Below are 71394 nucleotides of genomic sequence, written 5' to 3'. Positions count from 1 at the left end.
TGTTACTTTTAACCTCACTTGGTAGTAAAGTATTGCGATCGAAGATGGCGTCTAAAGCTCTTGAATCCTTATGCAACTATAAACGTGATTTTTTTTTTTGGGTGGGGGGGCTAAAGGAAAAGAATGAGCTTGAGGCGGTAGGGGGGGAGACAGTAACTAAATATTGAAAAGAGACATGAAAAATATATATCAATAGCATCGCAGACGGGCGGTCTGTCTAATATCGAGTATTCAGGGATAAATCGATAATACAAACCATTATTTATATTAGAGCCTTTGCGATCTGTCTAGTTCCCGCCATGTGTCTTCAGCAGCTTTATCAGCTGCTATCAATAAACTGATCAACAACAGAATACCGCCCGGGCGGCAAGAGGGGCGGCAAGAGAGGCGGCAAGAGAGGCTGCAAGAGGGGCTGCAAGAGAGGCTGCCTTAATGATCATTGATAATCAAATAAGGAAAATTGGAAATTCCTCTTTAGCAATATATCATTAGTTTTTCTTTCTTGCAGCTTACTTTTCTTCTCAAAGCTGTGCTGCATTTCCTGATTATTTTTAGCGTGTTTTTTTTTCTTGGGCTATGCGACTTTTCTTTCAAGAGTTTTGCAGGAAGATCTATTAGGCTCTCAGTGCCAGACGTGTCCCTGCAGCACCCGCTGTTTCCTTAATATCAAAACAATACTAATTGGGTTTGAAAGCGTTCAACGGAAGGTATGTCCTCCTGTAGCACCTGGTAATTCACCCAGATGTTGGAATCTTCCTTGAATAATGGCATAGGAGTCCTGTTTGTAGGAGATGTATTCGTTGTTTTCCCACGAGATCCGCCAGTTCTAGACCCAGAGGGCTTCTTCAGTAATCAAAGCTCCGTGAAGATACTGAATTTACCATTATTTTGGTTGAGACATGTCTTAGACATAATAATTAAGGCCAGATCTTCGTCTGTGTAGACTAAGAAGGCTGGTCCAGAAGGGCAGACATCTTCTTCCCTACTTCAACTCTCTATAAAAAAAAAAAAAAAAAAAATGGACACGGCCGTGTGTTGTACGTGAATACGTTTACGTAACGGGTCATATTATTTATATAAAATATTATTATTTATGTATTTAGGATGAAATCAAGGAAACAAATAATTACTGTGTTACAATATAACTTTATTAATTATAGGTCTATGATACGAAAAGTACGACACAAATGGCATACAAGACAGATAGATCTGTATCACCGTCGTTGATCCGCTCGGCCGCATTCATTCTTTTACGTTCCCGGCACAGCTTGACTCGGTCAAATGGTGTTTTATTATTACCATTCGATTGTTCTTGAGAAGCCCTTTCCAACCGTATACGATCTATGTATTTGGTTTTGGCTTTTCGACGCGTATAGGCCGACATTATATATTTATGATATTTTTTTAAATTCTAACACCTTATTATATTCACTGTCACTATTTTACACTAATGTTTTATATACAATCGATAGATTGTGACGACAGCTGACGATTAAAACTATCATAGCGTAGTTATCGTAGCTCCGTCCGAGTCAAAAGTTATACTAATTGCAAATCTCGATACGCAGCAAAATGATCTCAAAATGGCGCGGCGCTTCCCCCTCCACCGCGCGCGATGCGTCACAGTCCTCGCTTATCGTAATGAATTCTTTGATCCTTTAGCTATCCAGTGGTCTAATTTAATTTTGGATGTAGACGATAGATTCGAAACTATAATGCCAAACTGTATCCCCCGATTTTGTTATCATTAGGTTTTTTTGGATTGCCTCCGTATGATAGCAAATTTAAAGACGTATTCACGTCAAAAAAAACGAAAATTATTGGAAGAGAGAGTCGTGTGAGTGTTTAGCTAGTTTTAAGGCATCGTCAGAAGCAGCATGGTAGATAATTGAATCAACAACTTGGACTGTCGGCAGTACCGACAGAGCACTATGGCTGCGAAGCGTCTTCGGCACTGATAAGTAGAAGGGCAAGGCTCCAAAAATTGGCCCAGCTTCTCCACCATATTTTAATCTAAAATCCCCGATATGACCAAGTGCCGAAGATCAGAAGGACATCTTCAACAGTAGCCACAGCAGCTCTTCCAGTCTCCAAAATAAAAAAACAGTCTTTAAGGTGAACCTAACGAATTCATTTACCTTCACGCAGTCTAACAATCCAAACAGATGCAAATTCCCATTTTCCAGGAAAGTTTTCTCAGTCATAATTACCGGAAGTGAGTGCACAAAATGGAAGGAAAAGGATATGCAACTTTCTCATACTCCACCTTGCCCTAAATAAAACAACAATGCCTTTATGCATCTACATTTTGGAATTCATCGGAACCGGAAATGTGTGTGTGTGCGTGTATGAGTAATATACAAAACAGACTTACATACCCACCTTCATATCTGTATAAAATCCTCTTCTATTTTCTAAAACATTAATGGTTACAAAGTCTTTCCACCCTCCACTCGGGGAATTCTATAGAATTTCCACCATCGGGGGGGGGGGGGCTTGCACAAAGTAAAACCCTAGTTAATATTAGACAAAATATATGCATACATACGCACAAACTAACACTCGGAAGTCTGTACTGTGCTAATAACTTCTCTCTCTCTCTCTCTCTCTCTCTCTCTCTCATTCCCTTACTGGAAATTATATTAACAATATTAAGGCATACATGGATGATTCTGTATTGTTATATTTTAGAAAAGGAAGGAGGTAGCATACTTTGCATGATGACGTCATAGTGTGCCAGAATCCACCTACTCCATCTACTCTTACTCTTACTGTGATACGCTTAATAAGCATTCACCGTTTCAAAACATGCTTTTGTTGTTGTTGTATAGATATATACAAACTTTACGTATATCAATGTTTATATATTTGTTGAAAGGCGTTTCTTTCACCGCCAAAAGTCATTTTATGGGAGCTTTTTAAGTTTTTACCGCCAAAACCTAGAAATATGACTTTACTCACTGTGAATTATTTTTTGCCATGTCTATATAAACATTTTCATTCAATATCTCCAAGAGGATCTCCTCCAAAACCTAGTCAGTATCCAGGTGCTAAAAAAATTTGTTTTATTCTGTGGGCTAGAAAATACCCACTGCTCTTGTTTATTATTATATTAATACGAAATCGATGCAGCCTGCCGCCAATTTTAGATAAAAAATTCTTGTAACATTAAACGTAATGGATTATACGATAAATGACAACAGTAAGGGGGTTGGATTAAACGCGAGAGGGGTGGGTTACAATACCATTTCCGGTAATGTCCGGAAGTCACTTGCCCCTGGGAAAGTGGCATGAAAGGAGAGAGGGGGAAGCGAATATACCCGGACGACTTAAATGGTGAAGCCAGAGTGGGGGTGATAGATCCATTTAGAGAGAGCTGAATTCAATGTTACCATTTCAGTTAGCAACTCTCTGATGTGGACTGGTAGACCAGATCTGCTAGCAGGGGTCTTTTCAACTTTCATCCCCGCAGCGTTTCGTCAACCTGCCCATTATAGGTTATAATGCTACCATTCCAATAATAAAAACCAGTAAAAACTGCCCGTTTGTGATGTACTTCCTTTGGCACCCCCCCCCCCCACTCGAACGAGGTGGGGAAACATTAGTTGGTACATCGTTTCACTTTCTGATTTCCCCCCCCCCCAAAAGAAAATGTTCCGACTAAAAGTTAAAAGACTTACAATGTATTCAAGGAAAACTGTTATTTAAAAAAAAAAAACAAGTCTCCGAGAAATCTGCTTCCTTCTAATTAATTAATTAGAATAATTAACTCTAATTAATTAGGGCAAAGTAATTAATGTTAATTAAGAATAATTTAATGCGTTTTCACTCATTGAGTCCAGTTTCTGGCCACACCAAAGTAGCGAGCGAACAACTGGATGAGGAAATGAATAACACTTCAAATATTAATATTAACAATAAGGTGCCACTATAGCCGAGCGGTTAAGATACTAGACCCGCAATGCTAAGATGTATTTGTTGGTTTAGTAGGTTCGATTCCCGATGTCCTAGGTCTTGTATTTTATTTTAATGGTTAATATGAGAAATTTATAGTAAAGTATGTTTGCTAGTCGCCTCCGTCCACGACACCTAATTGGTAGTTGGACGTAAAGCCTGCCTACAAAAATAGGCATTACTTTACTTTAGTGATTTCAAACGCATAAAGCTACAACTTCTTTGAATATTTGCGTACGTACAATATTAAAGTTTTTCTGTAACTGTTTCGAAAGAATTAAAATTTTCTGTAACCGAGTTACAACAATTAATTTGCATCTTTTTCTTTTAAAATGATAAATAATAAAATTGAAATTTTTTTGCTGACGTAAAAAAAGTATTTAAGTCAGATTTTTTTTTAAAAGAGAAAATCGTGTTTTACGAGGAAGGAAAAGCTGTCGCGAGTTCAGTAGACCAGAAGTACAAAGCCTATCACTTTGATTTCAGTGGAGTTCCTTGACCATGTGTAATAAATCACTAAAGGTAACTATTTCTTTTTTTTTTTGTAAATATAGTATAAACTCCAAGTCACAAGAAAATCTAATTACTACCGGAAGGAGAGAAAGCGTGAAAAGCGGATTTTTCTTCTCGTTTTTTTTTTTAACCTATTTAAATTCTTTTGAAATTTTTCCCTTAATTGTTTTTCCACTTCTTAATGTGTTTGTGTGAGTGTGTTTGAGTGAAAATACTAAGATTTGTAGGGAAATTGTTGGATTTAGAGAGGGGGAGGTGCGCTGAGGTATGGAAAATGAAGTAACTATAGAAACACACGTAGACAGTGGCCGAGGAAATTCTATTTTGCAAAGGAAAATGTGTCTGTGTGAATGTGGGTGTTGCGAGATCATAGCTTTGGGAAAGACCGGCTGGAAAATTCAGGTTCAATAACTTGCCGGCAGTGCGCACACGTAGCTAGGCTAGCTTACACACAGAATACTATACATGATTTGTAACACAATTACTAGAATTGAAATTCCTCGCGTAATTTCTAGATATAAGGCACAGAAGGGTTAGCTGGTTGGGGGCGGCAAGCATAAAGGGTTAACTTTTCCGCTCTCTACCTGGCGTGTAGGTAGGTACCTGTGTGTCTCCTCATTCAACCAACCCTAAAACCCCTGGACCTCACCCACAGGTCCAAATGGAATTTGAGTTGGGACATTACCATGCGGTAGTGCCCTAACACTAACCCCCCCCCCAGAACAGGACAGGACAGGAGTCTCTCCCTCTACTCAGCCGAGAAACTAACTCTCCTGTGTGCGTTGCTTTAAGTAGGCGCAAGGCCGTATGGCCTCCACCGTTATACTACAGCAGCCGCTGGATTCACTATTAGATTTCATTTACATATTTATTCCAGTGCCAGGCTGTGTATCGCTGGAGTTTCTCTCTTCTAAAACACATACCCGAGGACCTCAGTTATCTCCTCGGCTCCCCTGGGAAACCGTAACGAAAATTAAATATGTGATAACATTTGTTGTAGAGCTATCCCGGTTTTTAGACTCGGTGGAAATAAAAGCCGTTGAAAATGGGCTCAAAACGTATGGAAATGGCGGCACCCTAATAATGCTTAAACAAATCTATTATAAAATTGTATTCATGAAACTGTGACTTCCTCGCTAAAAAAAAAATAAACCAATTAAAATGCAAGTAATTGTAAAGGCAGTCTTTACGTCCAACCACCAATTAGGTGGCGTGGACGGAGGCGACTAGCAAACATACTTTACTGTAAATTTCTCATATTAACCATTAAATAAAATCCAAGGCCTAGACCGGGGGAATCGAACCCACTAAACCAACAATACATCTTAGCTTTGCGGGTCTAGCCTATAATCGCCTAACATACTTTACTATAAATTTCTCATATTAACCATTAAATAAAATCCAAGGCCTAGACCGGGGGAATCGAACCCACTAAACCAACAATACATCTTAGCTTTGCGGGTCTAGCCTATAACCGCTCAACATTCTTTACTATAAATTTCTCATATTAACCATTAAATAAAATCCAAGGCCTAGACCGGGGGAATCGAACCCACTAAACCAACAATACATCTTAGCTTTGCGGGTCTAGCCTATAACCGCTCAACATTCTTTACTATAAATTTCTCATATTAACCATTAAATAAAATCCAAGGCCTAGACCGGGGGAATCGAACCCACTAAACCAACAATAGAACTTAGCTTTGCGGGTCTAGCCTATAACCGCCTAACATACTTCACAATAAATTTCTCCTTTTAACCATTAAATAAAATCCAAGACCTAGACTGAGGAATCGAATCCACTAACCAACAATACATCTTAGCTTTGCGGGTCTAGCCTATAACCGCCTAACATACTTTATTATAAATTTCTCATATTAAATAAAATCCAAGGCCTAGCCATTGGAAATCGAACCCATTAAACTAACAATACATCTTAGCTTTACGGGTCTAGTACCTTAACTGCTCGGCTACCGTGGCGCCTAACAAATTAAAATATATCATTATTATTACAGTATAGAATGAGAAAATCCTAATAACTCCTTACATCTCTCTGTCCAGTGATGTGCAGAGTTGTTTGTATGCAACGAGAGAACACTTTCCGAAGGCCGGAAGTGCACTAAAAAAAAAAACTCCGGTCGCCAATAACCTCAGATAATGACACACCACTAGTTTCAACCTAGCGTTTAATCGCACCTTAGAAAGCTTTTTATTGGGTTACGATATTGGGCCACTGAGCGTGGTTATATAAGGACGGGACTAGCTCTGGTGTGGTAAGCGTATAGGATTTTCACGCGGAGATCCTGGGTTCAAAACCAGCTATCACCGTCTCTTAGATTGTCTGCTCCTAGGAGCTGCTTAAAGCTTACTGGCGGTGGTCAGTATTGTCTCTAAAAAAGGAGAACATAGGCCCGAAGGGTCCGGAAGTGCTTTAAAGGAAAGAAAAAAAAAAACTTACTTTAGATGTGGGTGAGAGGAAGTCCACCATTCACCGTGGATATATTCAGACGGACAGACAAACATTTACCATTTTTCTTTTTGAAAAACACTTTTATCGCATCCTAATAGGACACTTCCGGTGAAAATGGAAAATCTGCCATATTAGCATCCTTTCTCTTATTGGTGGAGAAAGAAAAAGACAAATATTGCTGAACAAAATAGGCATGATTTTATAAAACGAGGATAAAATACAATCGAATGAAAACTCTAGGCGTAGAAGCCATACTATGACCAACAAGAAACTATACTATGGAAACGTGCAGAACCGCGGCATAAGTTACCAACTGTTGGAGCCTCTATCGCTCTCTTACCGGTGGTGGTGGGGGGGGGGGGGGTAACCCGTACTTCAATAAGTAACCGCCCTACGGGTTCAACAATCCCTTAATAACTTTGAGCTCCAATACGTGAGGGATTCAATGAAAATTCAATTTTCCATTTGGAAATAGGGGGTGGGGGTGGAATGGGGATAGTTGAGGAAGTTGAGGAAAAGCCGGGAGAAAGGCATAGAAACCTTGGAGAGAGAGTGGAGGAAAAACGGAAATGGATGACAGCGCGTGAAGACCCAGTGGGTTTTGTTGGGATTTAGAGAAAAGGGATTCTATCTCACTCTCACAGAAAACAGCTTGGATTTCCTTTGCTAGGGTGTGAGGGCTGCCCTGGAAGTGAGAGGGTCCAGGATCTTCTCTGGACAAGACCTGTACGCCCACCAGGGGATAAAAGGGTTGGGTATTTTTTTAGCCTTGTGTGAATGTGTATTTGTAAAAAAAAAAAATATCGTTGGTTAGCACAATAAGTTTGTGTAAAGCACACATATTCTATATATATGTGTGCACAAATAGTGTTCACAACCAGTACACATATCGGCAAGGCCCTATTATGAAATAAATGATCAAGAATTGGCCAGATACTGTATATAGAGCTATGGCGTCACATATTACGTTTGCCCTACGTATATTGTATGTCTGTGTACGTGCGAATGTCGGCGACTATGTGCGAGGTAGCTCTAGCCCTATCCCCACTCCTCTCTATCTATACTCTTCTATTTTACGACATCTACTCCGCCATGTTTTCCAACCAACCTGTCGTGTCTAACCATACGTCTTCTAGATCTCTGATTTCCGGAAGTGGAAAAAGTAATTTATATCACCTTAGATTCCTTCTTTTTTTTTTTTTACACAACCACCTCTAATACAACATACACAAAGGGGGAAAAAATTAATGTGACACCTGACAAGACTTCCGCTCAACCCCTTTGTGCGAAGGAACATTAGTACTAAGCACTTAGTTCTTTCCAATAGGTGGGGGAAAAAGTATACAGCTGACTAGATACATCATATCAAACAATATATACAGAGTGTCCCAAGCTATATGGATAACGATTTTTTCTCGGAAACTAAGATAGCTAGACAAAAAACTAAAAAATACGTGTTCCCTTAGTTTTTTTGCTAGAAATTCAAATTTAATTTGTAAATTTTTTTCGGTGCTTCCAGAAGCGAGATACAGGCACCAACTTCATTTTTTCAAATAGGGAAGTGTGGTTTCTATTTAAGAAATAGATTCCTCTATTTTATTAAAGAAAAATTTACTTAAACGGTTTTTTTCTGGAAGCGATATTTTAGAAATTATAAATGAAAACATGATTCTTATAAGAAATTACAAAATGATATTATAACGGTTTTTTGATAGAATAAGATGAAAAGTACTATTTTATTATAAATTTTACTCCACATTAATATTACAGATCATGCTCAAAATGGCCTCCACCATTAGAGATGCGTAGATATGCACTTTCCTGCCTATGGGGGAAAAATTAGTAAAAAAAATTTAAATAGTATTTTTCCTAGAAATAATTACCAAAAACGATTGGCTAATCTCATTGGCGAACGGGATGTGTGAAGTGGGCGGACTTTAGGTGATGACGTAGTGACACCGTAAGCCACTCCCTCACCAATGAAAGTACAGTTATCCAGTACTTTCACTTTCATTCAATGATCTAGATTTTACTTTCTTTTACTTCAAGAAAATATTTCGTTAATTTTTTTGATTCTGCATTACATTAGAAGTATGAAACCGGAAAAATAATGTTCAAAACATGTTTATTTTGGACATTTTTACGATATTAATTTTTATTGCATTATTCGATAATTTATCAAATACCTATGGGGGAAAAATTAGTAAAAAAAATTTAAATAGTATTTTTCCTAGAAATAATTACCAAAAACGATTGGCTAATCTCATTGGCGAACGGGATGTGTGAAGTGGGCGGACTTTAGGTGATGACGTAGTGACACCGTAAGCCACTCCCTCACCAATGAAAGTACAGTTATCCAGTACTTTCACTTTCATTCAATGATCTAGATTTTACTTTCTTTTACTTCAAGAAAATATTTCGTTAATTTTTTTGATTCTGCATTACATTAGAAGTATGAAACCGGAAAAATAATGTTCAAAACATGTTTATTTTGGACATTTTTACGATATTAATTTTTATTGCATTATTCGATAATTTATCAAATACCTATGGGGGAAAAATTAGTAAAAAAAATTTAAATAGTATTTTTCCTAGAAATAATTACCAAAAACGATTGGCTAATCTCATTGGCGAACGGGATGTGTGAAGTGGGCGGACTTTAGGTGATGACGTAGTGACACCGTAAGCCACTCCCTCACCAATGAAAGTACAGTTATCCAGTACTTTCACTTTCATTCAATGATCTAGATTTTACTTTCTTTTACTTCAAGAAAATATTTCGTTAATTTTTTTGATTCTGCATTACATTAGAAGTATGAAACCGGAAAAATAATGTTCAAAACATGTTTATTTTGGACATTTTTACGATATTAATTTTTATTGCATTATTCGATAATTTATCAAATACCTATGGGGGAAAAATTAGTAAAAAAAATTTAAATAGTATTTTTCCTAGAAATAATTACCAAAAACGATTGGCTAATCTCATTGGCGAACGGGATGTGTGAAGTGGGCGGACTTTAGGTGATGACGTAGTGACACCGTAAGCCACTCCCTCACCAATGAAAGTACAGTTATCCAGTACTTTCACTTTCATTCAATGATCTAGATTTTACTTTCTTTTACTTCAAGAAAATATTTCGTTAATTTTTTTGATTCTGCATTACATTAGAAGTATGAAACCGGAAAAATAATGTTCAAAACATGTTTATTTTGGACATTTTTACGATATTAATTTTTATTGCATTATTCGATAATTTATCAAATACCTATGGGGGAAAAATTAGTAAAAAAAATTTAAATAGTATTTTTCCTAGAAATAATTACCAAAAACGATTGGCTAATCTCATTGGCGAACGGGATGTGTGAAGTGGGCGGACTTTAGGTGATGACGTAGTGACACCGTAAGCCACTCCCTCACCAATGAAAGTACAGTTATCCAGTACTTTCACTTTCATTCAATGATCTAGATTTTACTTTCTTTTACTTCAAGAAAATATTTCGTTAATTTTTTTGATTCTGCATTACATTAGAAGTATGAAACCGGAAAAATAATGTTCAAAACATGTTTATTTTGGACATTTTTACGATATTAATTTTTATTGCATTATTCGATAATTTATCAAATACCTATGGGGGAAAAATTAGTAAAAAAAATTTAAATAGTATTTTTCCTAGAAATAATTACCAAAAACGATTGGCTAATCTCATTGGCGAACGGGATGTGTGAAGTGGGCGGACTTTAGGTGACGTAGTGACACCGTAAGCCACTCCCTCACCAATGAAAGTACAGTTATCCAGTACTTTCACTTTCATTCAATGATCTAGATTTTACTTTCTTTTACTTCAAGAAAATATTTCGTTAATTTTTTTGATTCTGCATTACATTAGAAGTATGAAACCGGAAAAATAATGTTCAAAACATGTTTATTTTGGACATTTTTACGATATTAATTTTTATTGCATTATTCGATAATTTATCAAATACCTATGGGGGAAAAATTAGTAAAAAAAATTTAAATAGTATTTTTCCTAGAAATAATTACCAAAAACGATTGGCTAATCTCATTGGCGAACGGGATGTGTGAAGTGGGCGGACTTTAGGTGATGTAGTGACACCGTAAGCCACTCCCTCACCAATGAAAGTACAGTTATCCAGTACTTTCACTTTCATTCAATGATCTAGATTTTACTTTCTTTTACTTCAGGAAAATATTTCGTTAATTTTTTTGATTCTGCATTACATTAGAAGTATGAAACCGGAAAAATAATGTTCAAAACATGTTTATTTTGGACATTTTTACGATATCAATTTTTATTGCATTATTCGATAATTTATCAAATACCTATGGGGGAAAGATTAGTAAAAAAAATTTAAATAGTATTTTTCCTAGAAATAATTACCAAAAACGATTGGCTAATCTCATTGGCGAACGGGATGTGAGAAGTAGGCGGGCTGTAGCTAATGACGTAGTGACACCGTAAGCCACTCCCTCACCAATGAAAGTACAGTTATCCAGTACATAAAATGGTGCTCTTTCACTTTCATTCAATGATCTAGATTTTACTTTCTTTTACTTCAGGAAAATATTTCGTCAACTTTTTTGATTCTGCATTACATTAGAAGTATGAAACCGGAAAAATAATGTTGAAAACATGTTTATTTTCGATATTTTTAAGATATCAATTTTTATTGCATTATTCGATAATTTATCAAATACCTATGGGGGAAAGATTAGTAAAAAAAATTTAAATAGTATTTTTCCTAGAAATAATTACCAAAAACGATTGGCTAATCTCATTGGCGAACGGGATGTGTGAAGAGGCGGACTGTAGCTGATGACGTAGTGACACCGTAAGCCACTCCCTCACCAATAAAATCACAGTTATCCAGTACATAAAATGGTGCTCTTTCACTTTCATTCAATGATCTAGATTTTACTTTCTTTTACTTCAGGAAAATATTTCGTTAACTTTTTTGATTCTGTATTCAGGGCCGGATTTAGATGAAAAGAGGCCCTAGGCTATTCCACTTATGGGGCCCTTTCACCTCCCATTTTTAAGTTTGTAAATTCCATGGGAGATAATAAAGTACATCAATAAAACAGTGTATTAGTGTTCACTGTTTTTAGAATAGTCTAATTTTAATTTCGCTAACAATTTGAATGTAGGCCCCTCTTGATTTTGAGGCCATAGGCTGAAGCCTAGTTTTATTTATAACATTAAAATATAATTAAGAGCACTATTTAGAGAATGAGGAGATGGTAGATGCCTTTTAAAGGGCTATTTCTCTGAATTGACCAAATTTGGTTATAACCAAATTTTTTTGGATGAAAACTTTAAATTGACGATAATAATTTGTATACATTTACCATTAAACCAAATCCAGAAAGACTCACCAATTTACCGATTTAGTGACTCTTAATTAACGTCACCATAAATACCACACATTTGTGATTCAGTTAATAATTTACGTCAGAACCATGCATAAACAACAATCTGTTGATAATGGACGACGTATTGTAATATGTTGGCGGTTGTTTGCAACAATTCATATTTCTGGAAAATGATGTACACGTGGTAACAATATGACTTAAATTGGACATGATTACTCGTGTTTATTTTAAATTTTAGTTGTTGGGAGTTGTTGTTGTTGTTGTGTTAATAAATTAGAAGCCAGTAATAATTAACCTCCTGAGTCAGGTTATGTTGTTTATAGACCAATGTAGGTTGGGTGCTAATTGATTTGAAAATAACATTCACAATGGACGGAATTAATACTGTTTAGCTTTCATTCATGTTTTTCACATAAAATAATTGGTTTTGGCTTTTTTTTATTTTAAATGTAATAAAATTATTTGATGACTAGTTTATTTCTGTTACCACATACCATGAAATTAGTTTTTTTCAAAAAAAAGGAATTTTAATAACCTATCTAAGCGAACGGAATAGCCGAGTGGTTAGCGAATACTGGATTCCAATGCGGAGGTCACAGGTTCGAATCCAGTCGCTTGCATGCTTAGTTATTTTTTTTTTTCCTTCCTAGGAGCTTCTTACAGCTCACTGTCCGGTGATTGGTGAGTGTTATCTGTTATGAGAGTATAATGTCCGGAGGCTATTTATGGCCCGATCAAATTAGGTAAAAAAAAAAAAGGCGTAATTCTCAGAAGCGAAGATAATAAGCTATAAACTTACATAAATAAATATGCACGATCTTACATACCAAAAACTGAATCAACTTCTTACTATTTTAATTTCCTACCCTTACAGTATATAAATAATTTCAACTTCATACAAACCTCTGGGGGACAGACAGGAAGTTCAACTAAGCTAACCTTTCAATCCTTTTATTTATTGTGTTAGCCTTGGCAAGAGGAACAAACCTTCATTTCCGGTTTGGCCATCGTCCATCAAGAGAAAATCTAAACCTCATTTCCCTCCCCCCTTAACAAACAAAAACAATCTGGCGTGTAGACTCACATGACTTTTCCTTACTGCAATTTTCGAGTTGTTCATTTAAAGAAATATTTTAACAGCCTTTAAATTTTTTTTTAAATATATGATTTACAACTTTACCATTGTATAAGATAGACACAAACTGCTTAGCTTTAGTTTTGAACTTTGCATGAGCTTATTGTAAAGCATTTATTGTAAGGGTTGAGGGGGGCACCTTTGAACAGTTTTAATTTCTCGCCAAATGTTTAAAACATTTATGATTGGTAATTTTCTCCATATGTTGTGGTAGACCTGTTGTACAATTGACAGAGTTTCCCTTCCGTTTTCATTGTTCGGTAGAAGTCAGAATTGAGGAATGTTTTAATTTTGTAAGGTGGAAGTAAAATAATTTTTGATGCAGCTTTGGGAAGTGTATTGTGAAGATTGTAGGTGGACAAGGTGTAAGTATTGTTAGTCCCCATATTAACATTTGGAATTCGTATTTCTTAAACCCTAGTATTTACAAAAATTCTATTTGCTTGCAAAAAAGTGTTGGATATTAAGTTTTCTTTTATGGAAGGAGAGGGGGGCACACATTTCAACATCACCAGTTAAAATGTGCCGCCCTACCGACCGCTGCAAGTTTGTGACTACATTAAGAAGCGCAACAAACCGAATATTTTTTTTCCCCAAACTTCCCTAAACCCATCACTTCGGGTGCAACATCCCGAAACTGAGTCATTCTTGATTTTATGGCACTAGATTTCAGTGGTTTAAAAGAGAAAGTAATGTAGTAGTGAGAGAAATAACTGATAGAAGGTAGATTCAGAGTAAAGTAATATCATTTCTTTCTATTTCTTTTGTGTTCAAAGGGTACACCAACCAGTGGGGCAGATATTAACATTTGACACATTTTTAAATTTAAAAAAAAATATAGATATGTGCGTAAAATACCACAACTGTTTATTGATAAAGATCTAGTTAAGAAGACTTGAAAGTTGTAGAAAACAAAATAAAAAGGTTCAATAATACGATTCTGTGCGCACTCTGTAACAGAAAATGTAAATTCTGTTCAAATGTGGCCCCCCTCAAGTTTTAACATTTTTTTTTTTAAATTTATTTATTTAATGTTCACTATATCTTTTGTGAACGTTACAAGTATTGGGCTAGAATTTACGCGGCCCCCTCTGTTATAGAGTCATGTCAATGTTGCCAACTGTCAAAGGATGTTTTTTTGTATGTTTTTGTAACGAGTTTTGAGTACATGTTGTTTAAATTTGTGATGTCTGTTTTAAAGTTTTAACTGAATTCAGTCTTTGATATGTAAATCATTTACATGTTGTCTAGTTATTTAGTTGTCTTCTTTTGTTGAGTTATTGATTTGAGTTATTTTATTGTTGGGAAGGTCAAATGCTGGTAAGTTTTCTTGACTGTAATTTGTCTTTATTTAATTTTTGTTTTTGTTTTGGGGGGGGGAATGAATAATAACGTTCATTGTTACGAATATAGTCATGCAAGTGTACTTGAACCTTAACCCTCTCTACGTCCTAACCCCTCCATTTATTTAAGCCCCACCATTCACTCACAGACAATATAATTTTAGGCTGTTTACTGTCGAAAGTGTTGGTCTATATACTTAATTTATGCAACAACCGAAAAAATTACTTATTATATTCATCACTGAAATATTCTGCGTAATTTCCTTAACTACTGATTCCTCGCTTTCCCTGGAGAAGTCCTCAGGCGCTGGAATGGAATGGATATGCTTATTAGAATCCCTTTAGATTTCTCATATTTCAGGAGTGCCTACCTGAATGTACGTGAGGCGCTGAACTTACCCTGACAGCCGGTTCACTCACCTCTTTGAAATTCCCCAGGGAATTAGTTATGAGTGTTGTAAGGGGTTCGTTAATCTCCCAAGAAACTAACTCCTGACACTTAACTTTGGGAAACCACCACCAGCTTTGCAAGATCTGTGAAGGGCGTTTAAAAGTGAGATTACATTAGCACCAGAGGTTATCACTTTAGGGAAGTAGTTACTAGGTGTTGTGGAAATGGTTATGCATACGGTGACCATATTTTCTTTAGGAAAAACAGAGGACATATGAAAGTCAATAAAAAAAATACCTCATAAAATTCATAAGTTTATAAACATTGATTACAAAAATAGTACAACGATGCATACAATAAAATTTTAAACAATCTTAATTGTAACACTTAAACACACATTGCAAAAATTTAAATAACATTAATTTTGTTTACTTTTCTGTAGAATTATTATTTTTTTTTAATAGCGCCGGTTCACGCTTTAAAAAGTCATAAAATTGCGTACAGTTCGTATGAACGATGAATTTGACAGAAATACATGCTTCTAATGTGCTTACCTTCAACTGGGTTTTCTTTCATTCGTCCACATATTATTCACCAATGAAAATATATTCGATTTGTTTTTTAAGCTTTGCATCGACGTGACAAAATAAAGGACTTTTACACTTAAAAAAAGTACGTACATATGGTCACCATAGTTATCCACACTGTCGGCTCCCAATTCATCTATCAGTAGTTTAAGATCAATAGAAGTCAAAGTAACCACAGAAAGCTTCAATTATAGCCATTAGTAACCTTAGAATTACTCATCAGAGGATGACAAATTAAGATGACAACAAACCATGTCAAAGTTAACATAGATACGGTTACAAATCTGGCAGGTTAGTTTGGCGAATGTCAACAAAGAGAGTGAAACCTTGTCTCTCCTCATTGTGATAGTTACACAGATAAATGATAACCTTCCTTTGTTATAAACAACAATTAATTTATTTGATGTTCCTATTAGATGATGTATTGTTGATAAGTCTTTAATTTAAATTTGATTGATTATTATAGAGTAAGTATTAATTGTCATTTTCATGAACAAAAGCCGTACTTGTTCTCTGTACATTTAATTCTACCCTTACATTTACGGTCAAAAAATCTTGTTGGTTGCAGCCTCCAGAACAGAAATAAGCATGAAGAATCATCAATTTGTTTCAATAGTTCGCCTATTAACCTATATGTAGAAAACACTCTAATTTCCAAGTTTCTGATAAAAATGTAAGAGCATTATTCTTAAAGAAGGGATAAATGAAATAAAAATTACGTCAATTACTACGATAGTTAAATTAATTGTGAAATAGAAGTGTTGAAAACCATTTTAGTTTGGAGTTTGTATAGAAAGCGCTAGTGTTGGACAGTGTGCCCTAAATTAGCAGCAGCCTGTTCAGTCCCCTTAAAAGCCTTTATGTGTTCTCAAACTCATGCCCATAAATTGAATTTACCCTGTGTGAGAGAAGAGGGAGGGAGGGGGCGCCTTAGGAGGTCACCAACATGGACACACGTAAATCTAATGGCGATTTTTTGTTTTTTACTTTCCTCGGTAGGATGGCAAGCCTGTCAATTTTACATCAGTAGTATCTGTTTTGGAGGTACCTGGGACCAAATAATTGATATCTGGTTTAAGTCGCTGCTATCGGACTCAATAATCAAGCCAACCGGAAATGCCCCCTTCCCCAATAAACTTTTATGTTCCCTCCCACCAGAAAATCAGCATTAAGAAGCTTTTTGTTGTTTTAAAATGTTATAAATAAAAGAACTTCCTGTTTTAGGTTTCTGTCTAATCCATTACCACCCACGATAGAATCGATTCTTTCAAATATAAACTTTCTACGATTTTCCGATTTGAAGAAAAATTACTACGAACAACACACACAGAAATATTTTCAAATATTAAAATAAATTTCCCCTAAAATTGGGTTAAATGAATTTCATTGCTAAGTCCGTTTTAAAGCTAGCAAAAAGGTAGCTAGGAAAGGTTAGTTGGCAGTACTGTCGGCAAACATTAATGGAATGCTTCAAGTTCTTAACATAATTGCACCTAGACCGCGCTCTAATTCTTCATTAGAAGATAAGGAGGAAATGAAATTGGAATTCTCTGCAGGCTTTCTCTAGAAAATGGGAAGATAGGTCTGGAGGAGGGCTTTGCTTCGACCTTGAGCCAAGGAATGGAAGAAGGAACCATGGCTTACGCAAAACCCTTTTCCTCATCATCTTGCTACCTAGTCATCTTCATTGTCACACACTTGCTGGTTACTGCTTACGTCCCCTTGTCACAGGCGGTTTGTCTTTGTACTTGCCGGGATGTTCCAAGGTTATGCATTCTTTTTTTTTGTAAATGTATTATTACCACCCTTGAACTGTTGCTCGAATAGGCGGAGTGCTTAGAGAGACTGGGACTGCCAAGAAATAAGTGCCTAGATTGTTTCGACTTGTAATGTGGGGATTGATTGCCAAACTGGGTATGATAAGACAGGATGCTTGGGAAAAGGATTTACCGACTTCATCTTCTTCTTGACTTTTGAGGCAGTGAGATTGTCCACGCCTTGTTGTTCATAGCGTCGCTGGCTTGTCCTGTACCCAAAAATGTGGCTGTGTCATGGACACGGCCGTGTGTTGTACATGAATACGTTTACGTAACGGGTTATATTTTTTATATAAAATATTTTTATTTATGTATTTAGGATGAAATCAAGGAAACAAATAATTACTGTGTTAGTAACACAGTGTTACAATATAACTTTATTAATTATAGGTCTGTGATACGAAAAGTTTTTCTTTTGTTAGCTTCAATGAGCGCAAAAACCATAGACGATCACACACTTATGTCAGAATGGATTGTTGACAAACGTCGTAGTGGAACGTGCACTAGCTGCTGCCCAATAATCGACGATCGATCACAATCTATGCCTATACAGTCCGTTGTCGATGTAGAAGCGATTTCATCATCCACTTGCATAATTTCAACCGGCCCCAGCTGCAGATGTACTGACATTGTCGTTGATCCGCTCGGCCGCATTCATTCTTTTACGTGCCCGGTACAACTTGATTCGGTCATATGGTGTTTTTATTATTACCATTCGATTGTTGTTGAGAAGCCCTTTCCAACCGTATACGATCTCTGTATTTGGTTTTGACTTTTCAACGCGTATAGGCCGACATTATATTTTTTTTTTATTCTAACACCTTATTATATTCACTGTCACTATTTTACACTGTTTTATATACAATCGACGACAGCTGACGATTAAAACTTAAACGAACATCGTAGCTTCTCCAAGTCAAAAGTTATACTAATTGCAAATCTCGATACGCAGCAAAATAATCTCAAATAGGCGGTGCTTCCCCCTCCACCACGCGTGATGCGTCACAGTTCTCGCTTATCGTAATGAATTCTTTGATCCTTTAGCTACCCAGTGGTCTAATTTAGTTTTGGATGTAGACGATAGATTCGTAGACTATAATGCCAAACTGTATCCCCCGATTTTGTTATCATTAGGTTTTTTGGATTGCCTCCATATGATAGCAAATTTAAAGACGTATTCACGTCAAAACCCCGCCTTCTCAGCTAATGGCAATAATAGAAGCTCCTAATCAGATGCTGCACATCTTCTACATTCCAAGTTGACTTTTGCCAGTATTTCATGATTTTGATGGCGCTGCATTGATTATATACTCCCGCTTCCTGGACACGCTTTAAACTTTCCTGATCAGTAAGTTTTATTGCACTTAATTTTTAATAATATACAAAAATTTGTTTCACATAATTTATTTTAACAAAAATACATAAATTAATACTGCATGTACGCCAAATTCCTGCCTTGTAAAATTCAATTAAGCGTGCCTATTTAAAAAAAACGATAGCATTTCGTTAGATCTTAAATTGGCAGTTTAGTTTGCAATAAAAGCCTCGCGAAAAAGCAAAATATAAAAGATTTTAGTTATACTTTCCACCAACAGATGTAGCCAAGTCCAGCATTATGAAGTTGTAATTCTCTATAGTGCTACTAGATTTCAGCACCTGTTTATGAGCACTATTGAAAAAGTGCCATTTAGTTATTACCGACTGACTACGAACACAGAAAAAAAGAAAATTGATTATAGTGTAATTATTATAAGAAAATTCTGCCGTGAAAAACTCACACGACTAACTCATAACACCAAGATTCTAACATATTAATTTTCTTTGTGAAACTCCCCAACATTTAAGTCGAATTAAAATATTGCCAACATTATGAAGTGTTTTTAAAACATTACAATAAAACCTTATGTGGGAATCTACCCGAAAGCATAACTTATAAGTGTATGCAATCATATATTAATTTCAAAATAAAATGTTGCACATTTATATGTTCTAATCACTGCAAAATAAAATTGTTGAAGCTCTTACTGGGCAAAATCTTAAATTACTGGGAAATCTTGACAATTAAGTGGCACTTCCACTTGGTCTTCCTTAAATTTAGAAATTTAGACTCACATTTCTTATTACGTAATATTGGCGGTGAGACGGTTCAATTTTCAGAAATAGCACTTCAGAGGAATGTTTGACCACCATTGCTCTTAGAAGTGCCTTCTCTTTTTGCCCACTTACTTAGCGTACTTACTACTTAGTTCATTACGCGAAATCAAACGGAATTTTAAATGTTTCCCACGACCATCAGGGGAGGAGCCACTAAATTAAATATTAATCAATAATTATTAATTCATGGATAGAAAAATATTAATAGTTACTGGATTGAAACATTGAAATAATTGATTAAACTTAAATAATTGAGCATCAATTTCTGATCCCTAGAATTATAGAAATATCTGCTGGCTACAATTAATAAAATGACTGCCCTTTAGGAAAAAAAATTGGATACCAATTATTATTAAAATCAATCAATCAATCAATCAATGAAACAATAAAATTGTTGTGTGACCTTGAAATCAATCAACCATACTTACGACAACTTTGGTCGCAATAATTGTTGTAACAATTCAATTGGCAAGTTTTTCTTTTTAACATTTGGTATTAGTAACGATACGGAAATGATCTTTAACAGGAAATAACAATCATTGATTTAGCAGGCTGCGGGTAGACCTTCCTTGAAATGGCTGCAGGATGTGAAGGAGGTTTTTTGTAGAAGAGAGAGTGAGAGTGATAAGAGAGAGTTTTTGAAGAGAGAGAGAGAGTGATAAGGGATCAGAGGGAATGACACAACCGTGTGACTGGCCCTTGAAAAAAAGCAGAGGTTTTCCACACAATGGAGGCGGCAAAATGAGTCTCTTTTGGGCTGAGAAACAGTCTCGCCTTCTATGTTCTAATCTAAACAACTTTGATGACAATAAAAAGTGCCGGCAGATGGTGCAATAAAGAAGCAAAGTGATACAGCAACCTATCAGGTAAACTCCCTTGCTGCAACTGCACCTGTTGGCCCGCTACTCGTCCAGCAATGAGCTCATCACCGTGAAGTAAGAGTAGGCAGCGTTCATCAACTATAAAACAAAAAGAAAGAAAGATAAACACATTAGTAATACCTTAAAATTATTTACGTTACTCAAGTACATACAGAATAATCTTCCAGTGCAACCGCAAGAAACCATTGGAAACGAACCGGTTAAACATTACCTCATCTGGTGAACTGTGAATAGAACCAATCTACCCGTGACTTCAAACAAAGTGGATACCTGCTTAAAGTTCACCATATGGCAACCCGCTCCAAGTAAAGTAATCGCCTATTTTTTCAGGCGGGCTTTACGTCCAACTACCAATTAGGTGTCGTGGACGGAGGCGACTAGCAAACATACTTTACCGTAAATTTCTCTTATTAACCATTAAATAATTCCAAGGCCTAAGACCAAGAATTGAACCCAGTACCACAATACATATTAGCTTTGCTGGTCTAGCCTCTAACCGCTCGGCTAGCGTGGCGCCTAACCCAAGTTTTGTTACATCTACTTCCAGGGCCAGTTAGATAAGAGACATTCTGGAAATCCTTTGCGAGATTTATTTGAGCCTTCCACGGCATTCTCATAATCCATATGCAAAGCCCGGGAAAGCTGGACAGCTGACTGTTATAATGTTATTTCGTTGGTCAATTACTTCAATTTTTTTTTTAATAAATTATTTCATTTTATAAATTAAAGCATAAGAAAATATTTTAAATTTATCTTATTTAATGTGAAAAGTGAGATAACAAAGTAATGAGAGAGATAAATGCTTGTCCAGCTTATCTTAGAGGCCATTACAAACCTCGATAGCCAAGTAACTTCAGACTTATTGGCTAAATTTTGCCGTTAAGTTTACTGGCCACCACAGACTCCTCAGATCTGGACAAAACTATGCGTACACTTTATATTGCACCTCTGTTGGTTACACCCAATGGATTCACAATAGGTCTTTTAAATAGGCTGCTGTAAATTCATGCATTGAAGCAATATCGTACCTGGGCGTAGTTTTCCAGTGTGATCCGTGCTAGACCACGGTAGTTGATCACTGTGGGCATGGATGCTTGTCTAGACATGATACTTATGGTTTTCCTAACAGACGGTGGTAGTCTATACCACGGTAATTCATATAATCGTTCATAAATCACATTACACTAAAACAAAAATATACAGTAAGTTCAAAAAATGATTACATTTCATTTATTTTGTGAATTTATAGATTAAATTAAATAATCCATTGATATCAGTTACCCGTTCAGTAAGATAATTTCCAAAGTAGTAGACAGTGGTTTGTTGAATCACATTTGAGAACATGGATACCACAGAAATGATAACAACTCCCGGCTTACTATTCATAATCTCCTAAAACAGAGGTTTTTAGTTCAAACAAGGATTTGGTTTTTATTTTTTCCTTGAATAACACTTTCAAAATCAGTGATTACATCCGTCCAATGGTACTTTCCATAATAATGCCCGGTTTCTCACATACATCATCGATCTATATACGTATATCAAAAATATTAAAACTGTCCGGTAGGACAGTTGTATAAGGGTTATTATATTATGAATTATGAAATATTTAATCATTAGTATATGTAGAGAAATTTAACTTTTAGCTATAAATCTTTTAAAGTTCGAACTACATAACCTCCACACTGATTAAATTTGAGCAGGTTACAATGTGTATAATATGAATGCATGTTTGTTCCAGTGGAAAGATGTGTTGTTAATTAAAGAAATGGAACTAAATATAGAAATCTCCTTAACAAAAACTTACAGTTTAAAAAGTTAAGTATAAGGGTTGATTAAACGCCAAAAGGTACACAAATCAGCTAGTACCCAACATTTCATTCAAGCTTAGTTGATATAATTTAAGTAATTTTGCTGCATTAACTTTTCCTTCACATTTTTTAGAATTTATTAGATGTCACAGACCCTTATGCTGGCCAGTTCGTTCATAATATTATTTGGTTATAATTATGATAAAATGTATATTATATCTTCGTTTTTAAATAGGTACTTTATTTTAACTCTATTCCAAATTATTCTTCTGATTTATCTTTAATATGCCCTTTATTCTGAAGTTGTCACATCTTATACATGCATGTTAAAGTAGAAAAAGACAAAGTTAGAGTCGGCTACTGTTTAAATTTGAATCACGGAGGATTTAAAACAATATTTCAGACTTGAATTCGTCTTACCGAAATATTCGTGAGCACAAATAACACACAGTTAATAACAAGTAGATTATTCAACAACAATTATTCATTTCTCAATTGTAATTTAATTTTACTTATAGTAAAATACTGGAATAATTAGCTGTCCTAAAAGTATGCAATACTTATTTATTTTATATTACATAACATATATATAACATTGTGAGAAGAACAGCTACATTGAGAGTGTGATTGAAGAAAACTATATTATTTGCGATAGAGCCAGATAATTATTACCTATTATTATAAACGTTTGACTACTACATAAAATAACAATTACTTTAATCGAAGAATGAACTTAAACCGACGATTTTTATTAAAAATAAAATAATCGAAATCATTGATGTATGTTGGTGTAAGCATTTTTTTAAAAAAGTTTTTAAATTTTGTAGCCTCGTAATTTTTTTTATTTTTTATACCGTTTTCTTTTTAACCTGTAATTAATAGTTTGATTATTATAGATTAATAGATATTAAAGTCAATCTACAGTGCTACTTGAACAAATATTTTGTAGATGAAAATGGCCAGCATAAGGGTCTGTGACATCTAATAAATTCTAAAAAATGTGAAGGAAAAGTTAATGCAGCAAAATTACTTAAATTATATCAACTAAGCTTGAATGAAATGTTGGGTACTAGCTGATTTGTGTACCTTTTGGCGTTTAATCAACCCTTATACTTAACTTTTTAAACTGTAAGTTTTTGTTAAGGAGATTTTTGTACCTTTTGGATAGATTTTCATTTTTGTCTATTTTGCTAAGTTACATATCTGCTTTACTGCTTTTTTTAATAAATTTGTGTACCTTTTGGCGCTTAATCAACCCTTATACTTAACTTTTTAAACTGTAAGTTTTTGTTAAGGAGATTTTTGTACCTTTTGGATAGATTTTCATTTTTGTCTATTTTGCTAAGTTACATATCTCCTTTACTGCTTTTTTTAAATTAGGAATAAGCAATTCTATCATTATAACCTGATAAGGTGTTAAGTAGGAACCGTAACTACCACTGGAGAGATCTTTTTAAAGAATGATTATAGTTGCGGTCCCCAAACCATCCTCAATAACAATTTTTTTGAGAAAGCCTTTTTATATAAAATAGGAAGGTATTTGTACGTAAAAAGCAAATTTAAACTGCGATTTCAGACCTTCCTTTTAAGAGGAGTAAGAAAAATAAACGGGCGATTACAGTACTACTCCCTAAAAGGCAAAGAGGCAAAGATTTTGAATCGAACGACAATTCATTAATGTAAATAGGTTCACTCATTGATAATTTTAACGATTTCAGTACTTCCTCTTAGTAGGTGTAAGAGCATGATGGCACTTCACAGCCATGTAGAGGAGCTTTAATCACTTCTTCGTGCTAAATTTTATCAAAATCGGACAAAGCGTTATAGAAATATTGGTAATAATAGTTTTAGAAACGGCCATACTTGGGTGGGGCAAACTCCCCTCCATATGAGGCGTAGCGACGAGACTTTTAAAGTGCAAATCTGTACAAAATTTCGATTCGAATGACACTTCATTCATGAAAATCAGTTCACTTGTCGATAATTTGAAACGATTGCTATACTTCCCCTTAACTAGTGTAAGAGCAGATCGCCGCTTTAATGTTACGTAGGGGAGCCCTAACTCTATCATCCTACCAAATTTTATCAAAATCGGGCTAAGATTTACAGAGTAATTAGTAATAATAATTTTGAAGGGGGCCTTACATAAAGGGGGCTAACTCCTCTCTAATTCGGTGTACAGCGTCGAGACCCCCAAAAGGCACATCTACATAAAATTCCGAATCGAATGTCACCTCATTCATGAAAATCGGTTCTCGCGTTTAGGCGCTACGTAGTTTACAAAAAAGGTAACAACAACAAGAAGAAGAAGAAGAAGAACAAGAACAACAACAATTTCTGAAAATGCCGTTTTTGCTCATTTTCGGCAACTTTTTTCTCGAAATCTATTAGGTCTGGGGGGTTGCAAAAAAATTACAGTCATAAAGGAGGGTTTGCCCTATATTTTAAAGAAAATTTGGGAATTTTATCTTTTATAGAAAAAGAGAAAAAAATTGTCAAAGTTGGGTGTTTTTTAACGTTACGCTTTTTCGTGCACTTTTTGACGATCAATCCTTATACAACTGTCCTACCGGACAGTTTTAATAATACTAATAAGGAGATAATAATAATAAAGCATATTAATGAAAGTTGAATTATCTTAAGGGATGAAAAAAATGATAGTTTCAAGAACAACTATGTACCGAGTATTGGTTGCTTTTTTTAGGATGGGGCGCTATAAATTTAAATTGAATTCACATTTGTGGTGGAGGGTAATGTATTTTTACATCATTTCCAAGAAAATATTTTAAAAATATTTGTTGTAGATCTCCATGAGTGGATGGAGTGAATCGTACATAGAAAAGAATTTGTGAGTAGTGATTTTGACCTGACCATTAACGGTGAATTAATAAATGAAATAGTTTGGGCTCTTTGCTGTTCTTAATCTGTATAATGCAGGTACGCACTATCAGAAATTTAACAGTAATACTTACAAAACGTACAGTGATTAAATTTAAACACAGGCTCACAGCAGCGATCGTGTTCTCCAAAGCAAAAATCAGTCCAAAAAGATTGATCAACTTTTTGCTCAGCCTGAAATATTAAAATAAAGTTTCATGGACTGTTATTATGATGAAATAATTCTCAGAGTCCCTGAACTTGGGAGTCCTGGAAAAAGAAAAAGTGACAGATTTTCACTTTCTTTATTCTATTAAGTATTATACATATCTTGGCATTTTAAACCATATTTAATTGTTACTAATAATATACAGTTTGATAGTCGTCAAAATTGCCCTAAAGGTGTACACATTAGAGCAGAGGTTCCCAATCTTTTTTGGTTTGCGGTTCCCTAAATAATCGGATTTTTTCCCGCGGCGCCCTTAATACATAAGATTTTTTTCTAAATTTTTGACTTTTTTTGAAAAAATTCGAAAACTTTCCTTTTCAAAAGCGATTACCCATTTAACAACGAAAAATTACGAACAGATACTTACTATTTTCCTCGGGATAATATAAAATATCTAATTCCAACTGTTTCGGTAATATCCATATCGAGACGGGACAACCACCATGTGGTTAAGTTAGTTGATAAATAATTTAAACACGAATTTTAAATTCACAAACAATTTATTGAACGTCCATTGATGATTAACATTATTAAAATCATTAATGGGATGGATGGGTTTGATGTTCACTACACAGCTTCTCAAATCTCGGAATAAAATTGGATATGGCTACCCTCATTTCTTGTACGCCGTTAATTTTCGAGCGATATTTACTTTTTATTACCGCAACCGCCGAAAACCCAGCTTCGTACCAATAGGATGATGCAAATGGAATTAATATTCGTAGTGTTTTACCACTAAGCAGTGGATGGATATTCATTTTTTACTGATATCCAAAAATCAGAAAGTTCCATGCTACCAAATTTTAACTTTAAAGTATTATCGCAAGACAAGTCAATAAGAGATTCTTTAAGAAGAAGTGACTACTAAAGCTTGGGTGGAGAAGCCGTGCTTGCGCACCTTCAAAAGATGTGGATTGGAAAGAAAACAATGAAAGGCTCGAAAGTTGCTAAATTCTTGGAATTTTGTCAGCATATACGATTGTTGGAGCAAAAAATTCGATAATTGGAAATTCCAAAGAAAATTGCCGAATTGTTTAATTGGAATATTTCGCGGTGCCCTTATGACGGCACCGCGGCGCTCCGGGGAGCCGCGGCGCACACTTTGGGAATCACTGCATTAGAGGCTTGCTTACGACTAAAATTGCCTAAAATACGGATGTTCATTATTTAAATAAATATTACAGATCTTCGTATGGGGATTTTTTTTTGAGAAAATAAGATTGATCATTCTTGGGAGGAAAGGGTAAGTTGTAAGAAGCTTATCATTTATAGCCTTAAGTTAAATTAATGCATACTAAAACTTAGAATACTTAGAACGATACAGATCAAGCTTGTCACCTGCGCTTCGTCCACTATGCCTAATTTGGTAGCTGGGGAGGTGAAGCCCAATTTCGGCTCTTATTTTGGAATATGAAAGTTTTTTGTAAACTTGATTGATTTAAATTTTAACTCGGATATTATATGTTGAACTAAAACACATTTGGTAGACGATGTATCTACATCTTTGCTAGAGGACAACAATACAAAAATTCACATGCATTAAAGAAAAAGGGTTTTGGGCAATTGGTGGGCTAATATTTGTACGGACACGTTAAGAAATTGTTTGGTTAGTTAAAATGGTGTGCATTAGTCAGTTGAGATTGTTGGACTGTTTGGGAAAGAATCAGCTAAGTGGTTAGCCGAATACTGGATTTCAAAATGGAGATCACGGGTTCGAATCTAGCTGCAAGCTTTTAGATTTTGTCTTCCTATGAGCTACTTACGCTCACCGTCATATGGAAATCTCGTAATACAAAATTCGCCAAACTACTCTAGTAAGAGAAAAAGTAGGGAAATTTTTTATTTACTTAAGCACAAACTGATGATGTACGATAATTTCTAGCAGCGAGATTCCATTTTTGTTGGCCTTATCAACTTTGTAATATTCCACATCGTCAATATAGCTTAAGCGTCTAATCTTTTCACAGACGAGATCAATTTCGGCGGCCGTATAAAGTGTGAACGTGAAGAACAAACTATGTACACAAGAGAAAAATGTAATCCCATGTAAACACCAGATGATGCCCCAAAATGTTCTTAGTTTCTCTAGTATTTTCTTGTACGGTCCCTCAATAGATAGTTCGCTGAATGGCAATGCCACATTCATTGGTTGGACGCCATACAATTCTAGCAACTCGTTCACCATTGGAAACACCAAATACAGTAGCAGGCCAATAACTATCATTGTTGTTTGATAAGTTTTCACCACTTTTTTAACAAAAACTGTTCGCTGGTCAAAGTACTGTTTTTCCCAACCACTGCGATTATTTGCCGACATCTCCAGCATGTTCATAATACAGTGAATTTCTTTTCTCTTTAAGAAAATCATTACTATTTCAAAAACGGTTACAAATGAAATAATCAGAAAGAAAGCACTTCCGTTCATACTTCGTCGAAATCCTTCTAAATATACAGACACTACTTCTGCAGACCAGGATAATATAAACAGAAAATGCCGGAACACTTGTCCAATAAAACTCAGAGTCCCATAGAGGTCTGTTGGTTGAGCATACCAGACACCAAACATATGAAATATACGATAAAACATGTTCATTTCTTTAAACGCCATTTTTATTTTTTATTTCAAATCCAGTTAGAAAGAACTACTAGCCAACTAACTTCACATAGAACTGTACAATAATTGTTCAAGTAAGAAACGAGTATGCATTATTTATTATCAATTAACATGCACCCTTCCATCACAATGTAATTACAACAATTATCTTCCAAAGGGAATTTGAGTCAATTATGTTCTTATAAAAAGTTTGTAATTTTCGCTGTCAGACAGTCTGAAACGAATATCCAACTATTTGAAATAAATCAACCAAATAATCTGAATCTATTTATTTATCATCAATCTTTGATGAGATCACTTTCAACCTCTATCTGTTACTACCTATCTTTTACGTCCTTCGTCACAGAATTTCCTCCAACTCCGAAAATTTGAGCTATATTTAATTCTTACCAACATATGGTTGGTAAAAACCTTACTGGGATAAACCCCTCCTCCAAGAACTGTATTAAACTAGTTTTTATAGGAAAATGATGAAAGTGAAATTTGTAAATCTCATGTCTATTTAATGTACTTACGAAGTTTTCCGAAAAAAAAGTGAAAATCGTTTATATGAACGATTACAATATTTTCCCTCACTATAGTTAGAGGTATTTGCTTTAGCGTGCACTTGGGCGATTACACTAAACTACACAAAGGATTACAAGTGAGCAAAGAAATCAAAATCTTCAGCCTAGAATAAAGTGACCACACGTCCCGATTTTGGCGGGACAGTCCCGCTTTTTAGTGGACTGTCCCGCGTCTCGCCGATTTTTAAAAATGTCCCGCTTTTTAGCAAATATCTGCATTTCTTATTTAAAATGTTCTGTAAAAATGTATTACCTATTATTTATTAAGTATTATGGTGAATATAAAGAAATAAAAAATACATTAAAAAAAGCACATAAAATGCATGCAGAGTAAACTAAATTAGGCAATGTACCGAGTTAGATTTACTCGGTGGTGTTCGATCATTGTCGTTACGTCTCGTACATTGGGATCGTCTAATTGGGTGACATTAAAAAAGGAGATTTTATGGGAATATGTGGAAAAATCTTTTGAATATATTAGTAACCATTTTCCGAAAAATAATATTTGCGAAAATGAACTTTTTGATGAGGTGTCATTGGTAAAAAGATATGTTACAGATGAAAAAATTAAATGTTGGTTGTCTGCAAATGTGGAAACAGACAAAAAATGGACGGAGTTATTCCTTCATTTTATACAGAATAATATTCCTTATCAAAATATTTTGAAAACTGTAGAATTCGCGCTCTCCCTTCCAGGAACAAATGCAGCAACAGAACGTGTTTTTTCTAGTACCAATAAAATATGGACAACTGAAAAAACGCAGTTGAACATTAAAACTTTAAAATCTATATTAAGTGTAAAATATAATTTGACCAATTCATGTGAAATATTTCACATTTTAATAAATGATCCGAATCTATTGCGAAGTATTCACTCGGATCAAAAATATGACCTTGAAAGAAAATCATAATTTTTATTAAATAAAAAATTTAATTTGATTAAAAATCATGATGTTCAAATTATTATTTTTTACAAATATTTTTATAGTTACCAATAATTAATAATAAATACATTTTTTTACAAGTATATGAATGTATACAATAAAATATATATAACTAAATTGTATTTCTCATTTCATCCCATTTGTCCCGCTTTGCCTCAATGAAAATGTGGTCACTTTAGCCTAGAAGTGTGGACCTAGCTCGAGGGCATGTGAGGCATCCTGCATAATTTATTATTCTATTTAATTATTAGTCAATTGATTCAATGATTTCAATCAAAAAAAATGAAGAAATTGCCTGCTAGAAAGAAATTCTAGTTCTAATATAAGATAAACAAACCTTAGCGAAGGTAACCACTGAGGTAGGTTAGGTTCTGGATTTCCACGCGATGTCATTATTGTACAATGTACGGTCCTAATTTCTTGTGTACTATTATACTTATGTATTTAGATATACAGGGGCCAATTGGAGCGGATAGTTTTACTGAACAGATTGAGATTTCGGCTTCAGTAAATAAATAATTAAGCCAGAAGTGGAATTTATACACAGGGTAGGCTGAATTTTGAATTGGATTTGCATAATTAACGAAAATTAAGAAATTCTGGTCTAGTTTGACTGGATGTCTGCTTTATAACTAAGCCACAGAAGGATTTTGCAAACATGGTACCCTGAATTTGAAGTTACGATTGCAGAATTAATGGAAAAATAAAGAATTCTTGTCTAGTTTTACTTAAAAGACTGAAATTTCTTTCTTCATTCTTTTGCAATCTTTTTTAATTTATTGTTCAAAACTAGAAGAGAATTTCTAATTTTCCATTCATTTTTCAGATTTAAAATCAAATTCTGGGCTACCTTTTGTATACAGTCTACTTGTCTACACTGATTTTGAATTACAATTTGAAAATTACTGTAAAAAAACAAGTAATTTTTGTTTTGCTATAAACAAAAGAATGTGATTTTTGCTTCAGTGAATAAGCTAATGTTAGATTGTATTTAAAAATAAAAGGAAAAATAAGGAATTCTCGTCTAGTTTGACTGGATAGATTGGCAGTTGCGCCAAAAAAAAGGAGGGGGCTTGGTGGTTATTGCATACTAAATAAGAAGCTTATAAATTATTATACTTGTAGAGTAAATGTTTAAAATATATTTACATTTTACTAAAAAAGATACAAAAAGAAATTACTATAATTATTAAAGTATAAAAGAATAGGTCACGTTCAGTACAATTCATGTAAACACTGATTATAACCTTCATGGCGGTTTTTGTTTAATTCTTAATTTTTAAATGTTACTGTCTTATCAAAAATGGTATTATTATTTATAAAGCTTTAGGAATATGTTAGAGTTATTTGTGGTTTTTCATCCACTTAGATAGAAGAGGTACTTTTCAAAGAGTATTCAAAAATTAGCAGGTAACTTTTATGCAATTATCTTAAATCATTCCCAATGTATCTGACATGACTACTTTCTCTTTAGTTAAAGAGATAGACTGTCTCAATAAAGATATCGATAAATGTAAAGTAAGGTTAGATAATGTTACTAGTAAAAAAAATTCATGTCCGCCAAATTGTTATTGTGATAAACGAACAGTGATGAATCGTAAAAATGCCAGTAATATTACCACAACCAGGAAAAAAACCTCTTCAGCTACTGTAACGAAAACAGATATCACTCCTCATTGTTACCAAGAAAGAGAAATGATTGAAGATGTTAGTAATATAAATTCACAGAATGTTAACGATGAGATTTGCTTACGGAAAAATTGTGGAGAACAATGTCAGAATACTAAAAAAAATCGTACATACACATCAGTTAGATGCCCTAGAGAGACAAATTGCCATATGTATAATGAAAATAATATAGAACCTGTAAAGTTGCCAAAAAAGTGTTCACATAATAAAAATGACCCATCATGGGGTACAATCTTACAACGTAACAATGTGGATAATATTAAGGAAAATATATATTGCCAAACTGTGCCCACAAAAGATGGTTATACACAGATGAAGACTAGTACAAGCAGTTCAATGGCATCTTTTGTACCTGTAGAAACTCAAGCTATTTATATGAAAAATAGAGGTGTTCAGTGCGGCGAGATGTCATTCAAGAAAGACAAATACATTAATAATGAACCTTTGAATACCATACAATACATTATAATGAATATGAAAAGCAAACTTAAAGGTAAAAATAAGTTTTAATAGAAGTAGTTTTCCTTTAATTATTTAATTTTATAAAAAATAACTCCCGTTTAATATCTTTTTTTTCTTAGATGATCCTAATTTGGAAAGTATGCTGGACGAAATGGAGTTGGTATTAAGAAGGTTACCACTTGACAGAGGAGACAGTCGTAACATTGACAATGTAAGTATTTCAAGTCCAATATTTACATAGGAGTTTTCAAGGTAAAACTCATATTAACTCAATTGGTAGGTGTTTTGGATTGTTGGACAGATCTAAAATTTTGTCTGTCTTAAATACGATTAGTTCAGTTTTCATTGGGTTCGACCAGAGGGTGTACAATAGGATCTATTGAGGCAGACTCTAATGAGAGCTTTTCTTCAAACCCTGTTGTTTAATTAGAACTAGAAATTCCATCTGGTGGACCTGCATAAAGTTTGTTGGCGTGATTTTTTGTTATTTTCTCTGTAAAGAGGGTATAAATATAATGTAATAATGCTTTTTATCATTTATTTTAAGGCGTTTCAGTAATGGCTTTATGTATATCATTTACATGGCAAAGGCCGCTCTCCGTTTAGAGTTAAAAAAGAATCAATCGGTTCTAGTTATTTATTTGGAATAAAAAGTAGAACTTCATTAAACCTCGGATTTTCTTCCATATTCAGAGGTAGATTAATTAGCTTGGTGTAGAGATTTCTGACTCGCACTACAGTTGCTGTCTCAAGGATCCAAAACAAAAAATGCTTACTATGACATATTTTCCAGCACTTACCACATTTTCAACATCGTTGATCATTATTTCCTAATTGATTTTTTTTTTTCTCATATTTTTGGAATACAAAGCTGGCGAAAGATTACAGAAGTAGCTCCTATGAAAGATATCTTCACCCAAAACCAAATTTTTCTAAACCAAAAATGCGTCCTTCTTATGGTGATGTACTTAATTTGGAAGCAACATATCAAGAATTGGAAGCTACTTGTAAGAAATTAAAAAAAGAAAGGGATGTTGCCATTGAGTGAGTTTTGGTTTATTATAAAACTGTTTGAAATATGTTTAAGTACATTGTTTATTTATTTATTTTAATTTGTTGCAGAAAAGCTTCCCAGAAGAGTGTTGAATTAGTGGAATCAATGCGACGTGAAGTGGAAACAAAATCTAAATTAAATGAAACAAATTCTAAAATAAAAGAAATGTCTGCCAAATTGGAAACTTATACAAGATCAATGGAAGGTCTTACTGAACATGTTAAACGTTTACAAAATGAGAACAAGGTATGGATAATTTGGTTTTGTTAATATGACACTGGCATTCTAAGTCCTAGCGGGTTCCAGCTGCGGCGAATCCCGGACATAATGAAGGATATAGATAAAGGATGAATACAATCTTTGATGTTACACTTAGAAACATTTTTTACCCCGAACTTAGAACACTTGGAAATCAAAAAATGGAATTTTTTGGTTCTGAATTCTAAATAACATGGCTATTTTCTGTTGTAAGAAGTTTCTTTTTTTACTCCATGGACAAGCCTTCTGAATCGTGAATTCCATTTTTTACTCCCTCTTGGAATGGTTTTGGTCCAAATTTTAGATTCTGATTGTTCACCGGAAATAACTGTGAAAGGAAGACGCGTGTATTCGCCACAAAATTTATTTTCTAAATTAGTCACTGTTCTGCCGCTCGGTGGAAAGGTGTTAATTGTGGAAATAGTTCAACTTAATTCCACATTCTTTCTCGAGTAAATCCTCTTACATACATACCCAATTCCAAATGTAATGTCCCTGTATCCGTCGCCATGTAAGTGTCCTTGAGATGTGTCCAGTTTTTGTGATTTTTGATGAGAATTTGGTAAAAGATTAGCCTATTTCGTTTCAGCATTGCCGAAAGGGCTAGTTATCTTCTCTATATACTTCAAGAGTAATTGAAGAGCTTGGTGCAAAAAGGAGTTATCTACATTTTTTTTCAGAAAATGTGTTTAGGCGCCCCCTATTGTATGTTCAATTCTATATCTTTTGGTGCATAAACGAGTCTTTATGCAGACTCGTTTATTATTACTTATTCTCTAACCTAGGTTAGATTTGGAGCAAAAATGAGTTTTCTACTGCAAATAACTTTCTTTTGCTCCAAAGAAAAGATGACGCAATCAATCAAACAAAAATGTTTATATTAGGTTTATTTAATGTTTGTATTAAGTAGATATTATTATTTTTCTTTTTGACAGGCGTAATAATATATCTAACATTCGCTTCGACAAGATACAAAAAGCTCAAAAACAAGAAACCTGTGGACTAAAGTACTTAATATGTACTCGAAGTTTTACTGAAAATTATGATTTTGGTGTAAAAAAGAGTTAGCTGCAAAATAACTTTTGCTTATAGCAAGCTTAGAAAATGCCCTAGAAAGTTCAAATTGAGCCCCAAATCACAATTTATTAACTAATACTTACAGCAGACACAACATAAGGAATACATCTTAAAGCATATTTAGTTTTTTGTCCCTATTAAAAATTTTAAAAAACAGTAGATAACTCCTTTTTTGCACCAAGCTCTTCAATTGTTAATGCACCTTTCTATTTTCTAGCATCTTGTGTTACAGCCATCTTTTGCAACATGGTGCGGAACACCCGGAAAATGCTTTATTATTTGTATTTTTACGATTTTCAGGACATGGAAAGGATTAGAGGACAAGTAGCTCAGTTGAGTAGCATGATGCGCGATGTAACTCAAGAGAACAAAAGTCTTTTAGCAGAACTCCAATTAATAACTATAGAGAAAAACAAGATGGAAGTTGCACTTGCCATCAAAGAACAGGAACTGCAGAAAAAGTCTAAAGAATTGGAGTCAGTTTTGCTTTTTATCTAAGTATATATATTTTTTTCATAAAAATGTTTTTTGTTTTGTTTTTTTAATTAAATCTTTTTATTTTTTTTTCTTAAATTATGCACAGAAGTATGGCTCGGTTGATGTCAGAAAAATCCAAAATTAAAAATCTAGAAATCCAAGAAAATCCACGTCCTCCAACACCGGAACCTGTGGAATATTGTGATCTGGTAGTAAATGCTTGTGGAAATGAAAGAAGAGAGAGCCCACAATTAGTTTGTTCATCGCCAAACAGTTCTTCATCGGAATCAATGCTACGAGCAAGGCTTAAATCTTGGGTAGCGTTGAGTACAATATCGACAGGCGGTGGTGATGTTGCGCGATCAGAGATTGACTTTCCAATTTCACCATCAGCGAATAGAAAACGGAATAAACGAACGAATACTATAAAAATCGGCGACACACTATATACTTCTGTACAGACTTCTGCTGAAGTACAAACAACATCTCAGCAAACATATCAAGAACAGCAACAGCAACAACAACAACAACAGCAGCAGCAACAACAACAACAACAACAACAACAGCATTTGCAGCGCCATCAACAGCTAACAAACAATGGAAAACAACGTCCTGATCTAAATAAAATTGAAAAACTTAAAGAAGAAATTAGACATATGTTTTCAGAAATGAGAGAATTAGCTCAAGATGTACCATCAATGCCTGTGGTGGAGTTTTCATCAATTGGCGATTCTTCGGAAATTAATTGGTCAGAAGTAAGTAATTCTGTTAGCAGTTGTCAGTCTGTATCTGATCTTCAACAGTCTGAATTTAATGATTTATTGAATAATTATAAATCTTAAAAAAAAAAGAAGGTTAATTATATAGATTTAAAAGAAAATATCGCTCTGTCGATCATCGCCAAGAAAAGAAAAAAAAGCGCTTATTGATGTACAAATATCTGTTGAAAGCTTAAAAGATTAACGAATCAATTTTGTATTAAGATCTGAGTAAAAACTAACAATTATCTTTACAGCATCAAATTTAGTTATAAGAAAACTATCCAATAAATAGGTCTACGACAATACAAACTTTGGCAAGCCACAATAAACTGGTCAATTATTAAATTGATTTAATTATATAGATAATATATATTATGTGACTTTATTTAGAGAAATATATTTTAGTAAATGCTTATTTGTTTGGTAATTATTGTAAGTGTAAGTAATTTATTTTAAAATATTGTTATAAATAAGAATGATTTATTATTATTTATTTAATTATTAGAAATCATGTGAATTATTTTTTTGGTGAAAAAAAAAAGTTAGTCGTAAGTTTGTTATTTGATATAATCGCGAGTAAAACAGCGTTCATTTGCGACTGGAAATGTCAAATTGGAAATGATATTACCGTTCCAGATTTTCACTTTTCCTAGTAAACAGTCGTCTGGATTTTTTCATATAGCTTGTTTGTAATAATTTAAGTAATAAACAGTTTTTTGTTTTCGAAAATCAGTAGTGAAAGCAACTACTTCATCCAGTTAGTAATAAGAAAATATTGGGCGCATGATGCGCAATTCGAAGAGGTTTGAAGAATTCCATCGCCTATGAATTTGTGTTATTATTTTCTAAAAGTTTATAAAACTTTGATGATCTTACAAAAGCGAGCGAAGCATTTCATTCGTATATGTACTTTATTTGCTCCTGTGTTGATCATTTGGTGTTAAATCTTTTCTACAATTCTAAAAAACTGGCGAGTCTTGGCTGATTACTACATCAGAAGATGCGAGTACGCTACACGAAATTTAACAAAATAATGAAACTTAAAATCAGATTCACTAATAGTAATTATATTATTTCAGTTAATCAGCTGTGTTTCTTCTTCTTAAGAAGCAGCCTTCAAATGCTGCAGCGTTTTAACTAAATTTTTAGTATTATTGAAAAGTGAATTCAATAAACAAATACAAAAAATTCATGATCCATGAAACGTGATCAACGCGAAGTCAAAGAATCTCTCAGTATTTGGAGAAAATCAAATTTTTACATTTCATTACAGTCTTGTTGCTTTAATTTATTGTTAATTTCAAATAATCCATTAGCAATAATAAAAGTCTTTTAAATTCTTTTCTATAACCTAAATATCAGTGTCTGTGAAACTTGTAATCATTGAAAATTATATATTTGTACTTTTTTCATTAGCTTTGATAGTTATTATTCTTCACTTTTTTATTTTACAATTTTACCCTTTCTTACTTCTTTAAAGGGAATGTTTCCAGAGCAAGGGAAATCTACTGAAAATGATGGAATGCGCAGCAAGACAAAAGTTTTTCTGGTACTCAAAAAAATTCAGCAGTTTTAAAACCAAAAAGCTTTTCACCAGATTCATTTTTAAATTACATTGATAAACCTGTATCTCTGAAATTTAGTTTATTTAGTTCTATTCTGATCACATAACATTCTATTCTGATATACAATAGGCAAAAAAAGTATTTGCACACCCTGTTATTTTAAGGTTTCATATAAAAAAAATTCGCTTTTTTACCCAAATTACGTTTATTTAACTTCTTAAATCAAGCACTGTAAGATGATAAATATAAATATGCAAAAGAGTCAAATAAATTAAGTATAAAGAACATAATGTTATTTTATACTGCAAAAAAAGTATTTGCACACCTAGTTAAACATTTCAAAAAATAATTTGGTTGACCCATAACCAATCATAACATTGTCCTTAATATTTAGTGTGCATACCTTTAGCTTCAATTACGGCTTGTAACGCCTTGGCATTGATTCAACTAAATTTCTTGTCACCTCATCTGATAAATTGTTCCAGGAATTAACTGACACTTGTCTTAAGTGCTCCTTACTTGTAATAGAGGTCTGGCGGACTTTCCTGTCCAAAATATGCCACAGATTTTCAATTGGGTTCAGGTCTGGTGATTGAGGTGGGTTCAGTAATCTTCTTGGGGCATTATAAAGGAGCCATTCTTTTGTAATGTTGGCCGTATGTTCTGGATGGTTATCCTGCTGGAAATGAAAATCGTTCTCCAAACATAATTTTACAGCACTTGCCTTCGAGTTGCCTCGCAACACCTCCAAATAAGACCGAGCTGTCATTATGCCCTCAAAACCTTCTAAATTACCCACCCCAGAATAAGCCATACAGCCCCAAACCAAGATATATCCTCCTCCATGCTTAACAGTTTTTAATATATTTTTTGTATTCAAACCAGTTTTATTTCTTCTCCAGATTGTTATTATATTTTGTGGTTTAAAAACCTCAATCTTGCTTCCATCAGAAAAAAATAATTTTTTCCCAAAATTCAACAGGTTTTTTAACAAATTCTTTGGCGAACTCAAGACGTTTTTTCCTATTAACCTCACTAATAAATGGCTTTTTTAAGGGTCGCCTGCCTCGTATGCCTTTATTGTGAAGGACGTTTCTTATTGTTTGAGGTGTAACCGTCTTTCCTGAACAAGACGCCAGGTCATGCGCAAGTTTTTGAGCGCTGTGAGTTGGTTTCCTCAGCGTGTCTTTGACGACCTTCCTCCTCTCCCGTTCATTTAAGGCTCTTGGTCGACCTGTTCGCTGTTTATTTTCTGTTGTTCCTCTTTTAATGATATACCTCACTGTTAAAAACGATAAATTTACTTTATTTCCGATTTCTCTATTACTGTTTCCAGCACGATGTAATATAAGCACTTCCTGTTTCACACTCACAGGAATTTTTCTAGATTTTGGAGCCATCTCAATGCACTAGTTGAAAACACAATTAAAACTAATGAATCTAGTAAAGGGAGTATAGACAGTACCAAAGGTGACGTTAATCCTCTTTTGTTAGGGCATTTGTTTTATTTACATGTCAAGAGATCCCAAATTACAGCTGTGCAAATACTTTTTTTGCAGTATAAAATAACATTATGTTCTTTATACTTAATTTATTTGACTCTTTTGCATATTTTTATTTATCATCTTATAGTGTTTAATTTAAGAAGTTAAATAAACGTAATTTGGGAAAAAAAGCGATTTTTTTTTTTATATGAAACCTTGAAATAACAGGGTGTGCAAATACTTTTTTTGCCTATTGTACGTAACAAGTTAAAGTAACAAAGTTGGAAAACAGCAAGCTGCACCAATTAAATTGTGTACTTTCCAAGTTTGTTTCTTTCAAGGGGGGCTTCAAGTTAACTGTGTAAAACAATTAAATCCTCAATTTCCTGAAAAAAAAAATTCCATTTTTTATGTGAGTTAATTACATGATTTTATTATCCTATGTGGAATTTATAAAATTGGTTTAATTACTATTTACAATCTACTTAGTGTAGATTGTATATAAAGTGGTCCAACCTGCATAACCTTTCTTGAATCTCTACTTCTAAGTTCCAACGTAACAAGTGACAAAGTTTATACAAGTGAGAGTAAATTTTATTTACGACAGTTTTTGTAACAGAGTAAGGTTAAATTCTCCAAAAATGCTAACAGCCGTATTAGGAAAGTTTTATTCAGAATACAAGGCGCATACACCGAAAAAGCTAAAGATAATTGACGCTTACCTATTGTATGTTCTTCTCACCGGTATTTTACAATTTGTTTACTGTTGCCTAGTTGGTACATTTCCATTTAATTCATTTCTTAGTGGATTTATTTCATGTGTAAGTTCTTTTGTATTGGCAGGTATGTAAATTAAATAATATGATATCAATTACATTTGTTTTATAAGTTGAATGAGTGAAGAAATTCATGTTTTATTGTTTCCAGTATGTCTGAGGTTACAAGTAAATCCACAAAATAAGGTGCAGTTTTCAAAAATTAGCCCTGAAAGAGGATTTGCTGACTTTATTTTTGCCCATGTTATACTACATCTTGTTGTAATCAACTTCATAGGATGATGGAAGATATTTTCTAATTTTTGGTCTGCACACAAATTAATACATGGTATTGTACAAAATAATAAATGATTTTTACAATTATTATCAGTTATATATATGAAGAAAATATTTCTTATCCACAATTCCTTTAGCCAAAAACCTTTTTTTTACATAATTTTCAGATGAGCTTTAATAATTAAGAAATTATGAAGCAAATCACACAAATTTCTCTGTGGCTATTATTTTCATGGATATGACAAAATGAAATATTGAAAGTTTTTAGAGTATCTATGTAGCTTCCATTATTGTTGTGTTGTTTTTTAGGTTTCCACTAGCCACTTTTTTGTTTCTCGCCTTTTAATAGTATAAAAAGACAAAAAAGCTAATATTGCCGATCGAATATGTTCTAATAATTCAGGGCAGCTTATTTATTTGGAAGAATTGTTTGAACCTGGAGATATTTCAAAGACAAATGACATTAACATATATAAATAATAATTTCATAGACATAAATCTGTAGATTTATGAATTACGAAGGAGTCGGATATAGATTTTTTATGTTATAATGCATATGTTAAGTCCATCTCGCGGATTGCCAAATTCCCAATAGCGCTGGTGATAATTCCGAGAATTCGTCTACCTTTTATCATTCATTCTGTACATGTGTTACTTCTTGAGATTACCATTAAATTTGTTTACTTTATGCTGATTTTTTTCCCCTGCTTTTAAGCTCCATAGCTTTTACTTGCTATTTTACCACCAACATAAAAAATCGACCGCAAAAGAGAAGTCTAAAAAATTATGGGGGGCAGCTCTTGTGGGAAAGGTAAATTCTCATAATTTCATCGTTAGTTCATTTAAGAGAACGTAAGAGCTATTTTAATTTTTTTTTTAGTTTGTTGATTAAACAATAATTTTTTGAGTATGTCTCCGAGTTGAAGGTTCAAATACAGCTGGCTGAAAAAAACTAGACAAGATAAATCGGACTAAAGAGTGACGATGATTATTGAGGAAGATGGATTCCTCGAAACTTAGAAGTCAAGTGTTTCATCAAGCCTTGTGGATGGCAGAATGTCAGTGTGAATTATTGTGTAGTATCTCTCATTACCTTTGGTGCTGGAGTAGCCATGGAAGAAACAATTCAAAGCTGGCTGAGTCCCTTTACATTCTGGCGGATGTACTGAATGTAATGGGCCGCGGCGATGAGCGCAGAAGGGTCTGGGCGAGAGCCCGCCTTGAGCCGTCGCTGGTGCAGATCTTGGTGGTAGTAGCAAATTCTCCTAGGGCTTAGGATCGACTGACTCTTGTGCAACAGCTGTTCACAAGTCTTCCAGGGCCTCGCTCTGGAGTAATGTAATGAATATGTTGCAATGATCATGTAAGGAATCAGTCAAGGAATGTCGTGACCAATTGATCGTGCAAAGTCATGAAATAGGAGTTTTTAACAGAAAAAAAGAAGCATAATTATTTAAAACAAAACAACTTTATTTGCATTTCCTTCATAAGCAGAATGTCAACTTTAAAGAATCAATTGACTAATCAATTTAAATATTACAGAAATAATACGGGCATATTAATTATTGTATTATACATAAGTATGTATAATTATATATAAATTAAACTTACGTAATGCAGATACTTTTGATACACACATACATAGAATATTTTAGAATATATCTATGCACAGAGTATTATTTTATTAGCCCAGTTTAATTCAAAGGTGACCCAAAAAAAAAAATATGAAAGTTCATTTTTAGATTACCCAAAAACTATCTGGAAATCATAAGATTGTGAAATTAGTCTGTTCACGAAAAACCAACTACTTACAGTAAAATAACCCCCTATTAAGATTTTGGTAATTTAGCTGGTGGCCATGTCCATTGATTTGGCGGTACATCAGTCGTAGGCGCTTCCCATGCCCGCCAAACTGTCATATTACGAGTTAATGATAATTCATTTTCCGCTTGGATTATCAATTCTTCTACTTGTCCACAGTCCACTTTTTCCTCGATTTCTTCCACAGACTTGGCCTTCAAGAAAACATGAGTGTTGAGTCAGAGTCTTAATCAAATTAATTTTAGTGAAACGATGGATAATATGAATAGAATGTGAACTTTTTGGAGCAACCACTTCAGAAACATTAATTATAAGTAAAGTTATCAGATCTACAGTTTTTTACGAACTGGAAACTCAACTGATGTCTTGTTTATCATGAAAGGTTAGCAATATGGTACAAACCAACAACAACAAAAAAAATTCACTAGGGGCATGACTCGGACACAGTTCCAAGAGACCATTTTCCAGCTGTTGGAGACGTGGGCTAGAGGAATTAGTGCAAGTGTGTGACAGGTCCCACCTGCCTAAAGTTGGAGGTAAGCCGCCCAGGATCCGCTTGTGGATCTATACCATTGAGTTAGGCCCAAGGAACTGAAATCTACTGGATAAAGACCTCACTGTTAGGAACTCGGTGGGGATATCGACATGGTGTTTTTACAGGCCTAACTTTTTATGGCATTACATCAGAAAATTTGAGCAAAATAAGTCGCAAAAGCCACTCCAGTCAGGCAAAGAAGTTCATCATCATGCCTCCTTAATTTGTGACGAATTTAATCCAAGAAGGTCGGTCGGCCATTCGGATTTTTAATCGTAGGATTCCTGAAGAGTCACTTTAGGCTAAAGAAATACAAAAAGCTGTTGGATTTTTTCAGGAATAAAAGGAAACGGGCACCTCACTATTATGCCACTGCAATAGGCAATTACTTCCGACTCTTAAGAAAAATAAAAATTCATACTTTTCCGGCATCCCTTATCAAACTCCAATTATAGGCAGAACTGGACGAGGTGCTGTAACAAGTCGGAACCATAGAAACTAGTTTGCAATAATTTTATCATAATAACCCTGGCAATTCGAGAAATACGCAAAATGGAAAACCTCAAGCCATTAGAAAAAGAAGTGACTCCAGAACTGCAAGGGAGTCGCACACAACCTTTGACTGCAGTGACTGGGGAACAAGACCTGGTCCATATTCTTAGGTTACACCCTAATTCTTAAACAGTTTAAGTAGTATTAACTTTATTCTCTTCATGAAAATTTGATTGAATTTTTAAGTTAAAACTACAAAATTCCTAAACGTATTCAAAATAGATTATTTACAAGTTTTTACACTAACCAGTTCAAATATACTTCACATAGTTAATATAGAATATTTGCTCATTTTAACTAATATATACCAAATTCAATTAAAATGAAAATTATTCTTACTGCATTAACAATCGCTAAACGAGCTGACACAATTTGTTCAGTAGTTTTTCTATATGCTGCTTCTTGGGGTATTTTTTCAAGAGCACGTAATATTTTGCCATAAAGAACATTCAACGTATGTACTGGATTCTTCGAAACCGCAAGGCCTGTTAACCCAGTAGCCTACGAGATTAATAGTAAATAAATACATGTCTAAAATGCAATATATTGATTTTATAGTAAGAAAATAGAAAATTTTCTTATCCTACCTTCTTAGTGACAGCTAATATTTTACTCATTTCGTCGACTTCCTTTTAGAAAATACTTACTAAATAAAATATTTAAGGCTAGAAATTAATTTAATTTTATTCCTAAAGTAAAAGAAAAATTTTAATAGACTATAAATAATATAACCTCTTTCTATGAAAGGTTAGGGATCGTACAAGGATAATCGACAAGTTAGGTTACTAATAATCGATGTATACTGTGGGAGCCCCACAGTCTTTTATTACAGACTTATAAACAGATTATAAGAAACATTTTGAAAGTTTTTTCTTTATGTTAGGATAATGATATTGATGTCCAATGAACTGAATTCTTTAAGAATGATATGTCAATTACCACTGAAAGATTTCTACGTTAACTTTAAAATAAAGGTAAACTTCTTTTATATAAGTTATTATTAAACAAGCAACAAGCTGAAAAAATTTACGTGGACATTTTAGAAAAAAAAATGATAATAGAAAGACTTAGGTTGAGGGTCTAGGTATCTATCTGTTGTCAAAATATAATTTTTTATGGTATTAAACAACATTAATAATTAAGTGTGGAAATAATCTGTATTCCAGTGTAGCATGGGTCGTCTAGGTGTTGTGTGTAGTTTAAAAGTAACAAAAAAATGGTCCTCTATTTGGTTTTCATTTCAATTTTTTAGTGTAAAAGAAAGTTTCAGTTTTGACTTCACCAGTTTGAGGAATGCGAGATAATGTAATTGGTTCGTTCTAAAGAAAACATATGGTTAGCCTAGAACTACTAGAAAATGTATTACTGAAAGAAAATTTTTAACTTGAGAAACCGAAAGTAAATTGAAGCAGGAGTTCAGACCTTGGAAAAAGACTTATTGACTTTAAAAAAAATAATATTTTGACTGGAAGGCTGCGCTTTGGTCATAAAATGTTGCTTTCATTCTCTCAGAAAGTGCTGCAGCGAAGCGGTGGAATTTTGAACTAACATTTACTAATATCTCGAACTTATTTTTACTGCTGTCTTTTAAAATTTTTGTTGGCATCTCTTGTTACTAAGTTATTACGGTTATTTCAAATTTTAGATTTTGTGTTTTTATCCGAAATATCCTTGTCTGAGATTGAACTATGTAATTAAAATTCTATGTTTTAAATTTTGTTAAAAAAATTTGAAATACACTTCAATGAACGAATTTTTCCCTTTCCTAAAAATAGAGCGTCTACTTTTGTGTATGATACTTGTAGAACATTAACATTTATTAAAATTATTTTAATGTGAATCTTTGTTTTAAGATAGTACTGGGCGGCTGTATTATATATACTTCTCAAAACAGGTAATTAATGCACTTAACAGATCGAACTTTTTATTCTACCTTCTCTGTACTACATAACCTTTTTGTCCACTCACTCTCCCGCTTTATCGATCTCTATACAACATCGATATCAAATATACCACAATCTGAAAGTTGGCATCCTGCTTAAAAGATTATTTCAGTGCAATGTATAACACAATATTTTTTAGAAAAAACGAAAATAAATTTCTGAAATTTTGTATTTGTAGAAAATGTAAGATTTATTATTCTGAGAAATTTTGTAAGAAAAAGTATTTTGACAGTTCTTACCAGATTTTTTTTGTATTTATCGATCTTCAGTTAATTAAACATCCTTTTTCTTCAAAAAATAACAATAATAATGGAGGAATGAAAAAGTTTTAAGAAAACTGAACTAATCTTTCTCATCTTAGAAAATTTACTTACAAATTAAATTAATTTATATTTTACATTAACTTAATAGTTATTTATACAAAAAATTTTTAACAATAATTATTATATGTTACATACATATAAAGGCAGTCATTAAAATGACCAAAGAATTTCGTTAGGTCATTTTATTTAATTTATTTTAGTAATTTTTTTTTTTAAAGGATTCTCAATCCATCAATTTAGTAACAATTATTTATTTTATTTATTTTTACAGACACACACGAAATAAAAATACACTTCACAAAGCAAAAATACAGACGAACCAAGAAATTTTGGGAGGGGAAAGAATCACAGCTCAAATCAAAATTTATTTTCTGATATAAATATCTTTACTTGTATAATTTTATGTTCGTCCGAAATGTGGACAGAGTAGTTGGTTACCCTGTTACTTCAGTTTCTCTTTAGTCACTTTCTTTTTTTCAAGTTAATTTTGCTATAATATCACGAAGAAGCTGGAGGATAGGATAGCGCTTGCGCAAGCGCTCTTGTCCTGGTCTGTAAATAGTTCTGGAATGATTGGGTTGCTCCCTGCAATAAATTAACAATATTTTTAATAATTTTTTACTTTCATTAACATTTCTAAGTTAAGATACAAGTATTTTAATCGCACAGATCATCGATTTAAAGTTTTCAACGGGAATATCGGTTTTAAGGTACGATTTTTATATCGATAGGAAATCCTTTGAGTATCGATTTTCAAATTTTTACTTATTTGTAGTCTGAAGTTCTGAAGAAAGTAGTCTTAATTCGTCACAGATTTATAGACTAACCTTTCTTTCCGACTTTTATCATCACATGATACACGTGTGATATTCATAATATACAATCTTGCTAGAAAGCGATAACTGTTCGTTCAAAAGATACCACTTATCATAAACATGAAGTCAGATAGATGACGCAATCATCCGCTTAGTTTTTGCTTTGGTAACAAAATATCCATAAGTGGTAACAAAATAGCTATACCTGTATCACAAATCCCATAAACTGAGATACAGCCCTGGACACATTAATAGCTGCTCCTAGTATTCCATTTCCTGCATTTGGATCTGGCTCCTGAAACAGGTGTAATTATCCATGAAAATAACCATTTGATAGGAATTGAAGAAACATTTTCTTTAGCATCAGTATTTACAATTTTTATTTCCTCTAAATTCTGTTTACGGAAAGTATCACGAACTTATTATTTCGTCGGAAATACATGTTTCGAGGTGAATCTCTTTTTCATTTATCGTTTATTTTTGTATTTAAGTTTTATATAATCAATTTTTAGATCATTTAATGGCTTTAACGTTAGGGTGCAATGACTTATATTTTAGTTACGAATTTTAAAAAATTGGCATTGCCCATAAATCAATAAATGAAGAAACACACAATTACAATACCTGTACACCTAAATTAGCCGCATTAATATTTCCTGTATTAACAACATCATTTACACTTTCAGCACCAAAAGTACCAAAAGCTGCAGAAACATCAGTTGGACTGGAAGTCGTGGCTGGACGGAATAAAGATCCTTGGGGCGGAGTTCCAGCGCCTTGAAGACCTCCAAGTGTAAGTGCCTGGCATTCATCATAATGTAATTTTAATTTACAAGGATTCTACAATCTATTCCACCATACAATTTGCTTTTGGTAAAGTAACATAAGAAATAAACTTAAAAAATTTATTAAAGCTACTTTGATGACTATAAAAGCTTGAGCACAAGAAGTAAATATATTTATGTAAATAAGTATTAGATGTAAATCATTAAAAATAAGAAAATTTTTAGTTTCCATGCAGCATTATCAAATGGTTAATTGGCAAGCAATGAAAAAGCTGTCCAAAAATTAAATTGTAAACAAAACCCAGTTGTGAATGAAGGTACGATGAATGATGCTATTTTTTTAAAGAATATAAAATGAATGACATCGTCATAAAATGAAGTTAATTAATAGGCTGATTTATTACTTTTATTAAAAAAATGATTAACTGTGGCTTTTTAGAATTACCAATTTTTTTTGAAGAAAGTACAAAGAATCTTCTACATTATTAGTGAAGAGAACTTCAAAGATTGTGAAAAAGAACGTTGTGTTCTTTGGTTGGATCACAGCAAAGAACTAGAATCGCTAAGGCTTTTTTAGAGTTAAAAACAAAACTAGAATTGCACTTGTATTCCTAAAATGATTCCTCATGAGTTGAAAGGGTGTATCTTCATCCAGTTCATAAACTGTACGAAAAGGATACCTTTTTTTTTTGTAGGGATGTATCCTTAGATCAGTTGCAGGAAGGAAATCAACTAGGAGCCTGAAATGGACCTATGTTTGAGCCAACATTCTCTCATTAAACCGATTGAGGTCGTCCACATCCTAAAATCCTGACGTACACGTTTTAAATGTCACTCGAACAGACACTGAAACTTTTTAAAAAACCGAATTGGCCATCCTATCCACCTCCATTTTTCACTAACTTCCAGAGGCGTGAAAGGAGAAGTCGTTTGGTTTTTTCTAGTTATTCTGGCGCGGAAAATTCGTCCTTACGCATCTGTACGATCTCTACCTAACCTAGAACTATGAAACATATTTTGTTCAGTGTTACACGGCTCGATAACCTCTTGAATAAATTTCAGAAAAATACTTTACAGTGTTGGTAAACACATCTGGCAAATATGGATGGATTTTAACATTTAAAATACTTCCAATATTATTTACATTTTCTTCTTGGTTTACACGTGCATTTTTGAATTCATTTTGTTTGAATGTTTTTAATTCCTATTTACCTGCTGATTTCTGCCTCGCCATCTTGGAAACCATCCACCATTTTGAAACAGTCCTCCTCCACCCTGTTAAATTTGGTTAGGGAACAAGTTTGTTTAATTGTTCATAACGTTAAGAAAAAATAGTTTTAAAATGTAGAAATGTATTTATTTTTTTTTTTTAAACAGGGGCGCACCCAGAATTTGTTACAAGCAGCTTTAGCTAAATACATTACTTTTTTCATTTGAAAACTTATTCTTTCATTTACGGCACAACACAATCAATAAAATTGTTGCCGAAAAAATGTTTTCTATAACAATTTAGGTAACATGATCTTTAAGCTCTTTTAAACTCATGTCCTTGTGCGGTTCTCGGACGATTGCACAACAGAAGAACGGGAGCCGGGATTTGCGACGTTTATCCGAGGAGTGATATCTCAGTAAGCCTAGAATAACTGGCTTTTCAGACTTGCTAGTTAAATTACATTTGGGCTGCTGAGATTAAAGAGTTTGTAAACAATGGCAGGCTGTTCTCCTGGTTATCAAGTCTTACTTAGTTAATTCTAGGGTGAGTGAGTCTGCCTGGGTGGCCATTCTGATAGTATTGTAGCAGAATGCAGGGCATCCACAACTAAAGCTTTATTAAACGACAGTTTGCCAGGACCAGGAACATTCTCTGTGCTACACTGTGTTGGTAAGCGGAAATGCCAACAAAGGGATGGAATAAGTCAAATAGTCGTAGCAATTCTCGAGTGAAAACTTCAGTTCAGAAGCGAAAAGTTCGCACTTAGCCACTTACTTCTGGGTGCACCTAGCTTTTACAAGTCATAAAATTAATATCATTAAAGAATTGTTACATTTTTAAAAAGGTTAACTTGTTTATGGTTAAAAATTGAATAAAATACAAAAATGAAACTGAGATTAGATAGAGTACCCTAATTGGTCCAAAAAGTGCTCGTAAGATTGGAAAGGCGGGTGCTGACGGAGCAGGCGTAGTGGTAGTTTTTGGCTTTTTCTTTTTCTTCTTTTTCGTAGTTTTGGGTAAAGTAGTCGAACTTATTACATCCTAAACAGCAGCACAGGTTTAAGCCACAGTTTGATGAGTTAGTAAAGGCAATTTCTTTGTTTTATGTTTTAAGATGAGAAAAAATGAAATGGAAAATTATATAAATATAAAAGAAGTACAGTATAATATTAAGCAAAGAAGTATTCATGAAAATGGGCTGCGAATATGTTGGCTGTAGTTATGAATATGAGCAATAGGAGCGCTGAGATTTATTTATAGCACTACAAAAAAAAAAATCACAAGAAATTTAGTAAACATCAAATAGATAAGCAGCACTAGTGCTAAGTTTTTAATTTTTTTTGACGTTTTTGTCAATGTTTAAGTCACGACTTTCTCTTAACTGCATTTATTTTTCTCCAATTATGGAACTGGTTCTAGCCACCAGCTGTAACAATTTGACGACTCGCGTGCCTACTCTTATCGATTTCTGGTTGGTTAGGAATATGTTTTTCCAGATACTAACAATTTCAAATAATTTAATTTTAATTGTGATGATGTAGAAAGAGAAGTGAGGAAAAATAAAATAAACATATAGTAATTGGTATATTAGGAAGTTATAAGTTGATGTATCGATAGTTTTACTAATGTATATGGAAGGCAGTTGGTAGGGATATAAGTGATAGGTTATAGTAAGAAAAGAATCGTTTTAATTTTTTTTTTTTTTTGGCTTAGGTATTTCAGCACAATTGAACATATGTTTGAAACGTTCTGGTATTACGGTCTTTTGTAATTAAAAGGAATAGAAAACAAAATTGAAAGAGACTGGATTGGTTCTTGTTTTGTTACTATGGCAACATTTTTGTTTTTATATTTTTGGTACAGTTTTTCTACGATTTTTCCTTGACTAGAAAACTCATATTGTAGGCAACTTGTCAGTTAAAGAAAGTCGTGAGATGTTTTTATTTTTGCTTAAATCCAACATGTCTTGAGAAGAATTCTGAAAAATGCAAGAATTTAGAAAGCCATTTCTAAAAATTTGCAGAGCTAAATCTTTATCTATGATCTGTGATAATTTTTAATGGAAATTAAGAATGAAATATTAATTTAGTGTGCTATGATTTCAGATAGTTAAAATCTCTTACTGCTAACAGCAATTGTTCCTTGGGAGAGAGATTTTCAAGAGCGCTTGGGGTGGACAATATTACATTCAGGAGGTCCAGTTCGTTAGATGGCACCTGCAAAACATAAAAAAAAGGTAAACATTTTTGCTTAGTATAAACGATATTTGCGTAAGCCATTGTTCAATCTAAAGTCTCTTTTTAAAAGTTTTCAATTTGTCGCTTTAAGGCTAGTTCCTTGTCATGAAGTAAAACTTCTTCTATCTTTCTTCTCAGAACTGAAGTTTGTTTTAAAAATTTTAGTTATTTAGTAATTTACAATTTGAATATAAATATGAATATTGATGATATAATTCGGTGCGTGAAGAGCAGGAGAAGAGAAAGAATCCATAATTTTAGTGATCTGTGGTAAATCTAAATGACATTGTTTCAGTTTCTTCAAAGAAATTCAGTGAGAAACTTGTAACCCAAAAAATCTGCTGGTTAGAATCGTGTAACTTGTTGGCCTATATTGGGATTATAATTTTAAACTAGAGGAGTCTGGAAACTGAAGACTGGACAGCAATACTCCTCCATGAAGTGTTGAAACATCAATAATGAAACTAATGATTTGGATATTGGTTAGCCATCAATAATGAAACGTAATGATTTGGATATTGGTTAGCCATCAATAATGAAACATAATGATTTGGATATTGGTTAGCCATCAATAATGAAACATAATGATTTGGATATTGGTTAGCCATCAATAATGAAACATAATGATTTGGATATTGGTTAGCCATCAATAATGAAACGTAATGATTTGGATATTGGTTAGCCATCAATAATGAAACGTAATGTGGATATTGACCCTCTGCCTGGCCAGTGCAACTGCACACTATTGTGAGTACCTAAATTTAGTTTTCGCAGTTACACTTTCTTTTCTTTTTACAATTTTGTTTACAATTTTCCTGTGATTTTAGGTTGTACGTAGTTACTGGTACAAGTACTTGTAGAGTCAATCCTCCAGTTGTTAGGTTTTGGTTTTTATTTTATTATTCGTTAAATAAAAGTGTTTCACTTTCATTCGATCTAAAAGAGAGTGTTTCACTTTCATTCGATCTAAAAGAGAGTGTTTCACTTTCATTCGATCTAAAAGAGAGTGTTTCACTTTCATTCGATCTAAAAGAGAGTGTTTCACTTTCATTCGATCTAAAAGAGAGTGTTTCACTTTCATTCGATCTAAAAGAGAGTGTTTCACTTTCATTCGATCTAAAAGAGAGTGTTTCACTTTCATTCGATCTAAAAGAGAGTGTTTCACTTTCATTCGATCTAAAAGAGAGTGTTTCACTTTCATTCGATCTAAAAGAGAGTGTTTCACTTTCATTCGATCTAAAAGAGAGTGTTTTAGCTTTCAATTTCTTAAGCTTTTATTTTTCAGGATCCTCCCTTCTCATCCTCAAGCGATCATCCCATCTGAGACATCCCTTAGGGTTAATGGTTTGGTCTAACGTTTCTTTGATAGCTTCGGCTGTTTGATGCCTAGAAATAGATTACATTCCTCGATAGCAGAGCCAAAACTAATCCCCTCTCTCTTCTAGCTGGTGGGTGGCAAATACTATAAATATGCCGTCAAGCCAATAGTTCGGTTCCATACTGTTCTTAGACATGTCGTGTTACACCCTCTTAATCACCAAAACTTTCAGTTGGTTTCAAACTGGCAGCTGTTGGGTTTAGTTTGTGAAACGTTTGGGCATTCATTATTCATGGAGTTCGTAATTTAGAATTTACTATTAGAAAAAGTGTTTTTTTTTTAAGTGAAAAATCTTTTCAGTGCGCAATGTGTAATTGGAATCTATTAAACTACTGAAGATCAGCTACTGCTACGTACAGTACTTGTTTTCGTCTTTTGTGTTGCACTAGCATCCGGTGGTAGTACCCAAAGTGAAATTTTGCCATTCTTAGTCGTTTTAGATGATGATGTTTCTGTAGTTCCTTGTTCTGAAAACTACATCCAATACGATTAGAGATTTTTTGTTAATCAAATAAAAAGTTATGGACCAATTTCAGATACTTGGGGCTTAAAACTACATACCTCACTCAGAACTGGTGCATTTGTAGAGGATAATGTCTGGAGGTCTTCCTTCAATGAGACTTTACTCGGTTTTATGGTGGTTGATTTTTGCGCCCTCTCTATCGCCAGTTGAATGACCTTAAAATACAAATAATTAAGTAACATTTTTATTAATAACTTTTCTTAAGCTTTACGAAGTTTAAATATAATCGTAAAAGTCGTTAAGGAAGGAAATCTTAGAATAATTATTTTAAAAAATGGAAGTGAAGTGGCATTTCCTTCTCGATTTTCTGTATATTTGAAAATTTAGCCCCACATTTCATTTTTTATAAAATTACTTGGGTGGAAAGGAAGCATACCACAAAATTAGCACTTTAGGAAAAGCTCTCACTTCCGGAAGTGTCCTTAATCGACTTTTCCTTAGAAAATGTTTCAAACAAAAGTTTTAGATCTAGATGTATGCAACTAGTACATCAAGTTTACAGGAAACGGAGCCTTTTCGAAAAAAAAAATCCAAGAAATTGAAAGATAGATTCAGTAAAATGGAACTTCCGCCTGATCAATATCAAGCGGAACCTCATTGTGGCGTTCTCTATTGGCATCTAAACGAAATATCAGTTTTGAACTTGCTGCGATTTTCCGTGTCTGAGTTTCGGTGTATACAGACACCATAACGTACGCAGATACAATTTTGTGAAAACCACTTTTCTAATTCAGGGGACCTCAAAACGGAAATGGCCGACGAAACTCAAAATCAAAAATATTTACGATTACAATACTTCCTCTTATAGTGGAGTGAGAGAAATTAATACATTTCCGTAATGAGACTCTTACTCACCTCTTTGGCTAGATTGCCTCCACCATTTTTAGATATATCCGAGGCAAGGTTGTTCTCTTCGCTGCCGAGCTGAGAATAAAAACGTTTCCGTTAAACACCAAAAATAAAAGAAGTTGAACTCACAATCAATTAAATAAAAATAAGAACTTACCACTCTACTAAGAATTTCCAAATCGTTCAAATCTTGAGCAGTCACTTTGGGTTTCTCCGTGGTAGAAATGACAGTTGTACTCGTGGTTTTTTGGGTTGTTGTGGCAGACGGTTTCTTTTTAGTTTTATTCTTTACAGTAGTTGGTCTACTGGTTGTAGATTTTGTAGGTGGTTTATGTTTCACCGTAGTAGTTGCTGGTTGTTTTGTTGTTTGTGTTTTACTTTTTGTTGGAGTAGCTATGATTGTTGTGTTATTTTGTTTTGTTGTTTTTACTGTGGATTTAGTTGTTGTTGGAAGTGGTTTTGGTGTGGTTTTCAGTGAAGTTGTGGGCGGTTTATTGGTTGTTGGCATTAATACATTTTTCGCTGGGGATTTTGGTTTAGGCGTTGTTGGTTTTGTGGTTGTTGGTTTTGTTGTCGATTTTTTGGTTGTACTTTTTGTGGTTGTTGGTTTCGGTGTTGTTGTTTTTGTTGTTGGTTTTGCAGTTGTCGTTTTTGTGGTTGTTGGTTTTCGTGTAGTCGTTTTTGTGGTTGTTGGCTTTGGTGTAGTTGTTTTTGTGGTTGTTGGTTTTTGTGTTGTCGTTTTTGTGGTTGTTGGTTTTGGTGTTGTCATTTTTGTGGTTGTTGGTTTTGGTGTTGTCGTTTTTGTGGTTGTTGGTTTTGGTGTTGCCATTTTTGTGGTTGTTGGTTTTGGTGTTGTCATTTTTGTGGTTGTTGGTTTTGGTGTTAGTGTAGTAGTAGTTAAATTTGAGTTCACTGTTGTGGTGCTTGGTTTTGTAGTTATTGCTGTATATGGTGTTGTGGTCGGGAAATCCATGTTTGTTAACATTGGCAATGATGTGAATTTAGGTGTATTTACTTTTTGTATTACAGTTTCTTTTGCAGTTATTTTGGCATTCAAGTCAATTCTATAGGGCGTAGAAGTTACAAACGGTCTTTGTGTATAGTCATCTACAGTATTGGAAGACGATGTAGTAGAATACCATTCCTAAAATAAAAAAATGTTCACAAGTGAGCAAAATAGTGTTTTTTACCCTCTAGTTCAGAAAGAGTTTTGAATTTAAGTCTATAAGAGAAGGCTAAACATTTTTCGACCTCCGTAAGCGTTTACAGTGTAGGTGTTACCAAATGTGCAGGTTATAAATTAATTAGTGATTTTATAAGTTCCAATGCTTTTTGAAAGAACTTATTAAGCTAAAGATAAAAATACAAAGTAAAGTAATGCCTTTATTTATAGACGGTCTTTACGTCCAACTATCGAATTAGGTGTCCTGAACGGAGGCGAATGTCAAACATACTTTACTTCATAGTATATCTCTCGTAGAATAACCATTAAATAGAACCAAACCGGGAATCGAACCCAGTACCACTTAGTGATATCTTAGCTTTGCAGTCCTCGCCTCAAAAATGCTAATTTACCATGGCGCCTAAGCTGAAGATATAATTTCGAAAAAGTAATTAATTGATTTTAAAAATGTCTAGTGAAATTTGAAAAATATTCTAGGGAATATGAGATTTAACTCGTGCTTAAACAAGGAGGATCCTGAATGTTGTGAGCTTAAAAGCAACTTGTAAATGAGGCAGCACTTTGCCGCAAAAGTATTACTTTCTCCATAACCTGCAAATTTGGTATAACCTCAACTTTGTATTCGCTAGATGTCGTGATTATTTTAGTTGAATCTTAACATCACTGACATATATGATAATAGCGCAACTTTGTTCATAATTTTGATTTAATAAAAGTCACACTATTACTGATACAGAAGGCATTTGCAACAAATCATTGCTAACATAATTATAAGAACGTTGTCCATTAAATTAATTTATTCCTGCTTGATATGGTTACTAGTTGTCGTCAACATTTTGACTTTGTTTAGCTGTATATTTCAGTCGTTAGACGTAATTGCATTTCTAAAAAGTTAGGGTTTTTAAATTTATTAATTTCTACACAATGAAGCTCTTCAATTAATTTAAAAAGGAGTAAATTTAAAGTTAATTTATACTAAATTGAGTAAATTGTTTCCTATTACCACATTTTTCTGCTTCTTTAGATCTAAGCTATCAGGGTGTCGCTAGTGTATACGCAAGTACATTTCCACCATTAAGTCCCACGTGCTTGAGGAGACCCTACGGCTATCTCACGATTTATGTACTAATTAATACTTTGGCCTGGTTTTCATCAACTAGACACTGAATATTACTGAACTCGTAACTATCGGGTGTTACAATACACTCTGGATACTGGAGGCGCAAGTTTTTATGGCCAAACTCTTCCCTGGACTCTATCCATCTAGGATCCCTTTAACATTTGGTGGAAAATCTTGGGAATAGAAAACCTAGTTTTGATAAGTTTCAGCTAGATTTCAGCTTCATAGAGTTTTAGGGGGAATACTACCCTATAATGGCTAAAACTGAATGTTGCTGATTTTACTAGCGCTGCTAATTGCCTCTTAGACTTCAAACGTCTGCCGAAAAAAAAAAGTTAAGACTCCATCTAGAGTGTGTTTTAATCCTATTTTTTTAAAAAGCAGTAACAATATTCACGTATTGCCCAGGTATTGGTAATGACATTTTTAGTTTTACTTACTGGATACAAATATGACAATTGGTTGTCTTTCTTGACCACACTTTCCAACGATGCTCTATTTCCCGGCTCAATGCTGGCAACAATTTCATTCTCTTCTTCCGCTCGTTCTTCCGGTATGACTGTACCATTTGGAAATCTTCTCACTATAGTGCCGTTCGGATAGAGGCCATAGATGATGAAAGGTATATCTCTTGGTGATTCTGTAGTACGTTTTCTAACTAGATTGTTATTTGGCAACAGTCCATACACACGATAATCACTAGTGACAAGTGGTTTAGTCGTGGGTATTGTCGCAGTTGGTAGCGATGTTCTGCTGCTGCTGATGCGGGTCGTTTTATCAATTAAAGAGCGTATATCAGCTGTGTTCAGTTCGCCATATTGATTTGGTGAGGGTGTGGTGAAGTTTTGTGCCAGCAGTGCTAGAGTTGATAGTATTGTGACAATTCGTTGTGTAGATGGTTGTTGTTCCTCTACTCTAACAGCACTTGTCGCCGTTATAGATATAGTTGGTGTAGCCTTTGCTGGAGTTGGCCGGTTTGTTGTTGTTTTTGGGGAAGGTTTCACTGTTGTAATTGTAGGTTTTATTGTTGCTGCCGTTGTACGTTTTTTAACAGATTTAGCTGTGGTAGTTGTAGTTGTTGTTGTAGGTTTCTTTGTTGAATGTTTGGTTGTTTTAATTGTTGTTGAAGTTGTAGTTGTTGGTTTTGGTGTAGTAGAAGTTGTTGTTGTAGTTGGTGGTTTAGTTGTAGTGGTTCGCTTTGTTGTAGTTGTAGTAGGTTTTTTAGTTGTTGCTTTGGTAGTTTTTGGTTTTGGTTTAGTTGTTGCTTTAGTAGTTGTGTATGGTGTTGTTCGTTTAGTGGTTGTCGTTGTTGTGGTTGTCGGTGTTGTAGTTGAAGTTGTTGTAGTTGCCAGTGTTGTGGTTGTCGGTATTGTAGTTGTGGTTGCCGGTGTTGTAGTTGTTGTGGTTGTAGTTGTGGTTGACGGTGTGGTGGTAGTAGTTGTGGTTGTGGTTGTTGTGGTTGCCGGTGTTGTAGTTGTTGTGGTTGTCGGTATTGTAGTTGTGGTTGCCGGTGTTGTAGTTGTCGTGGTTGTAGTTGTGGTTGCCGGTGTGGTGGTTGTAGTTGTGGTTGCCGGTGTGGTGGTTATAGTTGTGGTTGCCGGTGTTGTAGTAGTTGTAGCCTCTGTAGTAGTAGTAGTAGGAACCGTAGTTGCCGTTGTTGTTGGTAAAGTAGTTGAAATCGCTAACCTACTTTGCACAGTTCCAGCTGACGTTGTCATTTCAACCGTTGTTGGATAAGTTTTTGTTGCAGCATACGATGTAGGTACAATTAGCAAGATTTCATTCGTCAAATATGGTCTTTCTGAGGTTATAAATTTTTCTGGATTCACTTCATTCAATTGCTCTTGTTCTTCTTGTTTGACTACAGTAGTAATTGGTATTGTAGTTTCATAATCTTGTCCAACTGTTGTAGTCAGTGTTGAGGTTAGGATTGTTGATTGAGTGCTTGTTGTTGGATACTGTTCAGTAGTACCTTTCTTTCGTGAAGGTACTCTCTGGATGTGGCTTTTTTGAAATTTTCTCGAAGGATTGGATTTTCTCTTTGTCTGTAAATTTTAAAAACGCCTTTTCTTTATTTACAAAATAATCCCTCAGAAATAATATTATACTAAATTAAAAAACCAAAATATTACGTACATATTCATCAGCTTCAGTTGATACAAAAGATATTTCCGATTCAGATACCAGAGAATCAATGCTGATTCCATTTATATTTGGAATGTAATTACTTCCGTCCTAAAACATGTATCATTTAATAGTGTACAGTATGTTTTCAGCTTAATTTCAATTATGACCAGTTTACAGTACAAAAAAAGCTGTAATCCACACTTAGGCCCTAAGTCGTTAGAATAATTATTGTGGTCATGTTGGATTTTCCAATCAAGATTTCGGATGAATGTTTCCATCCTTTTATTTCAAGATTTTTTACTCAAAACCTGACTTCACTTTTCGAACTTGAATGACCAACATGTGGATTTAGCTTACGTTAAAAGTGTATTATACAAATTCACAGTGAATACGCTACATTGATTTACAATACATTTTTTTTGTACAATTTGCATTGAAAACTACAAGTGAAATAGAGCATAATATGGCATTTATTTACAATTACTTTTTTTGTTTTATTTAAGTCTAGTATTTACTTATGTTTCCCATGTTTATAACCTCATAATATAATCTATAACCTCTTTACTTCCAAGTTTATAATCTATAAAACAAAATTTAAACCTTTTTTATAAATTTGATATAACTAAAAATGCTCTGGTTTTCAGCATCAATGTTTTCTGACACAACAACTGATTTTAGACGACCTTCACGACTTTCGTCGGTGAGCGAACGACGACCACGATTGAATTCGTTATACCAGCGTTTCACACAGTGGCAAAGGATGGGGCTTTATCGCCAAAAGTGGAAGTAAGTTGATCGATGCACTCCTGTCTTTGATAAATCCACGTCGAAAGTCGTAATAAATCATTGCACGAAAATTTTCACGAGTTAATTCCATTTCTTTCGCTGAGACACAATTTTCACAAAGTGACTATAAACAATACAAATCGCGCTCAAATAACAAAACGTTCTGAAGAAGGTTATGGTCAAAAATGTCGAAACTTTCAAGTGGAAACGTCAGATAGCACCTGACAACAGTCAGTGTTGCCAAGGCTCAAAATATAAGTAGTTCCCCTCGTAATCAGTTTTGGTGATTAGAGCACAGAATCAAACCCGAGACAATTATTTGATTAAATAAATTTTTGAGGCACTGTTTTTGGTTATTTTTATATAAAATTTTAAACTAATCTACTCTATTGTTTAGATTGTTTTTAAAAAATAAAAATATGAATACGAGTATTATGAATACATTAGATTATTTAATTAGCCATTGTATTAAGTTTTTTTAAAAAAATGTGCTTTTTTAAATAATGTGAAAGGTAATTTTTAAAAATATCTCAGTTTTGGAAAGTTAGAAAACAAGTATTGAGTGTGATTGAACGATTAAGAAATTAGGATTTTGAAAAACTTTTGCAAAAAGTCCATCTTAAGGATAGATTGAGTTGGAGATGCAAAAAATTGATTAGGGTTAAGGAGAATTATTAAATGAATTAATATTAAATGAAACTTAGTTGTTCTCTCAAGACATCCTAAAGAAAGTTGTTTAGAAAATGATCGATGCTAATCTTCAGATTCAGATAAGGAAGAGACTCCTACTCCTAAGGGGAAGGATTGTGGTGCCCTAGACGTTAGTTAAGTTAGGGATGTAACCCTTACAGCTTGATTGCTCACTCCTTCTTGTCTAAATTCTCAAGACATTCTCCCAAAATTTGACTCCAGTGATATCGTTCCAGATAATTCTTACATGAAGGGTGCTAGTAACTATCTAATCTCTCAAATTTAAGACCATTGATTCAACAGTGCACTAAGCAAGGATGATTTAACTTTCCAGTCCTGAGATATTTTTCAGTAAAAACTGTTATGTTAAAAATAAATAAATAATTTTTAAGTTTTTTGTCAGTTTAATTAATTTTTAATTATATTATTTCATTAGTTCAATTATCAGCGTTAATGTTAATAAGTTCCTTAATTTGAAATTGTACATGTACTTACGTAGCTTAAATTAATTTCATATTAAAAGTCACTATTTGCAGTAATGTATCACGTGATGTATTTTCAAGAGTTTATTCTGTGGTTATAATATACGATCCATTTACAAATCTATGTAGGTTATGTAAAATAAGTTAAATTGCTTTAAATAAGTTTGCCATTTTATGCATTATTTCAGATAATAGACTTACTTAAGCAATTTTTATTTTTTTTAGGCCTACATTTTTGATCTCTTAAAGACAAACAAACACAAAGTCATTTATTGTTATTATTACCTCATCATCAATTATAGTTAGGCCATGATTTTCTGAAGTATCCCCAGTTAAATCTTCTGTTTCAACTAATAGTTTTTCTAGTGATGTTTTTCTTGAATTAAGCCTGTGATTTTAGATAGTTTTTAATAAATAATTTTCTTTGTTTTTATAGTTATATTAAGATGTGAATAATACCTAGACAATGGCAGTGGTAAGGTAGTACTGCTTCTGATGAAATTTTGTATTGAAGGAACGTAAGGGATATTGGTTGTTCTTCCCTTATTATTTATTGCATTTTTCAGCAGTTTTTCATGTTTATTATTATCACCTTCTCTTCCTGTAAGTATTTCTGTTTTGTTTATTTCAATCCATTATACCAGGATATATTTTTGTTTAAACAAATCAAAAATTGACTTCTTCTACTCGATTTATGGACAAGAAACCGTTCACTTAGTGATTTTTCTAAATAAATTAAAGTAATAGTTTAAAGATATTTGTCTTTGTTTTATTTTTTGTTTAAAATTAATTTATTGTTTCAAGTTATAAGCTCTTAATTGATACTCTCTTTTTTAATAACAATGATGACATCATTTTAAGAAAAGTTTAATGTTCTTTTATTTGGTCTAGTTAAATTCGCTATAACCTTACCCGTTCGGAAGTTGAGACTATTTTTTCAGATACAAATTCATGAAACGTTATAAAAATGAAATAAATTTGTCTCTTTCTTTAAGAAGGTTAAGGTTAATCGCACCGTGAGCTTTTCTGACATGAAGGATGTGTAAAACTTTCTGTTCAATAGCTAGTTCAACCTGCTACATTCTGCATAAAGTTCCGAGTTTAAATTAGAAAAATATGTAAGAAAAATCAGAAGGTGATCTTGGTTTCTTGTCCATCAGTGTTAACATCGAATACTACTAACCTCTTTCATCAGCTGTTTTAGCAGAAGGTAATCGCCTGTTATAGATAGCTTCATTCTTTTTATCAAGTAATTCATACTTTTTAGTGGTTGATTCATGTATTCTATCTTGGCCTACAGTTTTATCAGATGCTGTGAATTTTTCCAAATCTTTCGCCCTGTTTCGTTGTGTGTAAAAAGGTTTTTCTTGTTTCTCGTTAATCGAGCGTTCAGTTAACGCCATTCCTTCTAATTTATCTAATAGACCGTTTATATCGGATTTTGTTCTCGTTGTCGTTGGTTTCTCTATTATTTCCTCTTGTTCGTTAACGTTTTCATGTTCGTTTCTTCGTTGATTGTAGCGATCGTTAAATTTTCTTTTATTATAATGTGTATATCTTGAATTATCTTTATTACTATCTCTTTTTGGATTCTCTGTTATTACATCTTGGTTGTTATCGTCTCGACGTTCGTTCTTTCGTTGATTGTAGCGTTCGTCGCTATATTTAAACTTTCTCTCATTATAATGTGAGTGTCTAGTATATTCTTTTTCTCTTTTTGGATTCTCTGTTATTACATCTTGGTTGTTATCGTCTCGACGTTCGTTCTTTCGTTGATTGTAGCGTTCGTCGCTGTATTTAAATTTTCTCTCATTATAATGTGAGTATCTGGTATATTCTTTATCTCTTTTTGGTTTCTCTGATATTTCGTCTTGTTCGTTATCGTCATGTATTTCCTTCTTTTGTTGTTCGTTGTTTGATTTAGGTTTCCTCTCATTATAATGTGAGTGTCTAGTATACTCTTTATCTCTTTTTGGTTTCTCTGATATTTCGCCTTGTTCGTTATCGTCATGTATTTCCTTCCTTTGTTGATTGTCGTTTGATTTAGGTTTCCTTTCATTATAATGTGAGTATCTAGTATATTCTTTATCTCTTTTTGGTTTCTCTGATATTTCGTCTTGTTCGTTATCGTCATGTATTTCCTTCCTTTGTTGATCGTCGTTTGATTTAGGTTTCCTCTCATTATATTGGGAGTATCTTGTATTCCCTTTTTCCGGTGAATAGATATTTTCTTTATCCCTGTTACTACCGCTAATTTCAAGACTTTCTTCATTATCTCTTAAAGTGACTTTTTTCGTAAATCTCTCAGTATTTCTTGTTGGAAAATGACGACTTGTAAATTTATTTATATTTCCACGATCGACTTTTTCAATTTGTGATGATGGTTCAACTAGCTGTTTTGGTTGATCATATTTGGAATTTAATCTTATATTCCTTTGGATAATCTCTTGGATGATTTTCTCCGTAGTTTGTGTGGATGTGATTTTCGGTTTAAATCGTGGTGATTTTCTCTCTGGGATTGGTTCTTCTTTTTCATTTTCCTCATCTGTTGGTTTTCCACCATCTTTATTTCTGTTTATTTCTTTAATGAGTTCAGCATTTTCCAAGGGACTTCTAAATCTATTCCGCAACTTTGCTCGTCTGTCTAACAAATCCGAGGAATCTTTTCCAGATTCCTCGGATTGTGTTAAGTTTTTTGATTCTTCTTTCTCTTGATTTTTATAGCTAGATTTATTTGAACTTTCTTTATATAATGGTTCTTTTAGTGCTTCATTTTTTCTTAAAAGATTTTGCGGCGTAGTACTAGATTCAAATTTACGATTTGATAACAAATTTTTCCGGAAATTCGATCTGAAATTCGATTTAGGATTGTACAATGGTGACGTAGAAGTTGTGGAAGAAGTTTTGGGGTTATTATCTTGTCTGGTTGTCTCAATTTTTTCCGTTTTTGGGGTTCCCTAAAAATTTTTAATTTTCTGGTTAAATTTTTTAAGTAAATCTTTTCTATACATGCAAAAAACTTTATTTAGTTTTCAAATTTGGGTGATATGAGTAAAAACATTTATATATTCGTTGAGCACGATAAAGTTTGCTCACTTACTTCCCTAATTGGTTACATACATTTTTCAATTCTGCGGCAGAAATGTGCTCGAATATTTTTTGGAACAAAAAGAAAATAATAATAGCAAACTTTCTGAATGGAAAACTACACCACGGGTCATTAGGAGATAGTTTGGCTATCATTGTGGTTGATCGTTCGCATCTTCACAATATTACTGATGTGAAGGCATCTAAAAAGATCTAAAGAGGATGTAATTTTGTGGTCGTAAACCTCGAGCTTTTAGGTAGCCCTAGTCCAGGGGTCGGCAACCCGCGGCTCGGGAGCCGCATACGGCTCTTTTATCCAAAAGGCTCCTCAGCCTTCCCAAAATATATTGTATATTTTAATTTTATTAAAAGAAATGAAAAATTCATTTATTAAAGTAATGATATTTTTTCAAAAAGAATTTCAAATGTGATAGGTTTGAAATGGAATAGAATTATATAAAATAAAGTACGTAATTATGCAATACTTTCATTCAAACACAGGTTTAGTTATTATTTATTTGTTACAAATGATCTAAAGAGTTTTTTTTACATAGGTCTATCATCCTTGCGGCTCTTGGTAAAATTTATTAAAATCATTTAAGGAAAAATGGCTTTCTACTTGAAATAGGTTGCCGACCCCTGCCCTAGTCAAATAAATAAGTATCTGTGATATTTTCATCCATTGAATATGAGTCTTAAAGACAAATAAGACGCGATGTTCTTTTTGGCAACGATTTAATGGCTGTGGAAGTGGCGCCTAAGAAGGAGTAACTTCCTGCTGTAAAGCTTGGAATTAGTTCCCTGTAATCCCCAACCTAAATAGGTCGTATACTTTTCTGCCGCATCCTCAAGTAGGTATACTTAAAATTGAGTATTGAGTGCCATATTCAAATATACTTTTTAATCATATCACTCAAAATATTTACAAAGTTAATAATTTAATAAATTTGTTAATTTTTGTTGGTTAAAGAAAGACTGAACACAAAAACAAATTAAAAATTTCCCCAATTTAAAGACTAGAAAAAGAAAACCTTACAAAACAAAAGATTAGTTTGTTCTTCACCCTGTTAAAAGTTTTGTTACATATTTACATACTAAAAATGTATTTACAAAAATAAAAAAATTAAATTACAGAATAAATAAATAAAATAATAAATAATAAAGGTGGTACAGAGTGGGAAGAATTTTATTACCGAAGATGTGGTAATTTCCAGGTAAGTATTTTTGGTTTTCTGAAGTGCCTCACGCATTTTTTTCCGAGATTTCAGTAATGCCTGTAAAAATATTGTAGGTTTTTTGTTTTTTTTTGTAGGGAAAAACAAAATTAATTAGCTACATCATCATAATTGTTTTGGTCTACGGAAAAGTGAGCTAACGGATTTTTGGAAAAGCAGAAAAATAAGATGAAAGTGAAGGCAATGTTTGCTAGATAAATGTGATATTTATGCATTTTTTTTTTTTTAGGTTAGTAAATGTGAAACTAAAAATGTAAACAATGTGTGCGATTGTTTATTAAAAAATGAAAACAGGGGGAAGGTTATAATTGAAAACTGATGGTTTGATGGAATCGATTGTGATTACGATATTCTAATCTACGGCTTTGTTTTATGAATGTAATTTAATTTCGAAATGTAATTAATAATGTTAAAATAAAATGGTCATTAAAAACAACAACAAAAAAATTGTGAAATGTTGTTAGTCATAGGTTAGTCATTTGATTGAGAAAACAAAATGCAAATGATGTTAGCAATGATTAATTAGAAATGATGTAAATAATAAAATAGCAGCATGCATAACATAACAAAAATGATTAATATATGAATTAGCTGAACACAAAATAATAATAATTCGTTAAAAAATATACATAGGTCTTATTCGTTATTAGTAGCTAACATTATTTTTGTTCTAAAATTTTGGAATATATAATTTTTTTTTTATATAACCTATTTTCGTGCTACATGCATTGTGCTAAATTTACGAAAATTGATGTATTTAAATTTGACATCAAATTTTACTAGAACACAATTCTTTGTACATAATATAAAATCCTCTCAAGTTATTTCGATATAGTTTTCCGCCGAAAGCTTTTCGGCTTATTTTCACTACCATTAGCTTTTACTAAACTAAATTTCATGCAAGCATTTTTTTTTTATTCATGTAATTGCAGTAGCTTCCTCCACGGCCATTTGGGGCGCTTAGATTGGTCGATTCTGACCGCTTAGAGCCCAATAAATATCCTGGTATAAATGCTGACGAACAAGCATGCATTTACTGAAAAAACTCTTTCACTTCAGAACTTAAGTTGGACTGGCTCTTGTAACTTCAGTTCAACTGCGTTCGAAACTGGGTGAGCTTATATAGAGTTTTCAGTGTTGCTTTAGTAGTTTACACATGGTTCAGATCTTACAAATATTGGGCTCACAAATTTTAGTACTTAATATTAGTTTTCCCCCAAATTGTTTTTTGGACTAGTTTTTCTCTCTTTACGTTGTCTCGTACGTAGTAGTTATGCTAAAGCAGATCAATTATGGAGAGAGCTAGCAAAAGCTCCATTCAAGGAACATGGACTGGCCATTTCTAGTGGGCTCTTGGTACTCCTTTGGGTACTAACTTACTCATTCTTTAACCGATTTATTATAGAGCCTACAACGGTTAGTTGTTTAACGGGATTTGATTAAGTTGGAGCTATTCAATTTTGCTATCTCCTCTATTAGGGTACGTTTACAACGAAGCTGTGAGCATAGACGATAGCGGAGATGATAACTGATAGAGTAAAATATAATCGCTGATTAGTGTGCACAACGGAGCTGTGATACATGCAACATGTTGAGTAGTGAAGAAGCAACAAAATGGTATATTTTAAAGAAAAAACGCTTTAGAAAATATCATGTATCATCCCATAAATAAAAAACGAAGTACTTTGGGTGAATTTCACTATTTATATAAGGAACTTAGAAATTATCCGGATCGTTTTTTTGAATATGTGAGGATGGGTCCACCCACATTCGACTATATTTTAGAAAAATTAAGGTCAAAATTAAGAAAACTTTGGAAAAATTGTCATGGAAATCCTATAACCATAGAAGAAAAACTAGTGATTACTCTTAGGTAAGTAATGATTTTATTGAAAAAAAAACAACAAATAAATACACATGAAAATAAATGTAAGCACGATTTAAAAAACAAAATATTGTTTAAAAGTAAATAATAAAATAATAATCAAAAATAATGACTATACGTATTCAACGTATAGTCAACAGCACTAATTAATTTTGAAGCTCCGATACTGGAGTTCAGCTAGCAGAAAAATGAAAAATTTAATTCTATCATCTATGCTCGTTTATAGCAGCGCGTATGAGTCCACTAGTCGCAGCTTCGTTGTGCACGCTCACATTCTTAATGTATTATGTTTTTCTTTAAGCGCTGATGCATCACTCCTATCATCCATGCTCACAGCTCCGTTGTGAACGTACCCTTAGAAAGACAGGCATTTCGAAAATACGTAAACCCCTGAACCTCCTGATTTGACGATTGAGATGATCCGGCGGCGTGAACGATATCACATAAAATTGAATTTACCTTCGGCCCCACACATTTATTGATATAAAAGCATAATCATAAAATCAACTCTTGAAAATCTGGAAACTTTTGACGTTCCTCATATCTGCGAAATTCGTATTCAACGTATAGTCAAAAATAAAATGTTTTTTTATTTTTATTTATTAATTTTTTGAAAAAATTTAGGACAAATTTCAACATTGAATGGAATTAAAGTAATCTTTGGTGGTGTTTTATTTATATTCATACTTCTCGGAAACTTTAATTATTCTAGAATTAATATAATTATTTTTGAAAATGCTGTTGATGACAACATACATATGTTCGAGATGAAGGTTATCCCTCTCCAGGTTAGCCACAACCTTACTCTACATTCCTATGGAGCGCTGATGTACAAATTTCTTAGAGAGAAGGTTTAATCTAGTAACGGTTTGTCACTTTAAACATCAAATAACGAATAAGACCTATTTATTAATTTTTTTATAAGTTTCATACTTTTAAATCAGACAAAAGTTTTATTAGTTTTATTGTTTTTTTTTGCTTTGATTTCTGTTTTCTAATTAAATACCAGTATCTCTTTGGAATTAGTTCCAGATTTCTTGAGCTGTTTATACACCTCTGGATAATTATCATCATCGGATACTTCGTCAGTTCGTTCCTTTTTGATGTTTAACGCCTAGAAAACATAAGGGAAAGTTTTAAACTAGCGAGAGAAAAAGTTGGTTTAAATGTAATTAGTAAAAGGTACGTGAAAAATCTATATACTAAGCCTATTTTTCTTTTATCTAATTACATTGTAAGATTTTAATAAAAGATTTACGAATTTATGCCCTCTTGATAGTTTTTGATTAAACTTTCATCTTTACTTATCTAATGATTTTGTGTGGTTATAAAGTAGAATATAACCTTCCTAATCGCCAATTGTTTGAACGTAAAGTATAATCACAATGTAATCACCTTCTGTGAAATCTCTTAGATCTTGAGATAAAGTGCTGACTTGTAAAAGTACTTGATAGTACCAAGATAGGGTTGCCAACTCTATAAAGTTCCAAAAAAAGGACACCCTAAAAAAATTAGGTACATTCAGGGCCGTCTACAGGATTTTTGGGGCCCAGGAATGAGTGTAATGTTTTTTTTTAGGTGGTCTTGCAGAGACTCCGGCTCCGGGGCCGGGGGAAAAGTCCCTTCTCCACCCGTCTGTAATCTGGCCTGGGTACATTTATATCTTAAATACTTATTCATGAAAAGTTCATCGTTACATCAATAACCTGTTGACTTATTCAGTTCAGTTAGAACAGAAAAACAACACGCCAAATGAAGAAGTCTTGGAAGTCAGAACTTAAATCAAAAATACAATAAAATAAATTAGATTTGTGCGTATAATATCTGAAAAAAAAGGACAAAAGGCGCCAAAAGGGCAGTTGGCAACCCTATACCAAGATCTTTTTGCTAAGTCCTTCCTTTTCAGTTATCTGTAAAAATATGTGTCTACAAAGACTTCTTCCCGATTTACCAACATTCATAACATTTTCAATTTCCTCGATTAAGGAAAGCTAATTAGAAAGATTGTTAGGGGTGGAGCATTTCAAACGTGTAGTCTCTCAGTGTGTAACTCGTGCTCAAGAACGGGGAATCAGGCTATTCCTCGGAAGTAGGTAACCTTACTTGGCAACCGTTGATTTGAGTGGGCGTTAACTTTTTGCCAGAATATGATATTATCCCTATTTAGCAGATTTCCTCTTCATAATATTTCCCTAGGGATTCAAGGGGACAATTGTCTGGCACGACAAAATGGTTACCCCCTAATTGCCTGCATTTCTGAGGATATCCTTAGAGAACCTGGGTTCTCCAACTTAGGTTGGAGGGATGTACAGGTATACCGTCCTCGGAAACACTCAACTTCTTAATGCCGCATCTGGAATATCACGGAGGCGAGTGTTACGAGAAGGCTATTCCCATCTCTTAAGTGCCATTTCTGTACAAATAAATTCCGAGGTTTGTGAGGAGGGAAAATTAAGCTCTTCTTTAGATATACCGTTTCAGAGTATGCTACGGTTCCAAAATCTAGATATGATGTATGTGTGACCATAGAATGTCGAACCAAAATAATTTTTTTTTGGTTTAAATTTACCTCATCTTTCTAGACTTTCACCAAAGAATTTCATTTGAATTTAGGCAAAATCTTTTAGCCTTGTGCCTTTCTGTGAAATTTTTGAAGCTGTTAATTTTTTTGTTACTGAAAATAGCCTGAAAATGATCTGAATTTGGCGATTTGGAAGGCTATTCTACTGTTATAACCAACTGAATGCCTATTTATGAAAAAGAAAATAAATCAATTTTATAGAAAAATAAATAAAAAAGCCTTAAATTCGGGTTTAAAAATTTATTCTTTATATTTATAAAGAATTTTTTTAAAAAATTGTGTTTTGAAATATTAATGTTTTACACTTGCGGACAGTTTACAAAATTGCAAGCAGCTTTAGTATAACATGTACAACTAATTACTTCCGTTTTAGATGCTCTCGCCGTTCCACGTCCCAACTTCCTGGCCAGCAGACTGGGCACTGAATGCTCTGTGGTATCGGGTGGCTTGTACGTCGTCGTACTGCTGCTTGTCGTAGGGCTGTCGTTGTTCGCTTGAATTTCAGAATCAGCCACCACTTGGTTCAGTTCAGTTTCAACGCCAACAGCGGGTAAGTTTTTCGTTTTCTCAAAGGTCAACGGAGCGATATCATAGCTCTGTGTTTGGCCATCTACTATTGCTCTCGCAGTGGTGCTGCTGCTACTAGTTTGTAAGTTCTGTAGATACAGATGGCTCCTGGCTCTGTTATTTGATGTGGTGATTTCCGGTTCTGTACGACCATTTCTGGTTGTATCAACTCTGAAGCTATAATCCCTGGATCTTCCTCTACCATTCAGATGTCCTGCAGGTCTTTCAACCGTAGTACGACTTGAAACAGGCGATCTTGTAGTGAATCTTTGTGAATTTCTGCGGCCAGTTCTTGGATTGGCTTCGTATTCTGTTTCTGATCTTTGGTCACTTGTCCGGCTAACATCATTTCTAGCTCTGGTCCTACCTCGGGCAGAAATTCTAGTAGTGTGCTCTGAGGCGATTCTGGATGTGCTTACCTCTTTTAGTCGTTCTTCTGTCGCTACTAAGTCTGACGTGATTCCATTTCCTCCATTTTTCTTCGTACTTTGTTCCAAAGGTACTTCTGACGAAGATGCTTCCACTAAGGTTTGCGTAATTGGCGAGTCAAATCCTTGAGCCCCATTAACACTGGCTAGCTGATCTTGGATGGAGGTATCTTTAGGTATTTCGCTACTTGATGCTGGAATTTCCTCAGCTAACTTTGTACTAATGGTGTCAACTTCTGGTGATGGTGAAGGTTCACTACGAACGGAATTTCTTCCGCGTCCTACATTCCTTCCTCTGGATCTTGGAGCAGCATTATCTCTAACCTGTTCATCACTAGTTCGACTACTGGCAACTCTGTTACTTTCATTTCGTCTGACATTGTTCAACCTAGTATCACCAAATCTAGATGTCCTGGTATCCACAGCTTTCTCCAATCCTCTACCTCTGGATCTTACTGACTGAGTAGTCGGCGGTTCTTCAAGAACAAGACTTCTACCCCTACCAGCCCGACTTTGATTTGGTTCAGATTGTCTTAAGTTTCCGTTTCTTGGTCTTACTTGACTAGCAGGTCTTTCTTGTTGATTGTTAGCATCTCTATCTCTTGATGGTAAGTTTCTTCCTCTACTATATTGACCAGAAGTTGTTGATTCTTGTTCTGCGCTTCCTCGACTCGTAAAAGCTGAAGCTCTTGTCTTCTCTAGATTTCTTGTACGAACATTCCCTCTAGTGAACACCTCCTCTGTACTGATATCATTATCAGATCGCCTACGTGAAGGCGCTTCCGTTGGTCTATTGTTTCTGGATAGAAATTGCCTTGTACTGGACGATTCTGTACGCTGTCTAGTCGCTGTTCTCGACGGTATTCTAGTGAATTCGTTGTCAGTTCTTGGTGTATGAGATCGGCGAGTAGACGCTACCTCTGATACTGTTTGTCTAGAAGGGAGTTCTCTTGCCGCGGGCACATCATTTCCTCGGATTTCTGTTCGTGTCCCATGTCTGGTTTGAAACCTATGGTTTTTTTGTACATCTTCCTCCTGTAAAAAAAAAAAACAAATATACAAAAGAAATAATTTGTATTGTAACACTAAAGAAAAGACATGAACCCACTAAATCAAATAAGTCACTGATTTCAGCTTTCTAAAGAAAAAAAAAAACCCTAGTCACTCATTCAGCGAAGACTGGCTCGTCTAAACTTCGAAAGAATTCTCGAGGATTCATCTACTTCATATATCATATTGCCTATTAAAGGAAATAGTAATTGATTTTCTAAATATTATTATTATTTTTATGATTTAAGGCGCGTCAACATCTGAGGTTATTAGCGCCCGGAGCTTTTTCCAGTGCACTGCCGGCCTCCGGACAGTGTTCTCTCGTTACAGACAACACTATCCATCACCGGACAGTGAGCTGTAAGAAGCTCCTAGGAAGAGAAAATCTAAGGGTCAGCTGCTGGACTCGAACCCGGGACCTCCGCGTGGGAGTCCAGTATGCTAACCTCATAGCTAATCCCTTCCCTAAAACCACTTTTTGGAACTCAGGAAACCGGATATTTTCGGTAAGAAACTTTTTTGCGAACAGTAAGAGTAAGTACAGGATTATAAGAATGTTGGTTTCTGCAAGTATCACATAGTTACTGGAATCGTGCATTAATAATCTTATATAACTAGTAGTATATTGTTTTTAAAGGCCTTCGACCCCAAGGTTGGACAATCGACGGCAAGTTCAGGGTGTGGTGGCTGCATACCTAAATGGAATAACATAACAAATTTAAGAATCTTATGATAATAAAAATAAACATATTATCCGGTTTTCGAGACATACTGCACAGCCTCCAGAATTCATTTCCTTATTAACATGACTATCAAGTTCCACTCAACGTGTGCAAAAATGAATAGTGCTTGAACAAAAAAGTATACAGTCAATGGTTTTTACGACCCAGAGCTTATGCAACATTCTCCCCCAGATTAGACAACCATTCTGTTCAACCAGCTGATAACAACATGCTGAAAATGAATATCAGTGTATTCTTAAAAATTACAGGTTTCACTTGAAACATATGAAATAGAAATTTCTTACGGCAATAGCTTCTTCCGATGTAGGAGATGAAAATCTTCTGGAACCCCTTCCTTGTGCCGCACAGGTCACGATACAGAGGACTAGTACCGCTGCCTGGATGGGCCAGTGCATCTCCTGCTATGGCACTGCAACAGAATTTTGAAATGAATAAAAAGAAAAAAAAAACCTTGGATGTCTTATACTTCTAGCTTAAATTTAGATCAAATATTCAATTATATGTAAGATTTTACCAGTACTTTCAGATCTCCTAGTCACCCAGTTACTCTACACGTTTAATTAGAAAGGAAAATTTAATTCCAGAAGTCGGAATACCTTGCGATAGGAGTTAAACAATAGTTAATCCTTAGAAGAAAGTCATAAAGGTTGCCGAATCTAGTATTAGCGATGTCTAGGGAATGTAATAGATTCAAAGGGTTCAGAAGAATTGGGTTGGCATCATCTTTTCTGGGGATTTTCCGATACTGGCACTCATAGGGAGAGTGAACAATCCAAAACTCGAGTTAACACAGAACATGGTGGATCTAGACTGGGGGAGTCAAAAAAACTGATGAACCAACATTGTCTTGGGGGCTGAAGATGAATCTTATCGGTTAAGTCCAAAAATATATTGA

General features: G+C 33.9%; 5 protein-coding genes across 9 annotated transcripts; 2 read left to right on the top strand and 3 right to left on the bottom strand.

The window, feature by feature from the left end:
* Window positions 1-19817: 19817 nt before the first annotated feature.
* Window positions 19818-28423, bottom strand: LOC141462170 (odorant receptor 43a-like). Its single transcript, XM_074143804.1, has 5 exons — window positions 27406-28423; window positions 25425-25524; window positions 21923-22033; window positions 21670-21825; window positions 19818-20719 (listed from the first exon to the last, which is right to left on the bottom strand). Exons 1-5 carry the CDS (start codon window positions 28164-28166, stop codon window positions 20663-20665), a joined length of 1185 nt encoding a protein of 394 aa, XP_073999905.1. The 5' UTR covers window positions 28167-28423; the 3' UTR covers window positions 19818-20662.
* A 2416-nt stretch (window positions 28424-30839) lies between these two features.
* LOC141462255 (uncharacterized) lies at window positions 30840-35552 on the top strand. Of its 2 annotated transcripts, none has more exons than XM_074143961.1 (6): window positions 30840-31864; window positions 31953-32044; window positions 32705-32877; window positions 32956-33133; window positions 34523-34698; window positions 34809-35552. In XM_074143961.1, the coding sequence occupies exons 1-6, from the start codon at window positions 31138-31140 to the stop codon at window positions 35539-35541; spliced, it is 2079 nt and encodes a 692-aa protein (XP_074000062.1). In that variant the 5' UTR covers window positions 30840-31137; the 3' UTR covers window positions 35542-35552. The 2 variants fall into 2 exon arrangements, with proteins under 2 accessions (XP_074000062.1, XP_074000061.1); XM_074143960.1 differs by having other exon boundaries at window positions 34806-35552.
* Window positions 35553-39027: 3475 nt separating this feature from the next.
* Dad1 (dolichyl-diphosphooligosaccharide--protein glycosyltransferase subunit) lies at window positions 39028-39658 on the top strand. The gene is made up of 2 exons (XM_074143963.1): window positions 39028-39352; window positions 39437-39658. Exons 1-2 carry the CDS (start codon window positions 39151-39153, stop codon window positions 39565-39567), a joined length of 333 nt encoding a protein of 110 aa, XP_074000064.1. The 5' UTR covers window positions 39028-39150; the 3' UTR covers window positions 39568-39658.
* Window positions 39659-41009: 1351 nt separating this feature from the next.
* Window positions 41010-43216, bottom strand: LOC141462256 (NADH dehydrogenase [ubiquinone] 1 alpha subcomplex subunit 5-like). The gene is made up of 3 exons (XM_074143962.1): window positions 43057-43216; window positions 42809-42970; window positions 41010-41576 (listed from the first exon to the last, which is right to left on the bottom strand). Exons 1-3 carry the CDS (start codon window positions 43084-43086, stop codon window positions 41391-41393), a joined length of 378 nt encoding a protein of 125 aa, XP_074000063.1. The 5' UTR covers window positions 43087-43216; the 3' UTR covers window positions 41010-41390.
* Window positions 43217-45228: 2012 nt separating this feature from the next.
* On the bottom strand, window positions 45229-70908 carry LOC141462139 (uncharacterized). Of its 4 annotated transcripts, XM_074143751.1 has the most exons (19): window positions 70784-70908; window positions 68074-69741; window positions 66137-66244; window positions 63204-63284; window positions 60107-61880; window positions 59383-59524; window positions 59209-59311; window positions 56975-57073; window positions 55279-56883; window positions 52693-53679; window positions 52542-52610; window positions 51725-51841; window positions 51521-51637; window positions 49672-49764; window positions 48458-48589; window positions 47548-47610; window positions 46175-46351; window positions 45756-45845; window positions 45229-45320 (listed from the first exon to the last, which is right to left on the bottom strand). In XM_074143751.1, the coding sequence occupies exons 1-19, from the start codon at window positions 70892-70894 to the stop codon at window positions 45234-45236; spliced, it is 7623 nt and encodes a 2540-aa protein (XP_073999852.1). In that variant the 5' UTR covers window positions 70895-70908; the 3' UTR covers window positions 45229-45233. The 4 variants fall into 4 exon arrangements, with proteins under 4 accessions (XP_073999852.1, XP_073999853.1, XP_073999854.1 ...); XM_074143752.1 differs by lacking the exon at window positions 47548-47610; XM_074143753.1 differs by lacking the exon at window positions 63204-63284.
* Window positions 70909-71394: the final 486 nt, after the last annotated feature.

Source organism: Rhodnius prolixus, unplaced genomic scaffold (genome assembly GCF_049639745.1).
Source record: "Rhodnius prolixus isolate KJV_2025 unplaced genomic scaffold, Rpr scaffold_18, whole genome shotgun sequence".
In the NCBI taxonomy this organism is placed as follows: Eukaryota; Metazoa; Arthropoda; class Insecta; order Hemiptera; family Reduviidae; genus Rhodnius; species Rhodnius prolixus.
Note: the sequence above shows the minus strand (reverse complement) of the source record. Positions and strands in the feature narration are given on the sequence as shown.

Coding starts and splice junctions, on each gene's coding strand:
- LOC141462170 (XM_074143804.1), bottom strand. CDS start 28,166: ATGGCGTTTAAAGAAATGAACATGTTTTATCGTATATTTCATATGTTT. Junction 22,034..25,424: donor ATTTAATCACTGTACGTTTT/GTAAGTATTACT, acceptor CCTCTGTTTTAG/GAGATTATGAATAGTAAGCC. Junction 21,826..21,922: donor GAAATTATCTTACTGAACGG/GTAACTGATATC, acceptor TTTTTGTTTTAG/TGTAATGTGATTTATGAACG.
- LOC141462255 (XM_074143960.1), top strand. CDS start 31,138: ATGACTACTTTCTCTTTAGTTAAAGAGATAGACTGTCTCAATAAAGAT. Junction 31,865..31,952: donor TATGAAAAGCAAACTTAAAG/GTAAAAATAAGT, acceptor TTTTTTTCTTAG/ATGATCCTAATTTGGAAAGT. Junction 32,878..32,955: donor GAAAGGGATGTTGCCATTGA/GTGAGTTTTGGT, acceptor AATTTGTTGCAG/AAAAGCTTCCCAGAAGAGTG.
- Dad1 (XM_074143963.1), top strand. CDS start 39,151: ATGCTAACAGCCGTATTAGGAAAGTTTTATTCAGAATACAAGGCGCAT. Junction 39,353..39,436: donor AAGTTCTTTTGTATTGGCAG/GTATGTAAATTA, acceptor TATTGTTTCCAG/TATGTCTGAGGTTACAAGTA.
- LOC141462256 (XM_074143962.1), bottom strand. CDS start 43,086: ATGAGTAAAATATTAGCTGTCACTAAGAAG. Junction 42,971..43,056: donor TATTAGCTGTCACTAAGAAG/GTAGGATAAGAA, acceptor TTAATCTCGTAG/GCTACTGGGTTAACAGGCCT. Junction 41,577..42,808: donor GTTTAGCGATTGTTAATGCA/GTAAGAATAATT, acceptor GTTTTCTTGAAG/GCCAAGTCTGTGGAAGAAAT.
- LOC141462139 (XM_074143751.1), bottom strand. CDS start 70,894: ATGCACTGGCCCATCCAGGCAGCGGTACTAGTCCTCTGTATCGTGACC. Junction 59,525..60,106: donor TAAAACAGCTGATGAAAGAG/GTTAGTAGTATT, acceptor AAATACTTACAG/GAAGAGAAGGTGATAATAAT. Junction 46,352..47,547: donor GGCGAGGCAGAAATCAGCAG/GTAAATAGGAAT, acceptor GATGAATGCCAG/GCACTTACACTTGGAGGTCT.